General features: G+C 37.1%; 1 protein-coding gene and 1 long non-coding RNA gene across 2 annotated transcripts; both read left to right on the plus strand.

Annotated features, from left to right (window-relative positions):
- Positions 1-5536: 5536 nt before the first annotated feature.
- On the plus strand, positions 5537-7026 carry LOC135783693 (uncharacterized). The gene is made up of 3 exons (XR_010545740.1): positions 5537-5627; positions 5730-6538; positions 6910-7026. It is a non-coding gene; the product is annotated as an uncharacterized lncRNA (long non-coding RNA).
- Positions 7027-9425: 2399 nt separating this feature from the next.
- LOC135783452 (E3 ubiquitin-protein ligase TRIM39-like) lies at positions 9426-43246 on the plus strand. The gene is made up of 8 exons (XM_065294179.2): positions 9426-9552; positions 9886-9975; positions 10082-10632; positions 10736-10831; positions 16641-16874; positions 37014-37155; positions 42283-42309; positions 42443-43246. The coding sequence occupies exons 2-8, from the start codon at positions 9906-9908 to the stop codon at positions 42988-42990; spliced, it is 1668 nt and encodes a 555-aa protein (XP_065150251.1). The 5' UTR covers positions 9426-9552; positions 9886-9905; the 3' UTR covers positions 42991-43246.
- Positions 43247-72089: the final 28843 nt, after the last annotated feature.

A 72089-nucleotide genomic window follows, 5' to 3' on the forward strand; every position in this document is an offset into this window, starting at 1 on the left:
GCGCGTGCTGCGGCCGCCGGCAAAAACCGCAAGGCGCTCAGCGCGCATAAACAGAGCGCAAACGCTCCATGCCCATAGAATATCATTTAAAAAAGGCGCCTGCAACTGCCATAAACGCTTTTGGTGTAACTGGCACCTAAAAGGGCCAAACAGAAAGCTGCATCCTCCGGAGGTCGCATATGCAGGCTGCATACGTCATTAAGGTTTATTTCAGATCATTAACTGAGCATTACATTCGCAAGTCGTGAGCATATTACAACAATTTGCGATTAACTAAATTATTAGTAAACTTTATAATTGTTAGTAGTCTCCAATAAGACAGTCCTTATGAAGTAAATGCAGTTTAAAAATGAAGGATGCAGTCTTTTATTTGAGAAGCGGCCAGAATTTCACCTACACAAGAAATCTCGCGAGACACACTTAATCTCGCGATACATATTTAATCTCGCAAGATCTCGTCGCATGAGATCTCGTCACACCCCTAATAATAGGTAATGATATTGTGGTTTTATTTAAACAGTGAGGTCCAACAACATCTAAACATAAAATAATCTAACCATTTAGATAATGTAAACATAAGTTCAAGTTCAACAACAACAGGAAAGTTTGAAGTTTCTGCCTCAATTTCATCGGTCAACTACATCGCAGCACTGATTAGCCACACCATGTTGAAACAAACTAATTTTAGTATAATCCCCAAAAATACCAAAAGGATACACAAAGTGTGTACACAAAAAGAATTGTTGCACATGCAATTTACAACTTACAAAAGAAAAACGTGTGCATTAAAAGGAATAAAACCATGCACATATCAGCTATAAACCACAAACACACAAACAAAAGAAAAACTTAAGGCCGAGAGAACTGTATACTGTACAGAACAAAAATCTGCAAACACTATAAAAACATTAAAAATACTCTTTTTAGGTTATTCTTCATTATTTAGCCCTGCAAACAATATGACTCATTACCCCGCAGTCTAAGCCTTCAAATCAAAAGACTTTAGATGTGTTCAACTTGAAGCAGCACTTTACTTCTGATAATAAAATGATATTGAAACAATCGGCTAGCTTATGCATCCATCAAACGGTCATGATGTGATTTCTAAACTTCTCAGGTGTCTTTGTAACAGAGTTGAAAAATGAAATTGAGGTAGACACGTGAATTATGGCTGCGGGGTGGGGTTTAAATGTAATGGACGTGGTTTGTTCTTAACTGGTTTGGGGAAAATCCCCTAATTTGAGAACCACTGCTATAGACCCTTTTACTGTTTGTACACAATGATGACGTGGCAGCGTATGCGCGCGCATCTTGGCAACAAAGTATGGCAAGAATCAGCAGTGAAGCAACACAGACAGAGAAAGTTATTTTAAAAAGTTGACTTTATCAACTTTTTCAACACAGCTACCAGATCCGTGTACTATACTGGAGTGTTATATAAACATATCTTACTTGTGCAGCAAAAGATAAAAACACACAAACAACGCCTGTAGAGCAGAATGAGGACTATACTGTACCCGCTTATAATTCAAATAAAAATGCAATTAAATTTCTTGCTCAACTAAAAAGTAGCGCTAAACAAGCTCTCCATTACAAACCCTTAAAGCAGGGGTGGGGAATCCAGGTCCTGGAGGGTCACTGTCCTATACAGTTTAGTTCCACTAAACCACCTGAAAATCAAATCAAAGTCTTTAGGATTACTTGGTAATGAAATGCAGGTGTGTTTGATTGAAACTAACCAGTTTCAATGGCCCTCCAGGACCCAGGGTTCCCAAACCCTACCTTAAAGAGTTGAGCCCAGAGAGAAATCACCTCAGTAACTCAGTGATTCTTGGGAATTTGGATAAAACAGGTTTAAATTTGGGGAAAAAAGTTAGTTAAATTACAAAATCTGAAGGTATATCATTATAGACCAAGGTCTTGGCTGTTCAACAATTTACCGGTGCAACCTCCCCTGTTCATATTTTTTTTCAAGTTATTACTCATACAACATTTACTTTAAGTTTAAATAGAAAAGTAATGATTTTTTGTTTAATAAACATATTTTTGTATTTATAGAGAATATTAATTAAATAACTCAACAGCACAAATAAAACTCCGTCTGACGGAAGTGACACTAATCTGATGGTGGTGACATTGGCCTCATTATTCCAAAATGTATACCACTCAAGTCAATGGCTTCTTGCTTAAACTTTATGTAAATATTTGGTCCAAAAAATAACAATCCTCAGCACTGTGATGAACAAATATCAAATCATAACTTCCTAAAATACATCAAACCTGGCAGAAAAGACAGAAAACCTGACGGTGGTGACATCTGACGGTGGTGACAAAAACCTAATATAGATAAAAATAGATGAATTGTTCACATTAGCCATCTTGTTTTCCCTCTGTTGCTAGCTACTTCAGACCTCTTCTTAAAAATGATACATTAATTTCATAATCTAATCTAATATTTTTTTTACAAAGATGACGGTGTTGACATGTTATGGTTGTCACAGTAGCAGTGTCCAAAAATATAAACGTGTTTAAGAGAAAACAGCAAACATACAGGAGCTTGAGTGATCTTGAAGCATGCAGTAGAGATGAAGGTTTGAAAATGGGGTCCTCAGGAATGCAGTTGACCCTGTAGTTGTCTGATTTTATTGCTTTTTATAAATGTCTGATGGTGGTGACGAATATATGGGACACATTTTGAGCAATCACAAAATAATAATAAATATTGTCAAAACTCACTGTTTGTAGTTTTTAATACATATTACAATGTACTCTTTCATGTGGTGAATATATTATTCAGTTCAATTATTACTTTTGTTTTTTTTTATTAAGTTAAAATGATTATCTCTTAACTGAGGACAGCTGATTTTGTAGGCAATTGGCCAGCATATAATCATTAAATTAATAAAAAATAAAAACAAACCTATTAAAGAACCTTACATATGTGCAAAGGACCCCCTGATTATAACATTGATTCTTTTTCTTCATGAAAATGTTATTCATTTCCAACAGAATTAGCACTTTTCTTAGTGGGACATGTTTTTGCCAAAAGTTTCAAGAATCAGTGAACTGACTTTACAATCCAAAACATATCAAACTGAATCCCAAACCCCAATTATAAGCAATGAAATTTTAAAAAGAATAAGTACCTAAAACATAAAAAAAATTCCGACCCTCACATTGTGGCGTTATTTACCATCCGGCCCTCAGCCTACAGTAAAATGAGGGTTTTAACATTTAGGCTTTTAACACGGTGCAAACTAATGACATCTTGTTGTCAACATGTGGTTGTTGTGTCCCTGTGGATCAATTTATTTTCAATATTTTTAATTGTTGGTTGCCTGAAATAAATTACTTTGTAATATGAATGAAAAACATAAAACCACTAATATTACTTTATTCAATTTTTATGTATTAGTGATGATGTGGTCCTTATACACAACATTTAAGTGTAAAAGATAATAAAAAATAATTTTTTTAATGAAATACATTTTTATAGACATATTGGCAAATTATTTAATAATAAGATAATAAGAAACTCATTGATAATCTCTACAAAAAAATGACATCCTAAGAAGAAGACATAGAAAGCATTCAGTGATGTTAAAGCAACACTATGTAGTTTTTTACCTTTAAAAATGTCTCTAAAATGATTTCAGTGATAGAACAACTTTTAACTGGACAAATTGTACTGTTGCTGCAACCTGAGCAGCCTCCTAGTTGCTACAAGCACACTCTGAAAGTGGCGGTGGAGGGTAGGAAACACAGCCCCACCCCTCCCCCTGCCTGTAGAAGAGTGTCTGATACCAGCACTGTTGCGCTTTTCAACCACATGGGGAAGCTGTAAGTAATTTTTACTTGGAAACTACATAGTGTTGCTTTAAGCCAACCCAAATTTATCTGAGTATTGATGCAAATGGAAAGGAGAGATTTTTACAATACTTCAGTGCTAGACCAATATTTGCAAGCAAGATCTAACAATGTAGCAAACCTAGATGTGCTGAAAGACCTGAGAGATAGAAAAGCATTCAAAAACAAAAAATTGTTACAGGGCCCACTATTATCATTATCCATAATTTTATATCAAGACTCATTTGAAGTTGCTAACCCTGTTGGATCTGGGAAGAAGAAGACACAAGAGTTTAGCTGTGTATATGACACTGGCAGAGATTGCGCCACACAACAGATCTTGTGTAGGGAGGAGGACTTCACATTTTTTTGGGGTCAGGAGAAGGTGTTTTCTGCTGCAGTGAGTGACTTGAAAAAAATGGAGGAAAGAGGAATTGATGGTCTCTATGGAAACATTGTGAAGGAGACTTTGATCACTATAACTGGAGACAATCTAGGGTCACACAGCATTGGAGGCTTTACTGAAAAATGTAAAAGCAAATATTTCTGCTTCATAGACAAGAAATCTTTTAAGCGATCACCCACAAAATCAGATCCTGTTATAAACGTATTAAAAGTGTGCGGCACAACCATCATTACATGAGGAAATGACAGATGGGATAAAGTTTGACTCAGTTTTCAATCATCTAAAGTATTATCATGTTTACCAGACAGGTCATGTTTGGGCCATGACCTGTTTGAGGGTTTTTTTTCTGCTGATCTTTCTCTGTACATGAACTATTTGATGACAACTGAGAAACAACTCCCTTATTGCCAGCTAAACAGAATAATATCAAACTTTCAATACAAAGGCAGTGATGCAAGCAACAAACCATGTGAGGAAAGACCAGCTGGAGAAAAGCTTGGAGGTCATGCTGCTCAAAACTGGTGTTTCTTACGTCACTTACCTGTAATGATTGGAGACAGGATGAAAACTTCAGTTGAAGATGACGTTTAGGCATTGTGTCTTAAACTGAGGGAGGTTGTTGATCTGATATGTGCACTCAATCACCTCAATCAAATTTCATATCTTAAGATTCTCATTGAGGATTTCCTTCAACTAAGAAGCACTTTATTTCCAGTAAAACCATTACCTTGTCCACTTCCCTCAGCTCATCCTTTAGTTTAGTCCTCTTATTCGTTTATGGACACTGTGCTTTGAAAGCAAGCACAGATATTTCAAGCAGTGTGTGAGAAAACTGCATAACTTTAAAAACAGAACTTTGCCTAAAAGACATCAGTTACTACAAGCATATTTAAAAACTGGAAGTTTATTTCCTCCAATGCTTTAAATATGGGAAACAACAAAGTTTAATGATAATGTATAACAGATTGGCATTCAGAGCGCTTTCAGTTTCAGAGGCTTTTGTCATGAGGACACTCTTGAAACAGCATCTGTCACATATAAAGGCACACTGTATAAAAGAGACATGACCAAAATTACATGTGAACGTGGACAGTCTTCCAGATTACTATCCATTGACTCTGTATAATCTTTTTGATTGTCATCCATCATTCAGTGTGTTATAGGTAAAATAAAATAATGGACTTTATTGAGAGTGTGATACGGAGTGTGCTACCACAGCTAGACAGAGAGAAACTGGAAGTGGTTTTTTATGAATTGTTTATGATTAACATAGGTGTGGAAGGGCCAGATGATCTACGGTTTATAAAAGAAGATGATATTAAACATCTACTCACACCTGTCCAGTGCAGAAAACTTCTCCATTCCTTCAAATGTGGTAAGAAATTTAGTATACCTGCATTTTTTCTCGTTCAGTTGATTTAGATGAAAATGTAACATATTTGTGTTTGTGTCTCTACCTGTATTAATTTTTATGCAGATTCAAGACATTCACAATCAGCCACCTCTGCACTTGACTCCAAACTGCTGGCTGCTCCAGTATTTTTTTCCCTGACCCCATTCAAAGATTATTTCCTACTGATAACAGCAGATGGTGGACACGTTTCAGGTGGCATGGAGCAAAATGAGGCCCACTCTCAAAAGAGCTCTTGATGGTAAGAGACCGTGAGAGACATGATAAAAGTCATAGCTGATTCTGTAAGAGAACACTGTTTAAACCCAACACGCAAAGACTGCACAGTATTGGCCAAAGCTATAATTGAGGAATATTCTGAAAGTTCTTTAGACAAACTTGAGGATGGAGATATAACTGGGTCTGGCTACTTCAGTTTACTAAATCAACTCATGACAATGGTTTAGTATATCAATAGAGGCAATACACTTTCATGTCTGATAAAGCCCAGATGCTCGGAGGGATGTACTGATGATCAGCCTTCAGCTTCCAGATGTGCAAGACTTGATAGTTATGGATGTATTAGTTGGCACCCACAGGAATACCCACAGCAGCATCTCTTGAAGAAAAAGGGAATGAAATGTTGGATATATTGAGCAAATTAATCAATGACAATAACATATGTAAAGCAGTGAGAGGACATACATGCAGATCCACCCCCAGAATTTTCTCCTGTCTTGGAAGTTTTTACTGTCCCACTGTACTACTCTTGAAATGGAAAAAAGTGAAAGAAGCCCTGAAAGAGGACAGACAAGGCACTGATGGTCTTGCAGCAGTGTTAGTCATGATGTCTGATATCAGTGAGGCAGAGGACACACTTTTACCTTCTTGCTGATGTAAGTATTTATTGACTATAACTCATGCAGTAACCCAGTGGTTCTCAAACTTTTAAGTGTGCATCTGTGTGGCCCCTTTTCTGTACAGTGCATCCCCTCATTGGGCCCCCCAAGACAATTCATGACGAAACAATCTCTAATTGATGAATGTTATTTAAACCAAACCATTTAAAAATATTCAATGTAGCTCAGAATTTATTATAAAATAATATATTTCCAATTTTTTTTATAAAATTCTGGTCTGCCTAGCATAATCTGGGCGAATCACTTTTGTAAAGGTTTTTTGTGAACACATAACTCTGACAAGCTTATGCTCGAGTGTAACTGCTTTTTAAAGACTTTAGGGTGTTTATTTCTTTGTTCATCCACAGTAATTCTTGTAGCCAACCACAACTCTTGCTGCTGCTGAGGCCCAGCTCCCTTCCCATCAATCCAGTGCTCAATGTGGTTGGTAAAGCTTTAATGAAATAAAAGTAGTGTTGGCATAGTGGGCAAAGCGAATAAAAGCAGGCCTCCTGTTGAAGTGGGGCTTTCCATATAAAGTGCCATTTAAAAGATCACATTAGCACCCTTTTCAGTTTCCCACAGGACAATAAATGAAAGTTTTAACAGAAATGACTGAATCATTGTTTTATGTTTGATTATTGCAGGAGACACTGTTTTGTAGGTAAATAAGTGGATGCTGTCTATAGAAGGCCATGTTGTAATACCACATTCATCTCCCATGCCAGTTTTATGTATTTAATATTGAATTTAAAGTTAAAGCAGCCACAACATTAGAGTTTGTTCAAAGGTATTGCTCACAACACACGTACACACTTTTTGCTGCAAACTAATATAGGAAAAATGCACTGACCCAGTGAAGTCACAGAACTTTTTATTATTATGGAGGCTTCAACTTAAGCATTAAAAACAATTAGTTTACTATTCCTAAATGAGTTGGGCCATATAACACTTTAATTGCAAAACGTATCTTAAATGAAAAAAAAAATGTATGTTTTAAGTGCCAAAAGAATAATATATAATATTTATATCCTAAGAATAAAGCAAATCGATAGCAACAGATGAGCATAAAAAGCCTGATGTCATCAAGTAGAGGATTACCTTCAACTAAAGTACTATTCAGACGGGATTAGTTTGACATAGGAAGGTGAGGTAAAGCAAGTTTTATCAGAGCTTCTCAGTGATTTTAGTCCTGTCTAAATGCTCCATGTCAGTAATCATTACGGACAATGTCAGTAAAGATTACGGCAAATTTTACCTTCTCTAAAAAGGTCTGGAGAAATTACCTCAGGTAATACTAATCCAGTGCGAATAGACCAGCTCTAAATATACACGCAAATCGCGTCATTTCCTTTTAATTTGCGGGTTTCTTTTATATATAAAAGCGCTTAAAGAAGCATTTACTTGCCTTCTAGGCGGAAAAACAAGTAAGTGGCAAGTCAGTTCCTGAATAACACGACACAAACTTAAAAAGAAAGTCAAATTTGCTTCTCAGAGGCGCAGAACTGTTTCTGAAACTGATGTTCTCCCCAAACTGAAATTAAACACAGTGTTATGCGTTTTCCTCGTCTGTTTCATGTTGTTTGCACATCTGATATCAAGAAGCAAGGTAATGTGCACGTGACAACAAGAGGTGACGCGCTGCGCAATCGAGTTACCCCTCCCACTTCTTAATGTTTTACTGAGATTTTTAATCCCATCCGAATTGACCATTAATATTACAGACGTCCTGTGGTACAATTACATTAAGCCATGTATCCCTGTAAAACTAATCCTGTCCGAATAGGGCTTAAGAAGTCTGGCAAATGCCAGCGTCACTTTTATCATAAACCCTTTAGACGTGTGCAGCGGGCACTTGATTTGACATGATGCACATTGTTCACATGATGCATCGATTTTGAAATGAGGAACCGCACGATGCCTAAATGTTGTGACGAGCTTTGTATCTAAATTGAAGTCACCGATTTCCACTGCCAAAATTACTGTAATTAAAAAGAGGCTTTTAAAATCACTCCGTTGTTGTTTTCTAGTTTTCTTTTTCAAACGTGTGCCATCAAACTTTTGTATAAAAGCAATATCGCTCTCGGAGTCGTGTGATATACTCTAGCGCTATATCATCACGGCTGTGATTGCCTACTCTACTCGGCCTGCAGTCTCGTTCCCTTGACCTAATCATAGATGGAGCTTTTTCCATAAGTGACTGCTATATGTTTTATTAACCAAAAGATGGCGCTGTTTTCAACACCCTCTTTGAGGCTTCGAATCATGGTTTAAAACAGTAAGGGAAGTATCAGTGCTACATTTGAGGCTTCATTTCCCCATCACTACCTTCGCTCACACCATTAGATACCGTTGTTGGGCCGATGGGTGGCTCTATACAGCTTCATGCACTTTATCTTATTTCAAGTCTAGATCTCATTTTTAATCTGATTTTGTGTGCACCCATATTGTAACAGGTGTGGACATAAAACAGAAACAAACATAAATCCAAACCATAGAATCCACAATGACTGACAAAAGACAACTGAAACACAAGAGCAATATATACACATTGGTGAACAAGATAACAAGACACACCTGTGAAACAATCAACATGAGGACCAATGAACAAAAGAACTACAAAGAACTACAGACATGGATGATAAAGACATAACTTCAAAATAAGAGCACAGGGCAGAGAAACACAAGACATGGCTGTGACACATATGAATCTAAAGCCTCTTTAACCTGGGGAATAAATGAATCAATCTATAAATATAAACATTTTATATAACCTACAATGAAGCTGTATATAAATACACACCAAACACACATCAAACAGATCAGGTCCGTATATAAAAGGAAATGTGGGAGGAGCTATGACATCAGCACAGGTGTAACAGCTTTCAGTGAAAGTGAAACTAAACTGACGGTCAACAAGCTGCAAGCTTTTAAACTCTTTATCTCTTCAAGAAAGAGGATATTTGAGACTTTTAAAGCCGTACATGAACACATCTGAGACTCTTTCACCGGTAATATAATGGAAATATATGAGAATTTTCTTTGAACAAGTTTCTAATGTTAGTGTGCTGGTTCAGTAGAGTTTATAATTAACTAGAACACATTAGACAAAGTCTGATTAATGCACAAGTTAAACTAGTTGCTCTACTTTAATCTACAGTAAAATTATAATATGATTTTATTAAATCAAAGTAAAGTAAATTAAAGTTTAGTGTTTAGTGAGTAACAGTTTGTCAGTGAGTAACACGACTCAGAGTGAACCAGTAAGTACAGTATGTGAACTGAAGACAGAAAAACCTAAACGCTGTAAAATGTGATTTGTGTCGTGATTGTTTTCTGAAAAGCTTTAAAGAGAAGACGAACAATGGCAGAATCTTCACCAACATCACCAAAGCCAAGACGGACCAGAAGACGGAGTATGAGTAACCCTCCATGTAAGAACAACCCAAAACTCATTATTTATTATGTTATTATTGATTTAAGACATACTGTAAATAGTGTGTAAGTGATAAATGTTGATGATTTCCCTGTGTGTCTCAGCTCTGTCATCCTCCAGTGTTTCTCTGACTGAAGAGCTTCAGTGTTGTGTGTGTCTGGATGTGTTCAGTGATCCAGTCAGCACTCCATGTGGACACAACTTCTGCAGGATCTGTCTGAAACAGTGCTGGGACAACAGTCAGATCTACAACTGTCCATACTGTAAAGAAACATTCAGTAAAAGACCAGAGCTCAAGATCAACACAACACTTAGAGAGGTCACGTTGATCTTTAAAGAAAAGTTCAGTCTGAGAAGATCTGAAGTCCTCTGTGACGTCTGTGATGAAAGAAAACTGAAAGCCCTGAAGTCCTGCCTGATGTGTCAGACATCTTACTGTCAAACTCACCTGGACCTTCATCAGAAAATGAGTTTAAAGAAACACAAACTGCTGGATCCTGTGGAGAATATAAAGGACTATATATGTGAGAAACATGAGAGACCTCTGGAGCTCTTCTGTAGAGATGATCAGACACGTGTTTGTGTGTTTTGTACTGATGGAGATCACAAGAATCACAACACTGTTCCTCTAGAGGAGGAGAGTAAAGAGAAGAAGGTACGAGTTCATAACAACATTAATACATGCTTTATTCATCTGTTATACATATTCAAACAACATGATCTTTTGTCAGAAGATGATCAAATGTGTCTGTCTATAGACTCAACTGATGAAGACACAGACAGACATTCAGCAGATGATCCAGAAGAGAATCAAAAAGATTCAAGACATCAAACACTCAGCAGAACTCAGAAAAGTGAGTTGAAGATGTGAAATATATTTTTTTTTTTTCAATATTTTATTTAAAGTTTTCACATTATACAAAAGAACCCCCCCAGGCCAGCATAAAAAAAAATAAAATTAAAAAATTAAAAAAATGTGTTATAAATAAAACAATAAATACATGTATACAGACGCACATTATATATTAAATATATATGTCTAACAACAAGTATGCATGTAGAAACATACATCCACGTGTACATGTAAAAAAAAAAAAAAAAAAAAAGGAAAATAATTAACAATTCTTCCATTTGTTTCCTTGTATGAATGCTTACCAAGTTATGTAGAAACTAAAATTGTTGCGCTCTACTAAAAATGTTAAAGAAAAAGACAGGCAACCAATATATATGTAAGGCAGTCAAATAATAAGATTCAGTGATCATTATTCAGGTATTCAAAAAATGGCTCCCAAACCTGTAAGAATTTCTTTGGTTTACCAGCTATTTCGTATCTAATTTTTTCCATATATAGCACACTACTAAACTCTGTGAGCCATATTTCAAATTTAGGTACAAATTGCTTGTTCCACATCTGAAGAATGATCTTTTTTGCTATTGTCATCCCATACTGAACCGTCTGGATTTGATTACCACTGTAAGGCTCAAGAGAAGGGGCCCAACCAAATACAGCAACAAGTGGATCAGGGAGAAAATCTGTCTTAAGTACGCTGGAGTAGAAACTAAACACTTCACACCAGAATTTACTTAATTTGGGGCAGAACCAAAATAAATGGGCCAGTGTGCCTTCATTGGACTTGCATTTGATACACAGAGAAGATACAGATGGATATATAGAATGTAGCTTGGTACGGGAGTAATGCAATCTATGGACCACTTTATATTGGATCAGCTGTAAATTAGAGCTGATAGAGCAAGAACTAATGCCTTGGAGAACCTCGGCCCAGGTGTCTTCTGAAATATTTATACCTAGGTCATTTTCCCATGACATTTTCAAAAATTGTGTAGAAGGAGTCCTAGAATTAACAAAGTATTCAACAAACCTAGAGATCAGGCCCTTAGTGTCCAGATCAAAAGTTAAACAGAAATAGAGGTGTTCAGGGGGTTTGTAAGTTTCAAAATTAGAGATATTACTTTTAACATAATTCCGTACTTGTAAATATCTAAAAAAATGAAAGGGAGGTAATCCATACTTTTGTCTCAGTTGGGCAAAAGAAGCAAATATATTATCAACATATAAATCTCCTACAGATCTGATTCCTTTTTCCTTCCATACTGAAAATATTTTATCCATTTGGGAGGGGGGAAATGTGTGATTGCAAGTTATAGGAGTGAGGGAACATATCTGAGGGAGTTTAAAGAACTTTCTAATTTGGTACCAAATCTTGAGGGAACTCATAACCATGGGGCTTAATTTCTTATGCCTTCCAATCGGTCTGGTACTTGCAAAAAGTAAAGCAGGAAGAGAGGAATCTTGGATATCCTGTTCAATAGCAAGCCAGGCAGGCGTAGTGGCATTCAATTCACCAGGATACGCGCTTCGCCAGTACATTAAGGCTCTCATATTAGCTGCCCAATAGTAATGTTGAAAACAGGGAAGGCCCAACCCTCCTACATCTTTTGTTTTACAGATATGAGTTTTAGATATACGATGGGTTCGGTATCCCCAGATAAAAGGCATGATCACACTATCGAGAGTTTTAAAAAATAACTGTGTTAGAAAAATAGGGACGTTTTGAAACAGATAAAGGAATCTAGGTAAAGTAACCATTTTAATCGCGTTAATACGGCCAATCATTGTTAAAGGGAGTACTCGCCAAGTCTCTATATTACTCTTTAGTTTATCTATCATACGTTTGTAATTTGTTTCATATAAATTTTTATAATGTATGGGCACTGTAATACCAAGATATTTTAATTCGCTTACAGTTCTAAATGGGAGATTGTTAATAAAATTGGAGCCTAAAGTATCGTATAATGGCATAAATTCACTTTTCTGCCAATTGACCTTATATCCAGAAAGGGCTCCAAATTCTCTGATAAGGTCAAACAAAAAAGGTAAAGATGTTTTGGGGTCTGCAAGAAAAAGAAGGACATCATCCGCGTATAAAGAGATCTGGTGCTCTATACCACTCAACATTACAGGAGATATACTAGGGTGATTTCTGATACTTATTGCCAATGGTTCCATTGCAAGAGCGAAAAGTAAAGGACTTAGTGGACATCCCTGGCGGGTACCACGGTGAAGAGAGAAAGAAGCCGATGTATTATTGTTTGTAAGAACAGAAGCAGAGGGGCAAAGATACAGCATTTTAATCCACGAAGTAAAATTTTGTCCTAATCCGAATTCTTCTATAGTGCTTAATAAATAATTCCATTCGACACTGTCGAATGCCTTATAGGCGTCCAGGGATAAAATAGCAATTTTGTCATGTTTTCCTTTGTTTTTATACACAATATTCATGAGTCTACGCACATTATGAAAAGAAAATCTCCCAGGAATAAAACCTGTCTGATCCTCGTGTATTACGGAACCAATGCACTTGTTTAACCTATTTGCCAGAATTTTTGTAAATATTTTAAGATCATTATTAAGAAGGGAAATGGGTCTATAAGAGGAAGGGTCCGTACTATCTTTGTCTTTCTTTAAAATCAATGAAATATTTGCCATGTACAGTGTTTCTGGTAACTTTTTATTCTCAATAGAGTTATTAAACATCCTTAACATTAAGGGGGCAATTTGATCTGAGAATGCTTTATAAAATTCAATGCAATAACCGTCGGGGCCAGCTGCTTTCCCATTAGGAAAATTTTTGATAGCTGTGAGAACTTCCTCCAATGTAATGTCTGCATTTAAACTTTCTCTCGCCTCCTCATTAATTTTAGGGAGGTCAAGAGAACGAAGAAATTTGGTAATGTTCAGTGAGTTTCCATTACTTTGGGAGGAGTACAATTCTTGATAGAATTTCTGAAAAACATTATTTATTTCAATTGGCTTAGTGGTTAACACACCAGATTTTGACTTAATAGCATGTATGGCTCTGGTAGCTTGTGCAGACCTAAGTTGACGTGAGAGTAATCGATTAGGTTTGTCCCCTAATTCAAAATGTTTCTGCCTGATTTTTAATAAGAGAGAGCGGATTTGAGTAGACAAAAGAGTATTGTATTCATATTTTAATTTCATAATACGTGTCAAAGTTGAATTAGATGCTGTAAGTTTAAACTGCTGTTCTAGAGTTGACAACTCTGTCTCAATCTCTGACAGCCTTTTGCCCCTCTGTTTTTTCAGATCGGCTTGAAATGCTATAACGTGGCCTCTAATGACAGCCTTAAGAGATTCCCATAAAGTTGAGTCTGATACATCCCCCTTATCATTTAGAGAGATGAAATCCGCTAAATGAGCATTGCAGACTGTTTTAAAATTGTCCTCATTTAACAGGTTGGGGTTAAAACGCCAAGCGTAAGGGGGTCTTTCTATACCAAAATCTACTGTTATAGAAACCGGGGAGTGATCAGATATTAAAATATTATGGTATTTGGAGGATAAAATCTTAGAGGTTAATTTGAAATCAGTTAAAAAAAAATCTATTCTTGTATATGATTTATGGACATTAGAAAAAAAAGAATAATCTTTGTCAGTGGGATGATGAAGTCTCCAAATGTCCATTAGATTTAAAGAATGAATTAGATTGTTGAGAACAGTAGTTGAGTTGGACGGTTTGGAAGGGCTTTGTGAGTGCCTATCCAAGAAAGGGTCTAGGACACAATTAAAGTCCCCACCAATAATGAGGTGAGTGGATTGTATATCAGGTATAATGCTAAAAACAGATCGAAAAAAATTTGGGTCATCAAAATTTGGAGCGTATAAATTCACAAATGTGACATGTTTTTCCAAAATAGTACCAGACACAATGAGATAACGACCATTAATATCCTGTTTAGTAGATAAGTGTTGAAAGGGAATGTTTTTGCGTATTAGTATTGACACCCCGCGGGCTTTTGAAGAGAATGTAGAGTGGTACATCTGGCCTATCCATCTACATTTAAGTCTGTGAGCTTTGGAATGTTTAATATGAGTCTCCTGCAGAAATAAGATGTCTGCATGCAGCGTGTTTAAGTGGGTAAAAACTTTGGATATTTTAACTATATTATTTAAACCACGCACATTCCAGCTCAGAATATTCAAATGTTTCTTAGGGATGCTCATCAAGGCCTGGTGTAAAGTAAAATGAGTGGTGAATTGAGCACAACCATCTATATTGTTTCATAAAGAAAACAAAAAAGTAGATAAACATATCTAATACAGAAATAAGCTGGCAAAAAGATAAACCCGTGACATCGCTTTTTAAACATAAGCGATAGTCAAAAAGCCCCATTACAACGTGGGATCGCTGAACTGAACACAAAAGAATAGATGAAAAAAAAGAAGAATCTACAGTCTCTCCGTAGCGAAATCAGTAAAGAGCTAACTGTTCTTCAAAGCAATCACATGTCGCTCCGTCTCCACTCGATATTGACAGGAGATAATAACTTCGTATGTAATATAGTTGTTAATGCGTAGGAATTCACGTATACGAACATATAAATATGCAAGCCCATATGTGTACAATAAACACGAACCTAACTTTTTGTCCTGACTTTTTATAGCAGTGTATTACACAAGGCTACCAACTTCAAGTCGTATTTACCACAACCGGACGTTACCAGCGTACTTCCATCACACTGTAAGGCTGTCAATGTAGGACTCAGCCTCTTGTGGAGACGAAAATATTTTCTTCTTCTTGTCGTGTGTAAGGATAAGGCGAGCAGGATAAAGGAGACCATATTTTATTCCTTTGGCTCTTAGCTTCTCTCGAGCTCCGTCAAACTGCTTGCGCTGGGATGACACTTCTGCTGGAAAGTCCTGAAAGATGCTGATGCGGCTCCCATTAAAAGAGAGAGGGCTCCGGATCCGGGTGAGGCGCAGTATTTCAGTCTTAACCGAATCATGATGTATCCTGGCAATCATTACTCGCTGTCTGTTATTTACGACGGGACCGATGCGGTGAGCTCTATCAACTTTTAAACCTTGCAGGAAGTTGGATTCTCCAAGCAGAGTGGACAAAAGTTCCGTAACAAATCGCGTCGGGTTGCCTTTCTCAATATTCTCTGGAAGACCGGCTATCTTGATGTTCTGCCTGCGAGATCTGGCCTCTAGGTCCGTTAGCTTGGCTTTCAGAGAAATGTTGTCCTGAGTTAAATTAGAGCAAAGCTGCTCTAAATGAGAAACGCGGCGCTCGTAGTCAGTGCTAGCCTCTTCCAGGTCCGCAATGCGAGTGGTGTTAGCGGCTAATGCAGATTGCACTCCTGCCAGGGAAGCTTCCAAGATATTAAACCGAGCATTCATTGAGAAGTCCATTTTTCGAATTGCTAAAAGAATAGCTCTGGGAGAGGCCTCTTCTTCACCGACCGAAAGTTGAGAAGCTTCGGTGTTGATGAGCTCATCAACCGACTCGCTTCGACCGCTACTAATAGGGTCAGCAAGCGCCAGCTTAACTGTTGAGTCTTCCGTCGTGTTGACAGCCGGGGAAGAAGCCTTTTTGACAGTCTTTTTAGACTTATTCATCTTTAATGCATTAGCTTTGCTAAATTATGAAATGAAACAAGAATTACGAAGTTTTAAGTAGTTTTATCAGATAAGTGTGACGGAGCTGAATTGAAATACGTCTTACTCCATGTGCTGCTCTCTAGCGCCCCTCGAAGATGTGAAATATTTGATGGATGATAATGTTTTGATTTGTCTTATAAATAAAGGTGATGAATTGTAATGAAAAACTGATTTCTCAGAGAAGCAGAGAGCAGGAGAAAGCAGCGAGTGTTGAGGTCTTCAGTGATCTGATCAGATCCATTGAGAGATGTCAGACTGAGCTGCTGGAGATGATGGAGGAGGAAGAGAAAGCAGCAGAGAAACAGGATGAAGGTCTCATTAAAGATCTGGAGCAGGAGATTTCTGAGCTGAAGCTGAGAGACAGTGAGCTGGAGAAGATCACACACAGTGAAGATCATCTTTATCTAATACAGGTCAATGTCTCTGTCTCTGTCTCTGTCTCTCTCTCTCTCTCTCTCTAACCCCATTCACACAGACCTTTGGTCCCAGAAAATACCTGTAAAATTGCCAGACAAGCGTCTGCACAAACTCGTCCCGTTAATCTTCTGGGATCGTTGCCGGAAAGAGGACCTAGTCAGATCAACATGATCTCACAAAGTTCCGTGGGATAGTCACGGAATTTTTTGCTCATTTTTCCGTGGCATTCTCACGGATCTCCGCATATTTCCGTGGCCCTGCCACGGACTTTCTTTTCCGTGGCATTCTCACGGATTGGTTACTCAACTGCTTTTTCCTATTTTCAAACCATTGTCGCTTCGGTTTAGGGTTAGATTTGGTGTTTGCATTAGTTTGTCACTTTAAGTATTGGTTTATACTATTTTTTCTGATGTATTCTTTTATATTTTCTAAACTTTAATCAATTGTTGCCTGGCGTTGGGGTTAGAGTTGGGTTTGGGTAGGGATGTCATTTATGTAAATCTAACCCTAAACCGAAGCGACAATGGTAAGAAAATAGGACAAAACAGTTGAGTTACCAATCCGTGAGAATGCCACGGAAAAGAAAGTCCGTGGCAGGGCCACGGAAATATGCGGAGATCCGTGAGAATGCCACGGAAAAATGAGCAAAAAATTCCGTGACTATGCCACGGAAATTCGTGAGATCAGGTTGAGTCAGATATATGGATTACCCTCTGTGTGAACAAGAAGCCAAAACAATGGCGTAATGGGCGTGTCGTAGTGAGGACGCAGGTGTCATCACAAAAAAAGTTATGGTTCAGCTACTTAAAACGAGAGATAACATGCATATAAACATTCACCACGAAAAATGTTGCAAACTAGATTGAAGCAATTATCAGGAAATTATCAATGAGACGCATAAACAATGACGCACATGCCGTAGTGAGGACGTGCGTGTCATGGCAACATGAAGTTGGTTCAACTCTTTAAAATGAGGGATTTACAACATTCACGACGAGAAATGTCAGCAAACTGGACTGAAGCAGATTTCAGGTAAGTTAGCTTGTCACTTACTGCATTGAAACGGAGATCATTCAGCAGCATAAAAGAATATTGCGTCACGTGCTCATTTGAGCTATAATAAACGAAAATACCTCATCCCAACAAGATATATCGTTCAGCTCCTCAAAATGTGGGTTTTAAATGCATATAAACAATCACGGTGAGAAATGTCTGAAAACTGTATTAGAGCAGAGATCAGGGAGCTCGTCAAATATCCACTCTGATAATTTGAAGTAATAATAATTGTAATAGTAATTACGAATTATTAAAATAATTCATTCCAAGGAACAAACTGTTGAATATTGGGAACGAATTCTAAATTTATGTCCATACTTTAGACTAAATAAGAAAAAGAATGGTTAATTTGGTTCCATAATGTAGCATAAAAGATAATTTGTGGCTATGATTTTGTTCGCATGTAATCATGATCGGATTCACGGCTCCATTCAACACAAGCATCTTACCTTCATGTCTTTATTTATCATTGAATATTTGCTAACTTTTACAGTCTCTCCGCACTCCATTTCAATTTCTTCTCCCTTCTCAATCTTAACTTTGATTTTTACTTTACATTTATGTATAAGGCTTGAATTCCATATCTTATTGCTAGACGTTTTCACAGATTCTCAAAATAGAAAATTATCAAAGTGCAATCTGGGTTGAGCGAGCGGTGCTGATCGTAATGAGCTAGTGGAGCGGAATTTTCGGAAAGGCGCTCATGCGCTCTGATGGTAATATTCCTGCTCCGCTCCCACTTAGCTCCATTCACATGCTCTGACGTCAGGTAAAGTGCACAGGCTCTCAACTGAAGGAATACATATGCATACAAATCAAATGCTTTGTTAAAGTCTGACAAATTAAACATTGAAGTCCATGTTGCATAAAAATAAACACTGAAGTTTATAATTACTATGTTTTAATTTTTTTTACAGTGGGTCATAATATATCATATATTTTTTGTTTGTCAGTGAGTTTTGGGGTGTTAGGAATTGTATTTCTGCGCATTTCCTCACTAACTCAAAATGTGCGTACACCACCTCCTGAGCTGGTGTAGGATTTGAGCGTGCCATATGCCAACGTCCATATTGATAAATCTCAAAGTCACTGTGGTTTTGGGTGTACGCCAGGTGTACGCTGGAAATTTGGTGTACGCACTTTTGATAAATGAGGGCCACTGAGTGCGTTTCAAACTTTTCTTTTCCCAGTTTAATATCTTTTGATACTGCTTTAGATTAGAGGAGAAGTGTTATAGTGCTGTTTTATTGGCATAACTGGCAAAATGGGCTCAAATTCAGATGGCTTTACCGGTTTGTCGGTTCGACATGCGTGTAAATGTATGCTGGCAGATGAGTACATACTATTGAAAATGTTTTGGTTGCTATTGGTATAGAAAAAGGTGCACAAAACATTATGTCCGCTTCTAGGATGAATAAAGCAATAGTTGTATTTCTGAAAGAAGTTGAAATGGTTAATCATTTAGTGGAGTATGGGTTGACTGTTCAGGAAGTGTTCATTCCAGTCTTACCTTTGTCTAACCTTTCAAAAAAAGTGATGTTGTCAAATGTGCCCCCGTTTATCCTTGAAAAACGCTCAAGGCCATTTTAGCGCGTTATGGAAAATTGATCGGATCGATTATAATGATTGACTGAAACCCAAGAGTTGAAGCATGTTATGTCATTCAGATGTCAGGCTTTGATGATATTAATTCCTGAATTCTCAATGCTTGATGTGTCAGTAAAATTGACGGTGATGGGTAGAGATTATACGATCTTTATTAGTACAGAGTTCATGAAATGTTTTGTTTGTGGACAGCATAGTCACATTAAAACAGCTTGTCCTGTAGCTAAAGAGGCTGTAAGGAATGTTTCAGAAGTTAATTCAGAGCAGATTGTAAATGCTTCAGAGAATCAGTTGCTTAAAACCCTCTGGGGTCGAAGGGGTCTTTAGGGCCCTGGGGAAGTTTTGACATGCACTGACATTTGTGCTTTTTTCAGTTGCTTAAAAACATATTAATGACAAAAGTCTCATAACACTGTGTTCATCACAAACTGGGCTACAATATCATATAATCAACATGTATGTACTGTACATTTTTGTATTTTTAAGAGAAAAATGTTTATGCGTGGTTTTTGAGAGAGCTAATTTTTTAAGTAACTGATATAAGTCCACAAAACTCATTCTAAACATGTTTTCACAAGACTTTTCAAAACAGGATCTAGTAGACTAGAGTTTTTTCTTTAAAATGATGTCAAAATCATTCGGCCTACTCATTCACATAAAACAATATATTGATTTACAATTTCTAAGACACTTTTGCTTGGGAAAGACCGTATGCATGGATGCGGGAAAGCTCCTGAATAATCAGTGATTGACAGCTGAGGAACAAAAGAGTTGAATAATGAGCCACATAATAAGCCTTGTAGGAATTTTCAAGAGAAATTTAACTTTCTCTGTAGTAAAACCATGATAAGGTTTACTTGAGAAGTTATAACAAACATTTTTAATATAATGTAAACACACACACACACACACACACGCACGCACGCACGCACGCACACACACACACACACACACACACACACATTCTGGTTTCCATGTTTTGTGGGGACATTCCATAGACGTAATGCATTTTATACTGTACAAACTGTATATTCTATTCCCCTTACCTGCCCCATTCCCTAACCCCAACCATCACAGAAACCTTTCAGCTACTTCACATTTTCAATAAACATCATTCTGTTTGATTTATAAGCTTGTTTCCTCATGGAGACATCAAAATGTCCCCACAAGGTCACAAAAACACTGGTATTCCTATCTTTGTGGGGACAATTGGTCCCCACAACGTGATAATTACCAGGTACACACACACACACACACACACACACACACACACACACACACACACACACACACACACACACACACACACATTATTTATATTTCTATTAAAAAAATTTCTATTACTTTCATAAGTATAAGTTACCTTTTAAAAACAATAGTAGCCTAATCATGGTAAAGGTACTGTTTGGCCATCGTAAAATTTAACACAATGTTAGTGTTTGGTTGGCCAGTGTAAGGAACATGTGATATTCTTATTTGTTTCCACCAGTTTTGACGCGTATCTTGCTTTCTTTTATTTATCACTCAAAGTCCTTATTCCTTTATAGTGATTTATTCTTCCAAGTTTCAATAAAGAATCACATTTTCAAATACAGCAAAATCTTGTCCAGCAATCTTTTCTCAACAACTTATTTGAAGAGATAAATGATAATGAGACGATAGTGAGGTGGTCAAAAGCTTGTGTTCTTCCACTGTTCATAAGCATGTATAACATGTGCGTCGACAACTCTTTTAAGTGAACTACCAAAATGACGTACCTGCACATGCTCAGTAAAAAAAAATATAAAACAAATAAATAACACACAACAGGAACTGACTTATTAACAAACCTTATTGTACAAAAATTACATAATAAAAAATATGAAAATAATAAATTCTCAAATATGGAATATGGCTCTTACAGCCAGCGAGAGGTTTACTTTTGAGCAGTAAAAAACGCTCAAAAGAAGAACTGCCTATCGTTGTCTGGACTCTTATTTGTGTTTTTGTAATCATTATAGTAGAAACACAACAAGGGACAAGTGTGATAAACGTATTAATGTTTGTTTACAGCCGCCGCTGCCATTACTCTCTCACGTGTTGATCATAAAAGCAGTAGGCCTATGTGTGCACATGCGAGTGATCCCGTGTTTAATAAACTTGCTTGTGCGGAGATATGCGCTTAGACGCAAGTAAATAAGGATTGTATGTTTGCAATCGCGTATTTTATAAGAATTCCAAAATGCAAGTCGAGTTTCCTGACTCGTGTGTTTGTGTATGTGCGCGTCGCGTGAACTGTTTGACAGAAGAACAAAGAAAACACTCGAGTCTGGAGATACTGACACACATACGCAAGTAAATAAGGATTTAGATGTCATGTTTGGTGCATTCGGATGAAACAACAAGGAATGGAGAGACTGGATTGTGGATTGCATATCCATTGACTGCAGGAAGCACGAGTCATGCATATGGATGTTTCTGCTCGTTCACTTCAATGGCGTGGGGGGGGTGACGATCTCATCTCATTACAGATAAACAGGTAACAGGAGAAAGACGGTACCTCTCCTCCTTCTCATACAGTTTACACCGAATGACAATATCTGTTTTCGACCTCACTTACAACATTAACACTCTGTGGTCGACGGCGGCGCGGGCGCCGCAAACTCTTTATTTTTCAATCACTCCGCAAAGAGAGTTAAATTACTCTGCTGATTTTTGACATACAGATATGATTTATACATCATTTAAAACGTTAAAGTGTCTAGTTTTTTTCTGTCCACTCCCAATAAAAACAGAATGTTGTGCTTTTCACAAAATTAAGAAAATAAACATGATGCGCGTTTTGTTCTCTCTCCCTCAGTGAAGTCCTTTCAGAAATATGTCAGAAAAATAAACTGTAACTTAACGAATACTTGTCTTAGAAACAAAAGATAAATGTCTACATAATGCTTGGAATGTCTCATTTTAAAGGAGACATATCATGCTAAATCCACTTTCTTGGCTCTTAAATGCATTTTGTTGTATATTTGTAGTGTTTATAAGTACATAAAAGTTGAAATTAGTCTCTTCAGGTGCTTTGTTGATATCTTTATATTCTGTTTTGGTCATATTTTCCAACCAGTTCTGATTTTCCTATTATCTATTACGTTTTTTGAACAATTACGTCACAGTATTTGCAGCGGAACTGCTAAATAAGAACATTGACTTCCAGCCCAACACTACGAGCAATCCGCCATTTTATATTTCTCGCTGCGATATTGTAGTCCAAGCTCAAGGATGCAGAAGTTACGAGAGCGTAAGAAATGTACTCACATCTGTGGGTAAAGTCATTTTTGTGTGCCCGAGGCACTTTAAGGATAACTTCTTCACCAATCTCCGCCAGTATAAAGAAGGAATTGCCGATAGACTTCGTCTGATTGAGGGGTCAATTACTTCTTTCTTTGGAGACGACGAGCAGAGCACTTCAGTAAGCAGTTTATAACTTAAAGTAAAAAAGTAAAGTACACGGTGGTCATGGTTTAGCAGTGCTGTTTCTCACTCCGAAGGCTGCAGCCTGCGGAGATCGCTTTTGGGCATCAAGCCTGGTTTAAGTTAACTGAGCATTACATTTGCAAGTCATGAGCATATTACAACAACTTACGATTAACTAAGAATAATAGTAAACGTTATAATTGTTAATATTCTGAAATAAGACCGTCTTGATGACGTATGCAGCCTAGATATGCGACCTCCGGAGGCTGCAGCCTCACACCATTGCGATACCTCCATATGAAGACGTTGTTCTGCAGGTTCGTCGTCTTCATTTTCCTCTCAGTCCGTTTCCGACTCTGGCGCGAACATATAAGGCTGGATGGACAAGTCTTCCGTTGTTGACATTTTGTGAATAACGAGTAAATAAAAAGTTTCCGTGCAGCTAGGTAATCGTATCTCTGCTATAAAACTACAAAAATGGCCGAACGGGGTGGAGTTTAACCGAGTGTCACCTCTGCAACCTTGAGAGGGGGCAGGGTATGACGTGCATTTAAAAAGACAGTACCAAAACGAGTTGCTCTCAGATGCACATCAGAAAAGGTGTAGAAAGGGGGCCTGTGGGGCTATAATAATGAGGAATTCAGACCCAAGCATTGCACTTTCGCTTTACATAGACCACAAATAGATGATTTATATGTAAAAAGGACAGATTTAAAAGCATGATATGTCTGCTTTAAATGATGTAAGTGAGATTGAAAACAGATATTGTCATTCGGTGTAAACTGTATGAAAAGGAGAAGAAGTACCGTATTTCTCCAGTAACCTCATTATCTGTAATGAGATCAGATCGCCACACCCCCGCGCCATTGAAGTGAACGAGCAGAAAAATCCATATGCATGACTCGTGCCTCCTGCAGTCAATGGATATGCAATCCACAATCCAGTCTCTCCATTCCTTGTTGTTCCATCCGATTGCACCAAACATGACATCTTACCTTATTTACTTGCGTATGTGTGTCAGTATCTCCAGACGCGAGTGTTTTCTTTGTCTTCCATCAAACAGACGCGACGGGAACGCACATACACAAACAAACACGCGAGTCCGGAAACTCGACGCGCTTTTTGTTATTCTTATAAAATACGCGCTTGCAAACAGTACAATCCTTATTTAGTTGCGTCTAAGCATATCTCCGCACAGCAAGTTTATTAAACACAGGATCACTCGCATGTGCACACATTCACTGCTTTCAAGATCAACACGTGAGGTAATGGCGGCGGCTGTAAACAAACATTGATAAGTTTACCACGCGTGTCCCTTGTTGTGTTTCTACTATAATGATTACAAAAACACAAATAGTCCAGACAACGATAGGCAGTTGTTCTTTTGAGCTTTTTACTGCACAAAAGTAAACCTCTCGCTGGCCAACCAAACACTAACCCTGTGTTGAAGTGTGTTCATTTTACGATGGCCAAACAGTATCTTTACCAGGATTAGGCTACTATGGTTTTTAAAAGGTAATTTATACTTGTGAAATGAATAGAAAATATTTCAATAGAAATATATTTATATATATATATATATTAGGGCTGTCACTTTTGAGAAAAATCAAATTCGAACGGATTTCGAATATCATGCAATGTATCCGAATATATTCGAATATCTAGGCGCCCCCCCCACGCGCATAAAAAAACCCACCGTAATGGAGATTCAATCACAAAATTATTAACAGTGACAGTCATAAACAGGGTTGTCTGGATTACTTTTTTACTTAATGTTTGAAACAGCAGGTTATCAACTTATGTTATGAATAACAAACTTATATATATATATAAATGATTCAGAGCAGTTACAAACAATGACGTGACAACTTAAATAGCAGCAGGAGTATATAGGCAGACGCAAACGGAATTCGCGCCCGCAGATTTCGGCAGAAAACTCCGCGGAATTCCGCGGATTTAATGCCCATCATTGACAAGCACACATATCCCGCGCTTGAGCGTGTTTGTGACCAGAACTGTCATTGACAACAAGCACACATACAAAGCCTATCCCGCGCGTTTGTGAGCCGTCATTCACAAGTACATTAACCCTGCGCGTGCTGTTTGCTTGCCCGTTTTCAATGATAGAGAGCACAAACCCTTTGATACTTGAGATGAAATTAAACTTACCGCTTTAAGCAGATCTCACTTGTCGTCAATGTGACGCGCAACAGTCAGCACATGATCATTTCAAATCCGTTTACAAGACAAATGCTGTTGTTGTTTAATATAAAGTTTACATTGCGTTGTAAAAAATATGAAATTATCTTCATACATGCTAATTTCATAATGCGAACGTATTAACACAAGCTTTTTATTCTGCTATAATATTTAACCCTATAAACAATATGTCATTTTATATACAAACTGTAATTCTATCTTGACATGCACATGAGGTTCATTTTGGTCCCATTTGATTCCCTCTCTTGCGCACAGTTGCCGTCGTCGGTCTCACTCTCAGCCTCCTTCCTATTACGAGGTGTTACTGTAAAAAATGCGCTACGCATGGCATTTAAAAAACCGGATGGTTTATTTATAGTTCGAATACGGATATTTCACGTCATGTTCGAATGCATATTCGAATATCGGATAAAAAGTGACAGCCCTAATATATATATAATGTGTGTGTGTGTGTGTGTGTGTGTGTGTGTGTGTGTGTGTGTGTGTGTGTGTGTGTTTGTGTGTGTATTTACATTATATTGAAAAGTAAACCTTATCATGGTTTTTCTACAGAGAAAGTTACATTCCTGTTGAACATCCCCACAAGGCTCATTATGTGGCTCATTATTCAATTCTTTTGTCTCTCAGCTGTCAATCACTGATTATTCAGGAGCTTTCACGCCTCCACACATACAGCCTTTCCCAAGCAAAAGTGTCTTAGAAATTGTAAATAAATATCTTGCTTTATGTGAATGATTAGGCCATATGATTTTCACATCATTTTGAAGAAAAAACTCTAGACTACTAGATCCTGTTTGGAAAGTCTTGGGAAAACATGTTTAGAATGAGTTTTGTGGTGTTATATCCAGGGGCGCCGTAAGGGGGGGAAAGTTAGGACGATTCTAAGGGCCCATGAACTTTGAGGGCCCCAGCCAAGGACTGTGCCGCACACGCAACCCCCTTAAGCTGAGCCCTCTTAGCTCCGCCCCCTCTTTACTCTGCGTTTTAGCGCCGTCTTCAATCCACGGTCTCACAGTGCGCGTGAACTTCAGAAGAGAACAAGGTTTGTGTATTTACTGCTATTTCCCATGATATCTGCATATGTGCACTTCCTTACTATAAATGCAGTTTACACAATGTGACGCTGGAGCAATACAATGCAGTTTTCTTTCCACTGTAAAGTCTTCGCTCTGTTCACCTCAGTTTAAAAAAACACAAGGTGATTTACGTTCCCTGTTTTATGTTATGATTCTAATGCGAAGTCAGCCCTTATAAGCTGTTTAAATTAACGTAGCCCGTATAAGCTAATTAACATAAACTAGAAATGCGATCGGTTACACACTGTTTTGTTTTGTAACGCAATATGCCAAGGAAGGATTTTTATGCAGTCGTGAATCGAGTTGGTTGTGATATTACTGAAAAGCAACTAAGGCTAAACTAGTCAAATTTTGTATATTAAAGCTTCTCAACTTGCAACAGGTTTAAGTAATCAATGGAAATCTATGTCGTAATCTGCTATAGTTGTCATTCATTTCATTTTAGAGCCCCGTTGATTAAAAAACAGTCTGAAGAATCATTTAATAACAGCTGTTTTCTTAAAGAGTAACTAAACCCTAAACCAACTTTTTTTTTAGTTAATGATCTGTAAGAATGGGGTTTTATTAGTGGTGTTCATTGATTTTAGTACGTTTTTTGACATTTGGATATAAAGTGTTTCAATACTACAATATATGGTGTAAAAACGTCTGAGTGCTGCCCCCTTCAGGTTGAACGGTGGCTACTGCAGTTGAATTTTCCTATTGAATGTTGGGTCCAAAAAATGCCTCGTGATGTAAGCAGGTTCAAGCTCACCACGCCGCTTTGGTCAAGCATTGTTGACCCAGTCTTATTTCAGGCAGAATGTACATAGAAAAGATGCCACACACAATCTCGTGTGTGTAACAGCTCAAGTATACAGTATGTCACTAAGACTGTCTCTGAAAATCAGACTAAAGCCTCAAATCTTATTGTGAGATAAAAAGCATCACAGTTTAATTTCAAGCATTAATTTCACTATGATTTCAATCGCTGACATGACATTACTCAGTCGACATTAAAGATATCAAGTTTATATTTTCACAAATGTTCTTTACATTTATATAGGATGATTTTATGTGGAAAACAGTAAATCACAAAGAAATACTTCAGCTGGGTTTTCACAGGCATGGTCACATTTATCTGTAATCTTTAAGAATGTTGCATTTTCTCTGAATATTTGATTTAATGTACGGTATTATTCAATTAAATTTGCATTGCACAATAAATTATCTTAGCTGCAGACATTTTAGGTATCTATAAATACTGATAACTTAGGTATCTATAAATACTGATAACTGTGGTCAAAACAATAGCAAAATAAATAGTTCTGTATTATTAAATTACAGACAAAGATTTTGAATAGCTACAGTAGGTTGGATTGTATGTTTGGTACGAAATGAGTATGGGGGGGCCTGACCCCCTATTTTTTCATGGGGCCCAAAATTGCTAGCGGCGCCCCTGGTTATATCAGTGACTTAAAAAATTTGCTTTTTCAAAAACCACGCATAAACATTTTTCTCTCAAAAATACAAACATGTACATACATGTTGATTATATGATATTGTAGCCCAGTTTGTGATGAACACAGTGTTATGAGACTTTTGGCATTAATATGTTTTTAAGCAACTGAAAAAAGCACAAATGTCAGTGCATGTCAAAACTTCCCCAGGGCCCGTAAAACCCTTTAGACCCCAGAGGGTTAAAAGCAGACATTCCAAGCATAAAGGAGACATGTATCTTTTGTTTTTATGAAAAGAATTTGTTAAATTACAGTAAATTTTTCTGACGTGTTTCTGAAAGGACTTCACTGAGGGAGAGAGAACAAAACGCGCATCATGTTTATTTTCTTAATTTTGCGAAAAGCACAACATTCTGTTTTTATTGGGAGTGGACAGAAAAAAACTAGACACTTTAATGTTTTAAATGTTGTATAAATCATATCTGTATGTCAAAAATCAGCAGAGTAATTTAAGTCTTTTTGGGGAGTGATTGAAAAATAAAGAGGTTGCGGCGCCTGCGCCGCAGTCGACCCCAGAGTGTTAATGAAAATGCTACAATTGTTTTAATGCTTTAAACTTAGAGCCCACTGAAAGTGAAGAAAGGGTGCAAAAAGCTTGTAATGTAGAGGCTGCTGGGTCAGAAAAGATTACACCGGATGCTAAAAAGACTGAAGTTGATGATAATGTGAAGCCTACTAGTGAATTAGAGCAAACTGAGGAACAAGATATGCCTGAAGAAAGTATTGACTTAGATGAGAATGTGACACAGGCATCAGGCAGTAATATGTCTCTCAGTGATATTGACTCGCTCTTTGAAAAAAATAAATCCCAGGTAACTGATAGTGATGTGGATAGTGTTTATTCAGATTTAACTATTGATGAACCAGCAGAATCAAAGTCTCTGAAATTTTTTTTTTTGAGAGATTTGTAAAGCCTAGTTATTATACTGTACAGTAGATCAGTTTAATAACTTTCTAGATGCTACCAAAAATCAGAGAAAATCAAAATGTATTTTCCTGATTTAAAGCTTTTTATCGAATCTTCTCAAATTGTTATGAGAAAAGCAACAATGGACAAATTAGATCAGCCTAAGCGTTTCAGATTGAAGAAGTTTGTGAGTGCTGTTAGAAAACGAGTAAAGAAAAGTTAAAGATTTTTCATGTACGGGAAATTACATCAACTTGGTACTAATGTAAGTGCTGATGTTGCGATTTTATTTTCAAAACGCTTTGAAAATCCTCCAATTTTCTAAGTAATAGTACCAGGCAGACTTTTGCGAGCGGACATAAAAATAGAAAATAATAGTGTTTCTTTCTTTTATGTATATGCTCCTAATAGAAAGTGAGCGTGGTGATTTTTTTCCGAAACTTTCTGAGGAATTGTTAAAGATCTCTGATGAAAGGATTCTTGTGTTAGGTGGTGATTTTAATTGTACTGTTAATTATAAGCTTGATAGAAACCATAATGAACCTCATTTTGGTTCTAGAAATGTTTTTAAAGGTTTAATAAATAGACATAATCTGGTAGATTTGTGGAGGGATGCTTATCCTCATGTTAAACAGTATACTTGGTTGAAAATTAATTCAAACATTATTTCTGCTGCAAGACTGGATCGTTTTTACACAAAAAGTAACAAAGGGAGGTTTTTTGGTAGTTGTATCTCAACCACATCTTTATCAGATCATCATTATATTTCTATGTCTATGTCTGTTCTGTTGTCACGGAGCGATTTAAGATGGTGGAACCCAAAATGGCGAAGAATTGTTCCGCCCGGTCCGTGAAACACCCCGCTACTTCCGGTAACTCCGGGAAACCAGTTCTGGTCTTTATTGAAGACAGGTGTACAAACGAACGTGGCGATTGGGCAATTCGACGGAGAGGAGGAGTATAAATAAAGCATCTGAGGAACAGGAAAGGGAGTTGTTTATTCTGGTTAATGCTGTGGGTGAGACGGAGCGACCAGTAGGCTCAAAGAGATGTAGTACTGAGAATATTGCAGATTTGGCCACGTGAACACAGAGGATTGGGCAGAAGAAGGACGGAGTTGAGTATTTAAAGCATTCCTGTTGCAGAATTTGTATTGTGTAGCAAATGGCTCGGAGTCAGATCAAGGCCATTTGGCGTCTGGATCGTAACAGCCCTAAAATTGTGATAATAAGATAACCCTGTCTCCTTTTGTGACAATCGTCAAGATCTCTATCACCTATCAAGGTTGTAAAATGGGCGACAATTAAAACAAATGCAGTCGTCAAAGGAGGTTCAAAGGAATTCCACCAAAGAAACCTGAGAGCCGATCAAACGACAATCGCCAGAGACACAGCAGGGGGCACAGACTATAGGTCTCTGATGAAACCACGTTTAAAGATCACAATGAGCTGTTTAAATGTATATATATTTTATATCCCTTTACTGCATGATGGTGTATATGTGATGTAACTGTGTGTTAACACTTTAGTTAGATTTTTGTTCACTGTAGCATGGTTCATATCTTAGGTATGAAATTATTATTCAACGTGATCTTAAACCCATGTCTTGTCTAGTATCAAATTAATCTACTTTTTATTTCCTAATCATTGCTATGTGTCATATTACCATAAGCCGCATCAATGTCATTTAATATCGATTTGAAGAGTTATGGAAACAAACTTTTATCATTATGCAATTACGCAAATGTGATGTCTGAAAGACAAAGGCTTGTTTTCCACGCAATCGAACACTTCGCACATTGGTCACTCACCTAAAATGGGCTGGGGTCGTGAAAGGTCAAAACGGCCTATCGCCCAAGCCATCACTGCTAAGTTCGCTCAGTAGCTCGGTTACTCAGGTAACCCATCAGCGCAGTTTGGAAACTCGCTGAGACTCACCCAAAGTCCCTCGGATTCATCATCTTTTCTCTGAGCCCTGTCTTACTCTTCGGGACAGTCTTCCTGGCTTGCACTTTGCACTTCGAGTTCGGACAATCTACGCGGAACAATCCGCCATACGGAACAACCTAACGGACTCTGTCATCTTACGAACACACCTGGACTCTCTCTCTCCCTGCTCGCACCCGCGTGCATCAGAAACTTCGCACAGCATCACAAAGAGCCAAATGCAAGTATACACTTGTTTTACTCACTGATGTTTAAGCTTTACCCCTTATGAAAAAATTAAGGCGATCCTTAGAGATTTTACGATGGTTTGTGCAGATGTTAAGCAATAGTGCTATTGCCAATCTTTTACTCTCTCTCTAGCTTTTTCAGTCTTTTCTTTCTCATCTATGTTTTATGTTATTCTATGTGTGTATGTTTAGTTAGTCGTCTTGTAGTTAATAAACCGGTTTTGCATTTTCACAATTGAATTGTCTCTGTGTTCAATGCTCACGAAATTAAAGTCACTATTTCTGCCTTTTGATCCAGCTACAAGCTGCGAGTAGCATTGTATATCATTGAGAAGGTTAATTTTAAAGGTCATGAAATTAACATTTCTAAGACGTTAATATACGATAATGGATATATGTCTTTCTTTGGACGAACATATTAATTAATTGTTATTATTAATTCTGCTACGCCAGCTAAAACCTGATAAATTTGTATAGTTAATTACAGTTAATTATACATAATATTCCCTTTTGAGCTAAAATCTAAGATTCCCTTGGGAATCCCCTTAGTGTTCGGTCGGAGGTTCATAGTGTTTGAAATAACGTTATTCCCCTCCTGAATCGCTACAATTGATATGCACTGCTTACCTTTAAGAGATCACGTACGTTGAGAAGTCCTTGGGAAACGCATCTGAAGGAACGAAGGAGTGTGTCTTAGCCATCTTGAATAAACCAGGCCTTTGGGAGAGAGAGGTAAACATCGAGAGTCAACAAAACTGTGAGAACGTGGAGTTTGCTGTCTTGTCAGTGCCACCGTTGCTAATATTGTGTTCCAGTGGGTTTCCTGTGTGCTGACACAGTGTGTAAGCGGCCCCACCTGTGGAAAGGAGTGGTGGGTGAGCTGAAACTAACTAAAGCGAGGAAAGAGTGTGATTACAAGTCGCGGGGTTGACGTTCCATCTGGTGAACCTTTGCATTAGCCCCTTGTCAATTGTTCCAGATCAACTCCCAGGCCAACGTGGTGGTGTGACCCTTATTCACTGTGAGTGTGTGGAGTGCAGTGGGTGAGTCTTTCTTTTTGACGTGTGTGCACTTGAAGGATTGAAGTGTGGTGCTGTGTCAATGTTGTCACCAATCACCCCCTAGACTGAAGAGGAGAACCCTATATATACCTATATACCTATATACACATCTATATATACCCTGACTGTGAATCGTAATTCCTTCCCCCACCTGGTGGTGGCGTACAATCTGCAAGAAGTAAGGATTTGTTGTGAATAGTGTGTGGAGTAACTGAAGGAGGGGGAGTTTGATTGGCTGCTGCGTGGAAACGCTGTTTGAGTGTTTTCAGACACCTGCCTCTGTCTAGATCTCTGGTCACGCTGTGGAAGAGAGGAGAGGGAAGTGAACGGCCGACTCGAACAGTACATCTCTGGTAAAGTGTTCTATTGCATTCTGCTCACCGCTTGCGATTCCATCTTTGGCCGTGTTGGGTCCAACGTGCAGCAGCCCTGGCCTGTACCTCCATTTGTTCTCCTGTTCAAAGTCAAGCGGTGATGAATCTCTCCCTACATGCTCACTTTAGTAGTTTATTGTTAAAGAGACTCCGTGTGTTTGTCTGCTGCCAGTCTGCATGTTTGAGCCAAGGGCTCTGTGTCGACGTGGGACTGTGTCACTACGTGTTGGAAGTCCACGGCCGAGTGTTCTCTAGAAGTCCGTCCTAGTGGGGAGGACTAGTAGTTCGTGTGTGCATCTACGTTCTCTCCAGCCACCGAAGCCTCAAAGAGCCAAAGCTCGACGTCCGCTCACCTCCGTGTCGGTGAGTCATATCTGTTCCAGCCAAGAGAGTATCTTACCCTGCATACTCACCTGTACGCCCCGAAGCCAAGAGCCCAGTGTACTTTCCTTGTATACTCACCTGTACACCCCAAAGCCAAGAGCCCAGTGTACTTTGCCTGCATACTCACCTGTACACCCAAAGCCTAGAGCCCAGTGTACTTTCCCTGCATACTCACCTGTACGCTCAAAGCCAAGAGCCAGTGTACTTTCCCTGCATACTCACCTGTATGCCCAAAGCTAAGAGCCCAGTGTACTTTCCCTGCATACTCACCTGTACGCCCAAAGCCAAGAGCCCAGTGTACTTTCCCTGTATACTCACCTGTATGCCCGAAGCCAAAAGCCCAGTGCACTTTCTCTGTGTATTCACCTGGACGTCCAAAGCTGAGAGCCCAGCAATCCTACCTACATACATATCCGAGTACTTGCCTGTGTACCTTTTAGGCCTCTCCAGTCCTGCCCTCCGGGACGCACTTGTGGGCCTTCTAGACGCCCCAGCTTGGAGCCAGTGTGCCACTTATCTGCCAAGGTCACCTATCTAGGTACTAACCTATATACATACCTGAGTACTTACCTGTGTTCATTCTCTACGCCCAGGAAAGGAGGTTGAGAGGCTCTGTCTGCAGCTTGCCTAGGAGACACAGGGCATAAAAGCAAGAATATTCACTCTCAAGTCATGTACGGACGAAGAAGAGGAAGTCAGATCGACCTACCTATCAGTCCCCTTGAGAGTCAGAGGCGACTCAGAATTGATGCTCTCCTGGCTCAGAGAGCTAGAGTTTTAGTCATCCCTTTCCCCTTTACCATTTTAACAAATTTAATAAAGATTGTTTTAATTTTACTTACTCTCTCTTGTGTGTCTGGTCATTGGGGTGTTAGTGGTCCGCTCCGACCTGTGACACTGTCACCTAAATCCTATCAGTCACACTGGCACTTTAATAATAGATTACTTAGAGATCACACCTTTGTGCACTCTTTTGCTATTTTTTGGAAGTCTTGGAGAGAAGAGAGATTTAGTTATTCCTCCTTAAACCAGTGGTGGGATTTGGGAAAGGTGCAGATAAAGGCCTTTTGTCAACAATATACAGCAAACATCACTGAAAACTGGAATATAAAGATGAATATAATGGAGCAAGAAATCCTTCAGCAAAGTTTCAATGAGAGAGGTGGATTTTTATCAACCAAAACCATTAAAAAGAATAAAAGTCTTTTGAAGGATTTATTGGAGGAGCTAATGTAATGAAGCAGTAGTTGAAGAATTTCTCATAGACCTTCCAAAGTTGTCTATGGAAGAGGAAACAGAATTGGAAGGTTTCTTGACCTTTGACGAGCTGTCACGTGCTGTGGAGGAGCTGAATAGTGGTAAATCTCCTGGATTAGATGGTCTTTCTGCTGATTTATTAAAAAGCTTTTGGAATGTGCTTGGACAAGATTTGTATAATGGTTTTTTTTGGAGTCCTTTAATCAAGGTAATTTACCTTTGAGCTGCGAAGGGCAGTGTTGACTTTAATTCCTAAGAAAGGAGGTCTGGAAACCCTTAAGCAATTGGCGCCCTGTGTCGTTGCTGTGTTCCGATTTGAAAATACTGTCAAAGGCTATCACTAACAGGTTGAAAAAATGTATGTCCACCATAATTCATGAAGATCAGACATACTGTATTCCTAAACAGACAATTTTTGACAACCTGTTTTTCTTAAGAGACACTATAAAACAAAAAAATGACATTGGACTCTTATCGTTAGATCAAGAGAAAGCCTTTGACCAGGTGGACCATCTATATTTCTTGAAGACTCTAAAAGCCTTTGGTTTTGGTCTAAAGTTTATCTCTTGTATCAAACTTTTATACAATGAAACATCAAGCATGCTTCGGATCAATGGTTGTTTAACCAGGCCTTTTGAAGTAACAAGGGGCATACGGCAAGGATGCCCTTTATCTGCACTTTTGTATTGCATTTCCATTGAGCCTTTGCTGGTGTTTTTAAGGAAACAACTGTGTGGACTTAATGTTCCTGGGTTTCCGGATGTCCCATCAGTTAAACTTACAGCTTATGCTGATGATATAACTCTATTCATAAGGAACAATGAGGACATGGTTGCTTTAATTTCTAGCCTGAAAATGTTTCAAAAAGCCACATCTGCAAAGGTTAATTGGAAAAAGTGTTTGTCCCTGTTACTGGGTGAGTGGCAAAACATAGGCCCTCATCAGCTCCCACAACAATGTAAATAGGTTAAAAATGGTTTTAAAGGTCTTGGAATTTATTTAGGAACTGATACCTATATGGAAAAAATTGGGAAGGACTAGTTGACAAGGTTTTGGGGAGACTTCAGAAGTGGAGATGGATCCTCCCAAAGTTGTCTTACAGAAGGAGATGTTTAATTGTTAACAATTTAGCAGCCTTAATGTTGTGGCATAGACTTTTAGGGGCGGTTTCCCGGACAGGGATTGGACTAGTCCTAGACTTAAACACTTTTAAGAGCTCTCCAAACTGAAAATAACTTGCATTGACATATCTTAAAATACATCAGTGCCCTTTGTTTTACCTCAAAATGCACACAGGTAATGTTTTTAGTAAGGCATGTTTGTTAAAACTAGTTATATTTCCTAATTAAACTAAGGCCTAGTCCTGGATTAAGCTAATCCTGGTCCGGGAAACCGCCCCATAGTGTTGGATCCTCCTGACTAGCTTTTTAAAGTAATCCAAAAAGCCTTTTGTCAATTTTTTGGGATGGCTATCATTGGCTACCTCCTGGAGTATATTTCAGTAATGTTGGGGGGACAGGGATTAATCAATTTGGAAGCAAGGGTTAAGACTATGAGGCTTCAAACATTACAAAAACTACTGTATTGTTCAGACAAAAAACCCTGGATTGAATTGGGTTTGTCTGTTTTACAGAATATTGGGGGAATCAGGTTAGACAAACAGTTGTTTTTAATTGAAAAATAATTTGTTTCAAAGGTAAATGTTTCCCTGTTTAAATTTAATTTGTCTATTTTAAAAACATGGCAGTTGTTAAAAAAGGTCAGAGAAGTTTTTGAAAACAGGAATAGCTACTGTTAAAGATCTAATTGATTCTGTAAATGGTCAATTGTTTACGGCTAAATCAATTGCTGATAAAGTTGGGCTTAGATCAGAGAGATTTGTTGAAGGATTAATGATTAAATGATTTATTTAAAAAATTTATTGCAGATAGTTAGAGATCTTGTTTTTTCCCGGATCTTCTAGTCAATATAATTCCTTACCTGAATCAAGAATCAAATAACCTTTTGCTGAAAGGTTTTAAAGATTTGTTTAATGAAGTTGACAAAAAGACGCTGTATTGCATGTGTGTAAAATCTTTGTTTTACACTCAGTTGAAAGGACGTATTGATACCAAATGGAGAGAATTTTTTTAGTCTCTTCGGAAATTATTCCAACTTTGAGGGTATTGTATAAGGCCCCCATTCCAAAGAGGTCTGGAGATCTCCAATGGAGAGTACTTTATTGTGCGGTGGCAACAAATAGCTTTGTATCAAAATTTAAAGCAACACTATGTAGTTTCCATGTAAAAATGACTTACAGCTCCCCCATGTGGTTGAAAAGCACAACAGTGCCTGGTATCAGACACTCTTCTGCAGGCAGGGGGAGGGGCGGGGCTGTGTTTCCTACCCTCCACCGCCACTTTCAGAGTGTGCTTGTAGCAGCTAGGAGGCTGCTCAGGTTGCAGCAACAGTACAATTTGTCCAGTTAAAAGTTGATCTATCACTGAAATAATTTTAGAGACATTATTTAAAGGTAAAAAAAAACTACATAGTGTTGCTTTAATGAACTAGTTTTATCTACATGTCCTTTTTGTGATGCTCTTGATACTGTTTTTCATTGTTTTTGTGAGTGTGCAAGATTAATTTCTTTGTTTGATTTGTTGGACAGAATATTTGCTAAACTTGGCTTTCTGTTCACAAAAGAGAGGTTTATTTTTGGTCTGAACTACAAGAAAGAATGTACACTGGGTAATTTTCTAGTGGGTCAGGCAAAGTTGGCTATCTTAAAATCTCACACATGTGCAAATAAAGGGGAAAGTACTGATTTGCTTGGAATATTAAAAACTTTAGTGGAGTGTTATTGGAATGTGGAAGACGCTCTTATGGTAAGAGATGAGTCTGGAGGGTTAGTTTTTAAATGGTGAATTTATTATTGTATGTCAATGTTAATTGTGGAGTTTATTTTTTTTATTAATTGATCAATTAAAAGGCTTTTAAAAGTTAAAAAAAAGTCTCTCTCTCTCTCTCTCTCTCTCTCTCTCTCTCTCTCATATACTGATGGATTTGTCCTCTGTCTCTCTCTCTCCTGCTGTAGATTGACTCATCTTCCCTGTACAGAGCTCCAGACATGAAGAACTGGTCTGAGATCAGTATGAAGACTCATGTGAGTGTGGAGACTCTGAGGAGAGCTCTGACTCAACTACAGGAGACTCTCAATGAGAAACTCACTCAAACTGGTAAATATTAGTTCATCAATGATCAGTGATTATTATTATTATACACCAGTATCATCACGGGAACCGCTTAGGGCTGTAACGATTAATCGTGTGTCCCATTATAAATGCCTGTCTGAAATCGATTCTGAATCGCAAGGCTGCGATTCTGTGTTTCATGCACAGCTTGTGTGTGTACTACGTCATTTGGTCAGTAGGAAGTCCTTATCAATCTAAAACGTTTAAAGTCGTTTATAATAACGTGCATTTAATAAAGCAACTCTCGTTGCACAAAATCATTCAAAATATTCTTTATTATCATGAAAATACCTGAAACAATTTGAAAAACAGTGATACAAATATTCCTGTAGACATTTCCTGGAATAGCGTTTGTGATGCTACTTTTTGTGGCACATTAATTCATTGAGAAAACCCACATTTGCACAATTAATCGTTACAGCCCTAGAACCGCTTCACTGTTTGTATCATTCCTCAACTGGTCATTTCAGAATTATTAACTTTTACTCACTCATCTGCTCGCCACTCACCTTCATGTCACAGACACTTAAAATAAGAACATAAGTACTACAATAAACCAGGACAAATCACTAGTGATCAACAACAGTGCTCTGTTTCAGGTGTAGTGTCAGTCCCCCCTAACGTGTTGCAAGTCGTGTGTTGTTCATGTTGTAGGGTGTACTGACTATGTGCTTATGTTGCTGAGGTGTTTTTTCCCTGTTCCCAAACTGTACTCACTTTGAAGCATAGTCTGAGGGTTTGTTTTTTTCCTCCTCCCCTCCCTCATGTAATGCTGTACTTCTTCTCAATGCACGGTCGACCTTTTCTGTCTACCCCCTTGTTTTTATGTATTGTATGTATGGACTGGTTGATGGATTGTAATTTCGTTGTATTGTAAAGTACAATGACAATAAAGGCTTCATCATCATTATCATCATAAGTGACAGCGGGTCAGTAAACCTTGTTTAATGGGGAGTTGCACTCAAATAGTGCATTCATTGCCACAAACTAGCACAGATTGTAAACGCTATACCAATGAGTTTTTAACACATATCCTGATGAATTTAAAGTGTTATAAACACTCATTTTTCAATATCGTGCTCTTCTCACTTCCGTCACGTACTGTACAATAAAGACCTCACACCTGTGAGTCAGTTTTGATATTCAAAACAAATGTCTAAAAGGGTTTCCTGTCATCCTGGGCTTTGAATCCATGGCAGAAGTAAGTTGTTTTGCACAAAAATATCCTTTTAAAGACCCTCTGTTGTTGTTTTAAATTTTTTACACATTTGTGCCATCGAAACACAATCACTCTCATCGTCATGTGATGCGGCTCTATATCAAAGTTTTTATTTATGATTTTATTGTTTTGCCCTTTTCTCAGACACAAAGTGTGAATCTTAAAATATGTAAATGCATGATATGAAACATTTCTAATACAAAAGGAAGGTACAAAAGTACAAGTCACAGTGGCACCTTTTCAAAAACTACACTTTTGTACATCAAAGAACCTAAATGTTACATATTAGGACCTTTTTAAAGATACAGCCCCAGTGACAGCTTTTGTACCTTTTTTATCTGAGATCAGGGGCGTAGCAACCGGGGGGGACGGGGGGTCACGACCCCCCCACTTTTACTGTGCGTTCACAAGGCCACCAAGCATCAAAGTGGCCAGAAGTCATACATTTTTAATGAGAGACGGAGGCGAGCTCCGGCGAGCAACAGCGCAGTGCGTCATGTACAGTGTTCTCTGATTTGTTACTTAGATTTGAGTGAACTAACATTCAGCCAATCACAGAGCGTGTCTGCATGAGCTTCAAATCTCTTGTTGCTCTTGTGAAGTTTCGTTTGTTCATTTACTTTTGCTATTACGCCGTCTGGGATAAAATGCACCCCAGAAAAAAGCAAAGGACGATTAGCCTACATAATTTTTTTCAAACACACGTTAGATAATGTTGCAGTATGTCGTGATGACACAAATCACGAGATAAAGTTTTCATGTTATGATTTAACCTACTGTAGTTAAAATACACTATGGAGTCGGACCTCCTCACGCTGCAGGATTCAGCGTGGGTTGCACAGATTAAAATAAGCAGAGTTTAGAGCTAAAATATGGTTTGTTTATCTCAGTTTAATTTTAATTCGAGTTGTGTTGCACCACTTACATTTAAACACAGCTTACAAACCTTATAATATAGATTAAAACTTATTTATGTTAAACCCATCATCTGCGCTGATGAATCTGCCGGTGTAATTAAACAGCAACAAATGTTGACGTTGTCATTCATAAAGAAAATAAACAGTTTATGCAGGCAAATGTAATATATATTTTTGTAGCCTATATTATAAATCACTATACATCGGTAATCTAAAGATCTTATTCAAATAAAAACATTTGACAATCATTAAAACAATTAATTGTATTGATTAACGAAGCAATGTGGCAGGAAATATTGCGAAGCTCAGTTATTGTGATATAATGAATGAACAAGATGTGCCGACGCGACGCATTTGTCATGAAGCACCGCCGTGTGTCCGTTTATTCACTGCTCTCAGTTTCTGACTGGAGCGCGCATGACAGAGGAGAAGCGCATACGAGCATCGGGAGCTGTCACTGGTAGTGTTAAGTAATATTTTTAAGCCGTCAAACTCACTCTGTTGAGACGTTATAATAAACGCATCTTTGAATAGTGCCACCACGCTCGCGGTGTCTGTTTCTGATGATTTAGCCACATATTTAATTGTAGAAAATCTATTTGAACTCATCAAACATTAAAGTTAATCAGAGATTTAAAACAAAGTTTAAAGTAATGGAGCAACAGGATTAAAGATAATCTAGTTTAATTGTAAAAAGTTTGGAAGTTTTGATGTTTTGAACAGGGGGTGCTGTGAAATAAAATTTTTTTAACAAAAAACCTATGAGCCTATAGGCCTATTTAAAATACATTTTAAAAATAAATACATTGAGTTTTAATACTTTATTGTCATATACACTTCAGTGCACACAGCCAGGGTCTGAAACATACCGACATCATCAGTTATCAGATAAATATATGCGCTATTAATCAGAAGCAGAAATACTTTGAATAATCCCAGGGAAAATTACTTTCATTATAACTTCAGATATACATACATAGAACATATTTTAATACAACATATAATATTATAACAACATAATAATAATTAAACTTCACAATTTTTAATATCCATGCGGACGAAAATATTTTACTTTCGTTTTTAAATCACACGTCGATTAACAGTGGTAAAATATTCTCACAGTTACATACCTAGTATATTTTTATATAGATCTTTTTTTACTAAATAGTACTATTACTGTCTTTTTTAACTTACAATTCATAAATGGAACAAAAATAATAATGGGTTTAGTTCTGATATTGTATACTTTTATAAAAAAAATACATGGTGTATAATTACATTTTTAGAATATATTAGGCTTTATATAAGGTTTGTACTCTAAAAATTCTTTATTTGTTACAAACAAGAGATAAAGAATTTACAAACGTTCTCATCTCACCATATCCACAGGTACATAGTCATTATATACAATAAATTCGTGGGGTAGCATTTAAATAAAAAAAAAATAGATGCATTCGTTTAAAGTAAAGCATTTATTTACTTAGATGAAGCAGCTATTTACGCCTTCTAACGTCTCATAATCGGTCATCATTTATGTCCAAGAGACTCAATAATAATCTTTTACATTTTAATCCTTTAATTTTTCATATTAAAAAGCGTTTTTGTGCTTCTTCGCATTCATGTATGTGATAAGCAAACCCGCTATCAACGCGCTCTTTACTATAGCAAAAGACACTCGCGTCGCGCATTGCGCCGGTTGTATAATAGAGTCCAAAGTCTCTCATGAGCTAGGGGACGAATGCCCAGGGAGTTCAGAATTTCTGTGTGGGCATGCATTAGCCAAAGGTGTGTGAGTCTATTCTGGGTCATGGTGCTGCTAGTCTCAGCCTCAGACGTCACGCCCACAAACAGTATTGAAGGTCTGGCTACGCGAGACTATGGTGCTGCTTACCCATGTCTTCAAAAGACGCAAGGCGGAGAAAGTGCGCTCGGATGAGGCCACGGAGATGGGTAGGCACAGACAGTAATGAAATTAAAATCCAAAATGCACGTAATAACCTACGTGTGTCAAAAATAATCTCCTAAAATATTCATAAGTAATATATAAATTGTGCAAAATATTTTTACTTAAAAAAAATCTCCCTCTCGCCAACAGTGGGTGCTGCAGCACCCACAGCACCCCCACTTCCCACGGCCATGTATGATTAAATAACTTACTTCCATCTTGAAAATATTAAAAACTTGTAAATACATTGATTTAGGTTTTATTGCTATATTTTCATAAAATGTATGTTGTATAAAATTAGTGTAGATGTAATCTGTATATTCATCAAAATACAAATGTAGTGTAACTGAAATATTGTAACTATCATAAAATATCTTTATTTCATAAAAATAAAGTAGGCTATAGATGGTCTCACATTGGTTTCAAAGTCCTGCAGTATTTTTAAATTGTGAGTATGATTTCACAAATATAGGTTCATGTAAGCTATCATGGCATGTTGCCAAAATTGCCACTAGGGTGCTGTAAAATGCCAATTGGTATTCTATTTTGGAATGTATTATTATGAACAGCAGCTTTACTGTCCCCCCCACTTTTAAAATGGCTGCTACGCCCCTGTCTGAGATTGTATTTAAATCTATTTTTGCAAAATAAATACTGTAAATGTACCGAGTGGTTGTTGGGAAACTTAGTTAGGAAAGAGTCAAAAATTTGAAAACACAAAAGTGTCTTGAGACAATACAAAACACTACACAAACGATCACAAAAACATTCATTTATTTTGCTTCCCCACCATTTAAAAATACTCTGCTCTTTAGAAATGTGCATGAAGTTTTAGAGAAATAATAAAAATGAAACAGAATCTGCATGTACAGTATAACCACAAAATAAAACTGCTGATAATAACCCAGCTATAATAATATCATCTGTTATAGAGATATAGTTAGTTACTGATTCTTGTTATCTGTCAAGAAGTGTTTTTTAGTTTCTTCTCTAAACTCTTGTTGATGTTTTATTGTGATTTGTGTTGACAGTGTTGATGAAGATGCAGCAGTATGCAGGTACAATGTGTGATCTACACTCTTCTCTCACATTCACTAACAATAATACTTTACAAACACAAACTCATCTCTACTATTATAAACACATCAACATCTTTATATTGTCATTCATATTCTCTCATCTCTCTCTCAGTGGATGTGACTCTGGATCCTGATACAGCTCAACCAAATCTCATCCTGTCTGAAGATAGAAAACAAGTGAGAGATGGAGACATTAAACATAAACTCCCAAATAATCCAGAGAGATTTGATAAGTGTGTCTGTGTCCTGGGAAAAGAGGGATTCACCTCAGGGAGATTTTATTTTGAGGTTCAGGTGAAGGACAAAACTAAATGGGATTTAGGAGTGGTCAGAGAATCTATTAACAGAAAGGGATCGATCACAGCGACTCCTCAGGATGGATTCTGGACTGTGTGGCTGAGGAATGAGAATGAATATAAAGCTCTTGCTGGTCCTTCTGTCTCTCTGTGTCTGAAAGTGAAACCACAGAAGGTCGGGGTGTTTGTGGATTATGAGGAGGGTTTGGTTTGTTTTTATGAGGTAGAGTCCAGGTCTCATATTTACTCTTTCACTGCTCAAACTTTCACTGAGAAACTCTTTCCTTACTTCAGTCCATGTGTTAATGATAAAGGTAAAAATTCAGCTCCTCTGATCATCTCACCTGTTCATTACAACAAATGAATTCACACTCAGAATATACAAATAATTTTAACAACTGACTCATTGATATTGCTTCATCTTAAAATATGACATATTTTTTTATATAGCTTTCACTCTTTATGTCATAAACACACAAATCAACTGATACATTGAGTGATCATCATTTATTCTTTAGTGTTGACATCAGTTTATAGTTGACTAATGACAAATAATCAATGTTTACAATTTTCAGGTGTTGATTTATAATCTATGTATCTGATCCTTTATAAATAAACATGCAGACTCCTAACATACTGTAGTTTGTGTAAAATGGAGGTGAAGGTGATCAGTGAGTTACTGTTATTCCACTACTTTTAGTGGTAACAAGCATGTAAAAAGGTATTTTTTTTAAATCAAGTAACGCAGTTACAGCGCAGTTACAGTTAGTGAAATTTAAATGAGTTCGTTACTCGCATTACTCTGTTTTGTGAAAAATTAACACTTGCAGACAAGACAGTTCTGATCTAACGTCGCAGGAGCGTGGTGGGCGGCGCAAAGAATCATTAAACTTCATCAGGGCCGACAGTGCAGATAGAGTGATCTGAAAGTATAAAGTATGTTTTTAAAACTTGTTAGGCCGACCCTACACGTCTTTGTTTACAAACAATCAAATTCATCATGTAATCTATTGTGCAAGAATGGTCTAAATCTTAAAAATCAGCATACGGTATCATTCAAAGGTCTAAGGGTTTACTTGTGATATCCAGTTTAGTAAATAAATGCTTTGGCATTTGCGGTACATTTCATTTGTGCAAGGACTGCAAACAAGAAGTTCGAGAACATGAAAAATCAAAACGGGACAACATACCTTTGTTTAAAAGGAGTCATTAGTCTATCCGGTCTCGTGTTTGTAAATGATCTTTGCCATGTGTTACCAGTTTGACATCAACTTGCATTTGTAGTCACAAAAGTAATAAATCTGAGAAATGTTAATATATTCTCTGATGTTTGCATCGGCTTTCATGGAAGAGAACGATCTACCATTTCTAGTAAATGCACCCTGTGCTGAACAACCGTGTTCAAACGCCATAGTATGTTATATATTAGTGTCTTACGTGTAAAATGAGCCCATCCATATAAGAAACTTAATTTATAATGCAGTACATAACCAAACTAACAAAAGAGTGATGCCCACTGTGGCCCTCAGCCTATCATTTTATCGTTCCACCACCAGCAAATGAGCAAATGGAAATCAATACAGAAGACAAACCAATAGGCCGCTATCCCAGCATGAAGGATCAGTCCTATATCAGCCCCAAAGTGTGCCGGCCCATCGGGAAAATGTCCGGTAAGCCTGATTACCAATCTAGCACAAATTGGATAAATGCCCAATAGATTAAACTTTTCAGCACGAGACTCCCTTGTGTAAAGTGCATCCCCTTTATGAACCCCCAAGGGTTTTGCATCTAAAGACAGTCAAATTGTTGACTAAAGTGACATTTGTAAAAATAAGACATTTTAATCACTGACTTATAACTTTTTTATCAGTATTAAACATAAGAGTCTGATAAAAAAAATTAATTTACAAGAAAACATGTCAGACGCAAAGGGTTTTGCATTTGAGCTCTTCATATTTAGTTAAACTGAAGAACAGTGTGTGTGTTAAGGTGTGCATTCACACAATGCACATTGTTAAGCGATTATTCTGGCCCGTCGTGACACATCTGGAGTAAAAGCTATGAGTTTGTGATTTAACATTGAGCCGCTAATGAGTCATGAATGAAAGTGTGATTGTGAAATTGCATTAAACAGCAGCACAAGCCAAAGGATAATTGAGTAATACAGCGGTAAACAGCGGTTGTGTTCACACTGTTATTATAAACAAAGATCGGGCCAATAGTTTTAAACAATAGTTTGAAGAAGAACTGCACTCGATGAAGTTCTTATGATAGTTAAAGTATGCTTTTTTCTTATAATTTAAAATTAATGGTCCATGCAAAACCTGCCTCAGCCCTCACCGACCCTCCAATGAAACTTAACAGACCTGTTTGGTCACTTTAAAGGTCAATTGTGTAACTTTTAGGAGGATCTCTATACACCACTGATAATATAGTTATGTAGATTATATTGCATTTCTGTTCAAAGACCTTACATAATGAACTGTATTGTTTTTATCATCTTAAAATGAGTCGTTTTTATCCACATACACAACAGTGCAGGATGAGTTACTTTATGTGCTATAAAATTTAGAATCCTGATAAAACCTCACTGTATCACTGTGAGCTTATGGTTATCTCTCTCTCTCTATTCTGTCATTTTTTTTCTTTCTGTCCTCGTCATTGTTTGGCTTCAGAAATGGCTTTTATAGGGCTCAAGGGCTCTGTAGGTATTTCAGAGAAATCAATGCAACATGAAACTGAGGAAAGGATGTAATGTCATTGAGCAATACGTCAATCCATCTCTCCTGTCAAAGACTTGGCTCACAGCTAACGGCTAAGGCACACAAACACACATCTTGATCTTTTAAAAAATGATGGTAAGCACACAGCTGCAGGTACCCATTCACATCTATAGTTTTTTTTCTACTATAGACTGTTTCGCGATAAGCGTCTGGTCCACTTCCGGTTTCTGTTTGTTTAATGGTCTGACTAGTTGCTAAACCGAACTCTTGAACAAATATCTCGTCGAAAATAATCTCGTTTTGGGTTCCTATGTAGTCTATGTGTTGTTTATTTTGCTTGTTATATAAATAAACAGTAACGCTTTAGATTACAGCCCGGAAAGTACTGGGTAAGTACAGCGAATTTACAGCGTATGTTTCTGTAATTATAGTTTACTTATAAAGTACGTACGTGTAATTGTAAGGGAACAATTTATAATATTTGAGGAATAAAATGGTAACAACCAGGAAAAATACAAATAATATATGCAGTAGAGTACTGCATAAGTACAGCAAGATTACAGCGTATGTTTCTGTAATTATAGTATACTTATGAAGTACGTACGTGTAATTATAAGGGAACAATTTATAATGGGAACAAAGGGGTAACAACCAGGAAAAATACAAATAATATATGCAGTAAGTATTTTAGATTACTAAACAACAAAATTTGAAATTCAGTGTGTTTATGCTATTTATTAGTACGATACAATTTATTTAGAATTTTCAATAAAGGTTACGTACCTTAAGAAAGAAAAAGAGTACAGGAATTTGTTGGGTCATCAAGCAAAATTAAAAATAGGCAAGGCAACTATGGTGAAAACAAAGCAAGCAAAACTAGAACTACACTCTTAGAACGAATGTGTTAAAACAACACATTAGTGACACAAATGTGTTGTTTCCATAATAACACAGAGATGGGTGGATTCTGGGAAAACGCATTTAGTGTGTCGCTCAAGAATCCACCCATCTCTGTGTTATTATGGAAACATCACATTTTGTGTTACTTTTAACACAACTTGTGTTATATTTTAACACAAAATCAACACAAAATGACACATAATGTGTTAAAATTACACATAATGTGTTAAAAACTTAACACACAAAGATATGTAAAAAATTAACATATCCTTTCTAAGAGTGTATTTTCTGAAGGTACTGTGTAAATATACCATTGTTTTGTGTGTTCACGTAGTTACAGAGTAAGTACAGCATCTGCGGGCTGTAAATTAAAGTGGCACTTGTTACCCCCTTGTTTCACGTAGTTACAGAGTAAATACAACATCTGCGGGCTGTAAATTAAAGTGGCACTTGTTACCCCTTTGTTCCCAAAATATTATAAATTGTTCCCTTAAAATTACATGTAAAATTAAAGTGGCACTTGTTACCCCCTTGTTTCACGTAGTTACAGAGTAAATACAACATCTGCGGGCTGTAAATTAAAGTGGCACTTGTTACCCCTTTGTTCCCAAAATATTATAAATTGTTCCCTTAAAATTACATGTATGTACTTTATAAGTACACTATAATTACAGAAATGTCTGCTGTAAATTCGCTATACTTATATGTTACCCCTTTTTATTCCCCAAATATTATAAATTGTTCCCTTATAATTACACGTACGTACTTCATAAGTAAACTATAATTACAGAAACATATGCTGTAAATTTGCTGTATACCCAATACTTTCCGGGCTGTAATCTAAAACGTTACCAAATAAACTACTTTAAAAGGACTTTGTTGTTATTTATTCTTAGCGGAGTTTACCGGAAGTTACGTGATGACCACGAAAGCCGCGTGTTTATGTTGTTACTGCTGAAACCGTCTATAGAAGTCAATGAGAAGATATCATACAGGTTTAGAACAACATGAGGATGAGTTAAAAATGATAGGATTTTCATATATCCATATATATATTATTAACATTATGTTTCACTGAGTGTCGAATATTTTAAATATAAGCATCCTAATTTTATCCATGCATGCGTGCATACTGCACATTTTAAATGCACACCTCCCTCAATTCTCTCGGCATATATGATTGTAATAATAAACACCCTAGTTTATAAAAAGACGAGTCAGCCTGATCATAAAGCCTCCCTCACATTGATCACACCCAAAACCAGTGAGCATGTCTTGCCTTGTTCTGAGGATGATCATATTATGCAAATGTACCCAATGATGTTGCTGATGTAGTAAGGAGAAGCAAATAGACTCAAACACGACAGGAAATCCTCACCTAGGGTACAGTCTCTAAATTTGATTATGAGACCCTTAGGTGGTGCACTGGTGAGGAAGAACATTAACACACTTGAGATGACTGAGCACAAGCTCATATCACAGTCAGTATGTGTCGACTCCTACTGTAGGAGGAGTGTTTATGGATTTTACACTTGGTTTGTGCAAGCGCTTCACAAACTGTAAATAACACAATTGGAGGATTTGCCTTCTGTACTGAGACTTTGGCGGCACTGAGTGCCAATTACACCTCCTGCGGTATAATCCGTGTCGCATTAGGAAAATGACACGGCAAAGTGATTTGATAATAACTTAACATAAATGAATGAGTCTGGGTTAGGAGGATTTCTTGCGTGGTGCCCATGGATGCTGAAAGCCAAATCCAATGAGTGGAAATGAAAGTCATTCCCCAGCTTTGCATACAATAGAGGTCTATATGAACAAGGCTTGTTATTGTAAAATGATGAATGCATTACCGAAACAGCCTATTCAACTGTGGTACACCCAAAGAACCAAATGAGAGTTGTAAAGTTTTCTGTGTCACCTTTGCAGTGGCATAAAGTATAAAGAGCTACAGATTGATCTGCATAAAGAAACACTTAAAATGAGCATAAATATTAAACAACAAAAATGAGACACACTCTACAACATAAGATTTCTTAAAAGTAAATCAAAGTTTTTACCTGTTTCAAGATGTTTTTATGAAGATCATCACTCTCCATCGTGCTCTGAAGTATCTTTCCCATTCATTTCGGGAACTACAACCAGCCCGAAACACATGGACACACAATCCCGCACACCAGGCCTAGATATATACTCTTACTGTTTGTACTCCACTGATTACTGATATTAACACCAAATGAACTCATAAACACACACTTCAGGAGAGATGTAAAGTCACCATGTTGAAGCTGGTTGGAGCGTTAAACGTATGCATATGCCTCAGTGAGGAGTCTTGCCCTGACTACACTACAGTAAGCCGGTCAATGAGCTGAGAGAAGTCCTGTAATCACGCTTCACACCGCTCTCATAATGATAATGACTGATCTTATATAACCATTAATCACATTCGACATGCTTACCTGTCAGCACAGTGTTTCCCAGAGGTCCTCTGCTACAGTACAGTTTGACCAGCCTGATCTCACGAGAAATCATACATATTTTACGAGTTGGCTAATTCGTATGGATTCATATTAAGTTAATCATGTAAAAACTTAAGATTATAATCCCTAACCAAGCCTCTAACCCCAACGTCACAGGGGTCAAGGAAAATCGTTCAAAAACTTACGAATGTGGTCGCATGAATTAATACGAATGAGCCAACTTGTAAAATATGTACGAATTCTCGTGAGATAGCGTTGGTTTGACACTACAAACTACTTCCTTTAATCTCAATCATATTGTTATTATTGTGGTTTTGTAATTATTATATTTAGGGACGCACCGATACCCATACTGGTATCGGGTATCGGCCTCGATACCACATTTTCTAAAGTACTCGTACTCGTTAAAAGTATTATTCATTTAATTATTTTTGATTACAATATTGGTTTTAACATAAAAGTATTTTTGGGCGAGAGAACACAGCACTGAATTGAATGTGAACAACCCCCTGGAAAAAATGTTAGGTGTATTCAGGACACGTCAGAGATGATAGTATATCGGTGTTATCACAACACATTTTCTGACTGAACAAACATCTCCGTCTCTTCAGTCAGCATCAAAAACAAGGTACATGTCAAACTCTGCTAAACATGATGAATGTCACGGACAGCCGGGTCACAGAGGTTTACCTCCAGGATCACAAACTGAATGTGAACCTGATATGAAATAAAATTACACTGACAAATACAGCCTTTGATTTTTTCATTTCTCAAAAAAAAAAAATGTTATTGTGTAATTTAGGTCAAATACAAAGACTAAGTTTTAACTAGATTAAATCATTACACATTTTACAGATCAAGATACATTTTATGGCTGTGTTATGATGGAAATGTATTTATCACTTATATTTCCTTCAAATTTCTTTATTTAAGGCAGTTCAGCACGAGACATTGAAGCAGCTATGACTGTTAGTCAGTAGGGGGCGCTAGAGGTCTGTTCACTCTCAGCATTAACAGCTTGTGTAAATGTGACCCTGTTTGTTAAAACCCACCTTATGTTGCTTTGTCATTTACTGTTTCCTACATAAAATCACCCTAAATAATTTAAAGCACATGCTGTGAAAATATAATTTTGATGACTTTAATATTGACTGAGTAAGGTTATGTCAAAGATTGCCTTTGATGCTTCTAATTCATCATTACATTATGAGACTTTAACCAGGATTTCACAGACATGGTCACAAAAAAAGAAGTCAAATTTACTCTTCATTTAAAGTCCGTGTAAAGTAATTTCCGAAAAAAATATTTAGAAACACATTATACATGTTAGAAATGTATTGCTGAAACACGTTATGTAGTGCTAAAATTGTAGAGTTACACCAACTTCTTAACACGCACCGGCCCGGCGGCGGTCCCTAGGGGGCGTTTTTACGTGTTTTTGTACTTTGTTTAACATCAAATATTCAATCAACAATCATAAACTTTGCATTATTTGAAAGTTTAAACACTCAAAATTCATGTTCTGAGCTTATTTTTGCAATCAATACACTGGTGTGGATAAGATTAAATAAAATGCAGACGGAATGCATATAAAAAAATTTGTGGGTACTCACATGTCTTGCCATATGGTTCTGATCATCTCTGACAATTCCCAAAAACTTCAACGTACATTGCAACGTAAGGGTCCACTCTTCAAAAAGCATCCCACGTTTTAATCCAAAACAACGAAAAATAGTGATAAATCCAGCAATACCCTCCTTTATTTACATCCGCGCTTCCGCTAAGTATGATCGATCATGTTTATTTTCTATCAAATATCGAGTTTTATCAGTGAAAATCCATCTCTTCCTGCTTCGTTAGACTCTTCCGATAAATATCCCGCCCTATTTTTCTGTTTTGTTCAATCAGATAAGGTTTGACAACTCAAAATGAATCGGGAACACCGATTTGCCCAGACAGATGTCCTTCAGCTAACCATAGGCTTTTGACTGGATTACGCCAAAACAAAGCCAGCCAATGCTTAGCCAGCAAAGTTTTGATGGGCAGGGGTAGTAACCAATCATGAAACGATTACAAGGATTCAACTTACGTCAGTAAAGTGTACTTCTGCGCAAATCTACAGAAGCGCATGGATAGGAATGCCCACGCCCCCTCCCTGCGCGTTTGTTTGTTTGGGTAGCATAGCAGCCGGCTAGGCTCTCCGGAGCCGCTGAGAAACCTCTCAAAGGTTAGATATAACATCTCCATTGTGGATTGTCGACTGCAGAGGACTTGTTTGTGTTGAGAGTGTTTTGGAGAAGTTGATAAAGAGCATGATCGCGGAGCAAAGATACAAGATTGGATATAAACAATCCGCGTCGTCGACGAGAGATGGACCGGACTATGAGCTCAGCTGCGCTCGCTTGGATAAAGTAAGTGGATTCTTTTGTTCATTAGTTATTTTACGTTACATTTCTAGTTTCTTGTTAGCTGTTTTGATTATAAAGTAACAGTGGAGATGACTAAAATACGAGTTTTACATGGTTTCATTTTCTATGACATGTTATATAAATGAATCATTTTTATAGCTATATGAATCAAATGCACAGAATATACAAACTAAAAACAAGATATGTGGTGGAAAATATGAGTATTACCAGCTGAGAAATATAGGTTATTTGGCAAACATAAGACATTTGTAATTATAAATATATTCATGTAATGTGTGTATGTGTGTATGTATTATGTTCATGTATATTACATCATAGTTTCTCATACAAATAGTTGTATGTCTCTAACTTTTGACTCAAACTAAGATCCTCTCTTGCTTTGTGTGTGTCTGTGTTGTGTTGTGTTTTGATGTTATGTAACAGGTCTTCAGCTGACACAGAGGGGGACTGGAATCTGGAGTGCATTCATGAGCGACCACATTCAAAATAGCAAGTATTTTGTTATAATGTGCAAATGTTTTTTTCTGAAATAGTTTTTTCTATGTGCTTTGGTGGGCAGAGAAGTTCTGAATTGATATACATCATGTAATATGTAGTCCTGACTCATTTTCTTTTGATAATCATGTCATTTTGTTATCATGTGTATATTTGGAGTTTCCAAGTGCACTTTTTCTGAAAGGACGCCTGGACTTTTTTGAAATAAAAGCTCACAGAAACAACATTTTTTGGAGTATCATTCTCAAATTTGAATCACAGCATGGTCAGACATTCAGTTTACCTATATGGTGTCCCCAGGTGTCTCAGATGACCATTTCATACCTTTTTTGCTAAGTGAATGTTATTTAAAGAAAAACGGAAGTCATTTAATGTATATTTTACCTTGTTTTACTCTGTTTCTTTACTACTCTGAGTTGTTATGACTATTAGGCAACAATATGTCAAGTGTCTAGTTTCAAACAAGACCAGAATTATGAATATAGACCATAGGGTTTAAGAGCTGCAGACGTTTTAGTTTGGAGTTGTCGTTTTTCAGAAAATGCTCAAAAATAGAAGTGCTGGCTAACAGGTTAAACAGTTTTTCCACATTCTCATGAGAATTCATCCATATTTAACGAGTTGGCTTATTCGAATGAATTAATACGAAGTTAATCATGCAAAAACGTATGATTATCATAAAAAATAACGAATCCCAACTCCTAACCCCAACGTCACAGGGGGTCAATGCAAACCATACAAAAATCTACGAATGTGGTCGTATGAATTCATACGAATTAGCCACCTCGTAAAATACGTACAAATTGCCCTACCCTATCTCACGGCAAGTTGTGTTATTGTCACGAATTTGATTGTTTTTGTGTTGACACGATTTTCCGCTGTTTTTCGTGCCACTCAGCACGAATTTCTATAAATGTTTTTTCGTGTCTGTGCCACGACTTTCTTTATTGTGTCATTTTATTAATTTTTTTCTCATAGTTTTTCCTTATTTTTAAATCATTGTCGCTTGGGGTTAGGGTTTGATTCAGGGTTTGCGTTAGGATGTAATTTTATGCATTGGTTTCTACATGTTTAAAACGTTTGCTCTTAAAACTATTCTCGCTTGGAGTTAGGGTTAGAATTGGGGTTTGGGTTAAGAAGTCGAGAAAGTGATTCTAACCCAAACCCCAAGCGACAATAATAAAAAATAGAAAAAAACGATGAGAAAACAAAATATAAAATGACTCAATAAAGAAAGTCACGAAAAACCATTTATAGATATTCGTGCTGGGTGGCATGAAAAATACATTCGTGCTCCAGAGGTACGAAAAACAGCAGAAAATCATGTCAAAAACACGAATACATAAGTCAAATTTTCCGTGCCTATAACATAAATTTCCGTAAACAATGACATTTCTTTGTTTAGGATTATTTTGGCGGGGCTAAAACGGTGGTTTGATGACGCATGGGAGCCAGCGAGCATGGCCCCACCCCTAACACAATCAGCAGTATTTGAAAGTTAAGAAAGACATCGGCTGTTTCTCAATTCCAAGAACGCAAAGAACGGACTTGCATTTTCGTGGAGGTCGGACTTGTGAGAATTGAGATGTGTGCGTTCTTCCTGTTGGTCACCTGACCTCCGCCATTGTTTTGCCGCAATGACTTCTGGGGCGTAAAGCGATTTCAGCGTGCAAGTCTGCACTCGATGCATCCTCAATATCAAGAACACATCCGGGTATTTTCATGTGTCCTCTGTACTTGCGTTCTTGAGAATTGGAATTGAACTTCGACGGTTAATGATGACGTTGTAGAGCGAGAACACAAGGACACAAGATCGCTAAAGAACACATATTGAGAACAGCCACAGCTTTTCTGCGAGTGGGCGTGGTTTCAGCGGACACGCCCCCACCGCTTGAGAGCCGAGAATCCTGCATATTTTGATAACTTATTTTATTTATTTTAATTTGGCTGGAGGGTGAATAACAAACTCATAACACATATTTGATATTACTTTACATGTTCTTTAAACTCATTTAAATTCAAAGAAATTATCCTTTCCTTTGTTTTGGCCTGATCACAATATAAATTACATTATCGTATTCCTGTATATTCAGCCTTGAATGACAAAAATGTACCAAACAAAAACAAAAACAGCATTAATAATAAATATTAGAATAAAATTATGTTATAATTGTTTGAGTGATTTAATGACACGGTTTATTCTGATAGATATTTGTTAGGCTATAGACTTCTGAAACATACATCTGACATCTTCACAACCCATGAAATCTTTCCTGTGCTTTTGTTTGTTGTTCCTGCTGTGACTCTGTGAGTGAATCCACAGTAAGCAGCCGTGACCAGTGGGAGTTTTGGCCCCGGGGGTGAAATGGCAGAACCCAGCAGGGTGGACGCTAAAGTTGCCCGATACTTTCACTGCTGATTCTTCTGCTCCAGCGGATCGGGCAGCGCTTGCTGTAGTCGGTCACTTCTCTTGAAGTCAGTGCCACATTTATGATAGTGACATCCACTACAGCAGTGGTCACCAACCCTGGTCCTGGAGGGCCGGTGTCTCTGCAGAGTTTACCTCCAACACTAATCAAACACACCTGAAACACCTTAATTATCTGCTTGAGGTGTGTTTGATTAGGGTTGGAGCTAAACTCTGCAGAGACACCGGCCCTCCAGGACCAGGAATGGTGACCACTGCACTAGAGAGATACCTGAATATAAAAATTATTGTTTAAAATGGTCCATAATTGTGCGTTTCATATATGTAACAAGTGATCTTTCGACGTAATTACATAATACACAAGGTCCCGCTGGCGCATCACACAGCTAGTGCAAGATTAGAAGTTGTGGTTTAAAAGTAGTTTCTTTTGCAAAAATGACAACAAAAGACCCTTATACCTTGGTTGGGATCGTTTAGAGCCTTTGAAGCTGTGTTGAAACTGTAAACTGTTGAGGTCCACTAAAAGTCCACTATATGGAGAAAAATCCTGGAATGTTTTCCTCAAAAAACTTACTTTCTTCTCGACTGAACAAAGAAAGACATCAACATCTTGGATGACATGGGGGTGAGTAAATTAACAGCATTTTTAAAATGAAAGTGGAGTAATCCTTTAACCCATTGTTGGGTCAAATATAATAAAAGTTCTGGGTTGATTTATCCCACCGCTTGGTTGAAAATAACCTAGCATTTTTTTTAAGTAGGGCCGGGACTCAATTAAAAAAATTTATCTAATTAATTAGAGGCTTTGTAATTAATTAATCGAAATTAATCACATTTTAATCACATATAAATATTTGACCTGAGAACATTGAGAAGTAATTTTTTCACATGGATTTTTAGTATACCATGAATAATGACTGAATACATAAGCTTAAGCAACAAAATATTGTTTATTTTTGTTCAACCAAGTCGTTTTACTCGGAGTCGGGCTAATGTCCACGCTAGCTGCTATATGTTTTGCATTGAGATGATACTTGAGGCTCGACATGCTCTTATCGACGCTTCCATCCGTCCGTTTTTTATCCCATCCACGGGGTCAACCAAAGCAATCTATCAGTATAATCGGTCCACCGAAATTGCCAAATCCAATGAGAAATGTTCCACGGTGCAAAAATATGTGCGATTAAAATGCGTTAAAAATGTTTAACTCGTTATTTTGTGTGTAATTAATTAATCTTAATTAACGCGTTAAAGTCCCGGCCCTATTTAAAAGTGTAAACACAAATTTAAATAAAAATATGACCATCTCTGCAGTGTCTCAAAGGGGTCATAACATGAAAATCTGACTTTTTCCAAGAATAAGTGCTATAATTGGGTCCCCGGTGCTTCTATCAACCCAGAAGGCATTAAAAAGAATAACCCAGTAATTTAGTTTTTGTAAACCATTCTCTGCAAACATGTGAAAATTAGGTCGTTCAGATTTTGTATGTTTTGTGAGGTAGATAGCAAGGCCAGTTACAATAATACCGCCCCTAATAACGCCCCTTAGTCTGCACTATACAACCACGACACTGCCAATTAGTGCAGAGAGAGAGAGAGAGAGAGAGAGAGAGAGAGAGAGAGAGAGAGAGAGAGAGAAAATAAATAACAGCACAATTGTGTTTCAATTTTAACAAACCACCATTATGGCGATCAGTGTTTGCATTTCATCAGCTCACTTGCTTTTTAAAGGACACACCCAAAAAACAGCACATTGTTGCTCACACCAACAAATTGGTAATTTTAACATGTTACAATCAATTATCTGTGGGGTATTTTGAGCTAAAAGTTCAGATATGTACTCTGGGGACATCAAAGACTTATTTTATATATTTAAAAAAAATCTCATAATATGACCCCTTTAAAAACAATTACGCGGGGCTGTTTGCAGTGCTTTTCTATCAAATAAATGAAAATGAACATCAATTAACCTCAATGAAGAGTCTTAGCAGGGGCAAATTAATTTTAAAGTCATTCAACACTTCATAGTGTCTGACAGTGAACAGATACATGATGACAACAGTGAGAAATGTAAGTGTGTGCGTGCGTGTGCATGTGTGTCTTAAAGCAGATCTTTTTTTTCTGTGTGTGTGTTGTTTGTGAATGACCCAGTTGGCTTTGCTCCAGTTCTCCAAGATCTGGAAGCCACAAATGAACCATCTGGTCTTGGTGTGTGTGTGTTTGTGTGTGTGTGCGCGTTACACACATTTCATGCAGTGCATTGTATACAACAGCATTATTACATCTGACCGGGTGGTCTATTGACATTTATATCTATGAGTTGTTTACTGAACAGTACTGTAAATGGAAGGTTGTACTGTAGGATCTATTATTGTGTTCTTTACCTGATAGCTAAGAACAAGTGATTCAACTAATGTATAACTTGGAATAAATCTATTGCATAACACAAAGTTATTGTCAGTCTAACAGATCGTGATCTTATTCAACCTTTCATGCAAAGAGACCAGGAAGAGGCTGATGACAAACTCATTTTGTAATTGTCACAGGTGGCTGCCTGGCTGACATTTGTAGTCCAAAGCACATCACACAGAACACAGAATTAACACACTTTACTAGAATACTAATATATGTTTTCTAGTATGGTTTCTATTAAAGATTAAGTTTGCTATTTAAGCATTATTGGCGAGGAAAGCGCCTTATACTTTTGTGTGGCCATAGATGGGGTAGTTGTGGAAGTTAATAGGCTGCATTCCAACCCAATTTTTTATGTCCTTCTCTTGCAAACTTGCTGCGTCATTGTTTATGTTGCATGAGTGCCCACTACTAGAGGAACACTTCAAATGGGATTAAATATAACACACTAAACCCTTGATCACTTGGGGTAAATTAAGTGCAGACACCGCAGGTGTTTTCGATTTCATGGGGTGCTGTGCAGACCGATCGGATTATGATGTTATAGTACCACAAGATCAATTCGAAACTGGGTGCACCATTACTGTTGTGACCATAGATATGTATAATAAAGGCTAGATGTATTACGGCAGAGTCTCTAACGTCATCACCGGCGGCCATTTTGTTCCAGTCAGCTCGCTCACTCGTAGCATTGTGTTTTAATGGTGCAGGTACTTTTAAATCACCATAACTTGCTAAATTTTCTACCAATTTTCAAATGATTTGGTTTCTTAAAAACGCTTATTAACATGGCAATAATTTTGGATGCTTGAACATATTTCATGAACATTATTCAAAAGTATGCAGTGTCATAGGTACATCTCTGACGAACCAAACAGTTTGAAAATCGGTAGAAGATTGAGCAAGTTATGGTTATTTGAAAGTACATGCACCATTAAACACAATGCTACGAGTGAGTGAGCTGACTGTGACAAGATGGCCGCCAGGTGTGGACGTCGCCCTCTATTGGCTAGCAGCGCAGGCGAGACATCTAGCCTTTACTATACATGTTTATGCTTATGGGGTAGTAAAGTGTCCACTTTAAAATCTTGCCGGAAGTAGTAGGTCATCCGAGTACTTTTCGTTTATTGTTTGTTTAGACACTATGAAGTCGGACACACTACCCTCGGCTAATGATTTTCGCCTACTATATCGTGGGGAAGTAGACGATTTTGGATGCAATAATTGAGCAATGATGCTTACTGGTTTTTACACTGAATTGTGCGAACTTTTAGGAAACAAACATTTCAGTGTACTTTGGATAAAAGCGTCAGCTAAATGAATAAGTACTTAAACAATGACCTTATAATGGCCTACTACCTGATCAGTGACCTGACTACTGAACAAGGCAGCTGATTGAGACACACACAGGGAGAATTAAATGAAGATAAACATGACAATACTTCACAGTATTCACTTTTTATTATGTTTAAATAGATTCTGACTCAATCTAATGTCATTTTCACTTGTATTTAAAACATCATAGTACTTGTGATGTTGAAATGCAGCAAAGGTCAACATTCATTTGTCCCAATAACGTACCTGAAACTGACACACACGCACACAGGCAGGAGTGCACACAAAAACACACACACACAGATCCTCCCCGCAGCTCCGAGAAACTTGTCGGATGTTTGATGGTGACAGCTGTGTCTTGCTGAAATGTTTCCTGGGCTCTCGTATTCTTCTGATGTGGCTCCAGGAACTAATGGCTTGTGAAAAAGGCAGACGGGCTCCTAGCTGTCTCTATGTCTGTTTGTGGATGTTTTTTATATACTGTACTGTATGTGAGGTAAAATAAGAGCGAGATTATAGAGAAAGTGTCTTTGTTCAAGAAATGTGTTGTATTTCTAGATTAAATACAGAGAAATGTCCAGTTTGTAGATATGCCCAAATAAGGAAAAAAAAGTGGATTAAACCGCATTAATTCCACTTACATCATTACACTAGTTCAGTCAGCTAATGTTTTAAGATAATCCAATTATACCTAACCTTCCTGCCTTAATCCAGCTTCAGACTCTCCAGTTAAACCAGATCGGTCCTGCTGGTATGATTTGTGATACAGACTGGAATGATAAGGAGGTCTTGTGATGAAGATACAGAAATGTCTTCTCCAGGTATCTTTTTTACATTTGTACACATTTTGTAATATAACTTTTGCTCTTACAATAATTAAATAAATAATCTTAGTTAAAAAGAAAAAAAATGTAAGCAGTAGGGATTTTAATGGTACGTTCACATGGGGCGTAAAAAGGGATTTATGATAAAAGAGACGCTTGTGTTTGCCATAATCTCGCTTAATCTCATGTGTAATCAGAGTTTACAGTTAAATTAGTGTCTTGTGAGTATTTTGTGATCGCGAGCATCTCTTTTACCATAAACCCTTTCGACACGTGTGCAGCAGGCACTTATTTTGACATGACGCATGATGCACATGGTTCACATGAAGCAATGAAACACATATTTTGAATTTGCGCCCCTTGGAAGAGAATTCACCGACCGCCACTGCTTACCATATAAGTAAGTATATACTATGGTATTTACTACTATAGAATACTATAACATGTTGTATAGTATAAAATAACAAGTATAATATATCATGCTCTATTTTACTATAGTAAATAATAAAGTATACTACAGCAGAATAATATAATCGGTTCTAATACTAGAGAATTTTTTTTTATTTAGAGTTAATTTTTTATGAATTTATATTAATTAAGATATTATTGCAGGCTGACATGTTTTTTTTTATAATAATTGTTATGCATGTCTGTATTCACCTTGTTAAAAGTTTATGTTACAGTCAACTTTAAAGGTGCTCTAAGCGAATAATGTGCGACGTCACTTCCTGTTGATGTTTGAACTGTTTTCAAACAGACAGAGCGTAGCTAACTCCTCCCCCTCCCCCTCCCTTCCATGCTTTCATGAACGCGCCCAACCCCCACCCCCAAATCCTTCTTGTCGTTTATTGGCTGGAATACTTTGTTTTGTTTTGTGAAGCTAGGTTTGGCCACTATGTTGATATTGCCGTTTGTGAAGCCTGGGCTGTCTACAGAGATCGCGTTTTTTTACAGTTTGATCAGCGGACAGGCAGCAAGCAGATAGTGAGGAGATGTTTCCGGTATGTAACAAAAAATGTTTTATGGTCTAAAACGCTTCAATTCGCTTAGAGCACCTTTAATGTCCATGTTTTTAATGAACCTGTCATGTTTTAATGATCATTATTTTATTTTCCTGTTTCACATCTCAACAAGCTGCTTCTGCATACATTTAGGGAAGATTAAATGAATGCACACTGTACAGGACAATATCTGACCCTCATTTTAATCAAAAACATTATACTTCATTTTATAATTTTTTCATTAACCTTATTAAAAACTAATGTTATAAGGTCATTACATTCATATTGTATTGTATTTTCTCTCTTAATACATAATCTTTCATAATTAGGTAGGTGCATATTATTTAAAATACATTTTGTCCTAAAACAAAACATTGATAGATTACGGAGGTTTTATCAGGCTTTATTGTTTTGTTCATGAAAATGTATCTTTTTATATGAGTGCTCAACTATTTAACCGTAAATCATTTTGACATTAATTATGCTAACTAGACAAATAAATGCATAAACATTATGAAAAATAGGACACGATTTCTCTCTCTCTCTCTCTCTCTCTCTCTCTCTCTCTCTCTCTCTCTCTCTCTCTCTCTCTCTCTCTCTCTCTCTCTCTCTCTCTCTCTCTCTCTCTCTCTCAGACGATGCAGTGTTTCATGTGCAGATAGGAAATGAAAGATGCCCTCTAGCAAACATCTGCTCTCAGATACACACACACACGTTAAGTGTTGTGTTAATTATTAATCTCCAGAGAGTTGAATTATATTTACAGTAAAGTCCTGCTGGCATCGCTCTCAGTGCCTGACTTCTGAGCTTGACTGATGGAAGAAACACTAAAAAAATGATTCATTCAATTTACTCAATGTTTTAAGGTAAGTGGTCGCTACATTTAAACAAAAGAGATTTTTGTTTTGTTTTTCAAATTTTATTTGTTTAAATGTAGCTTAAATAAATTGATTGCGACCACTTACCTTAAAAAATTTAGTAAATTGAATGAATCATTTTTTTCAGTGAACCTGTGATGAAGTTTAAACTGCATTCACCAAACCTCAATATCTAAATGCCACCTTCTAAAGATCTGTGCGTCATTGTTTAAATCCTCTTCAATAACAATACCTCAGAGAGGAGAATATTTAAGGTGAGAATAGTTTTAAAAGCGAAGAAAAATATGTAGAAACTAATACATAAAAGTACATTCTAACCCAAACCCCAAATCTAACCCCAAACCTTAAAAGAGAATGATTTAAAAATGGGGGGGGGGGGGGGGGGGGTGACAAAACAATACATAAAATGACACGAAAAAGAACGTTGTGCCACGGCCATGAAAATTTATAGAAATTAGTGCTGAGTGGCACGAAAAAGACATTCATGTGCCATGCAAATAAATGTATCAATTTTTTTGTGACTATAACATGACTTTCCATGACATCATGTTGGTTTTCTTATGCACTGTAAAAAAAGATTTGTTGGTTCAACTTAAAAAAGCAAGTTACCTGATTGCCTTAACGTTGTGAGTTATTTCAACTTAAAAAAAGTTTCTGGTTGCTTTAAAATTTTGTGTTAATTCTATTTAAAAATATTAACAATTCTGACTCAATTTTATTAGGTTAACAAATATTTTTAAGTTGAACTAACAAACCTTTTTTTCAGTGTGGCAGATTATAAAACCTGGTTTAAACAAATAATTTTTAAGAATAAAAAAAGGTCAAATAAGAAACGCAGCGAACAAATGTTACATTTTCATTTATGCATTTGGCAGACACTTTAATCCAAAGGGCATTCAATCTAAACACAGAAGTGAATCAGTTGGATCAACTTAAAAATTTACTTAAATTGGCCATTGGTTTTTCACCTTTTATGTTTGAGTGAAAAACATACAAGTATTTTTGTACAAATACTTAAAGGAATATTCCATTTTCTTAAAAGAAAAATCCAGATAATTTACTCACCACCATGTCATCCAAAATGTTGATGTCTTTCTTTGTTCAGTCGAGAAGAAATTATGATTTTTGAGGAAAACATTGCAGGATTTTTCTCATTTTAATGGACTTTAATAGACACCAACAATTAACACTTAAATCAACCCGTAACGTTTTTTTTCAACGGAGTTTCAAAGGACTATAAACTATCCCAAACGAGGCATAAGGGTCTTATCTAGTGAAACGATTGTCATTTTTGACAATAAAAATAACAAATATACACACACAAAAAAGCACAACTTCTCGTTAAGATCCGGTCGTGATGCGCCAGCGTGACCCCACGCAATACGTCATGAGGTCACAGAGGACGAACGCGAAACTCCGCCCCAGTGTTTACAAGTGTTGAGAACGAGGACCGTTCCTACGTTGTTGTATGTCAACTGATATTAATTAATGTCTTTGTGTCAGTTTATTGTTTACAATGGTCCGAAAATGTGCGTTTTATATATGTAACACGTGACCTCCCTACATCACTACGCATTTACATTAGGTCGCGCTGGACTTTACCTAGACGAAAAGTTGTGGTTTAAAAGTACATATTTTTTATTTTTCTTGTCAAAAATGACAATCGTTTCGCTAGATAAGAACCGTATGCCTCGTTTGGGATAGTTTATAGTCCTTTTATCAGTATGTTCACTGAGAAACAAACCCACAACCTTTGCATTGCTCACACAATTCCCTACCAACTGAGCTTTGGGAACACACAAGACATGGAAAAACATGGGCTGATACAGATGAAAAAGCAGAAAAGTAATACACAGAGAAATCACAAAAATAAGGATCTGCACCGAAGCCATCGGTCTGTGTTAAGTGAGTTGTGACAGGAGCCAGGCGGACTTTGATTCCCTCAGGTGATTTTTCCGGTAGGTTCTCAATAACAAGGAATGACAGCGGACAGAGGGTCCACGTCCCCTCTCGTGTCATCATCATTCTCCTGTTAGTTTCAAACTCGCAGTCGTGACAGGACATTTAGTCGCAGCTGTAATGTGTAGCCGTGGAGGGCAGCCGCGCGCAAAACTGCAGCGTGTCGTCACGAGTCGTGGTCACTGGAGTCTACAGCATTAGTCTGTCAGGGGTGATAGTGCAAGCGGCCGGTGTTAGGTTGAATGTCTGATATTAGTGCAACATGACAGAGTAGTCTGTGTTTGAGTCAAGATCATGAGAGAGCTTCTAGCATGATAACACATTGTCCAGATCTGAGAAGAGAATTGGAGGGCTTTAACAAAGACAGGATACAAATAAGATCTCAACAGCATCTATTAGACTTGAAGACAAACATAAGAAATGAATGCATACACAGAAAGCAATTCCATTAGTTTGCTACAGCTGTATGTACGATACTAGTGATATATTTAACTCTTTCCCTGCCATTGACGAGTTATCTTGTCAATTAAGAGAAAACATTTGCATAAAAAAGAGTTCCTGACGAGTTTATGTTAATCTGTAATACCGCTATTATCCACTAGATGTCACTCACACAATTTATGAAAAAAATGAAGCCAAAACGTTATTTACTAATTTTAAACTCTGTGTATGTTTTGATAATCATTCCTTCACAAAAATTCAATTATTTCAGCTTTTTGCAAAAAATTTAAGAGTTTATAAGCAGAGAAAAAAATATAGATAGGATGAAACGTTTTTTTTCTTGCTCTGTTTGTTTGTTTGTTTGTTTGAAAGCAGCGGGTCTGTTCTTTCATTTGATATATTTGAATGTTTATATATTTTAGAAGAAAATTTTCCTGGAAGGTATTTCGTGAAACTTTTGTGAAAATCACAAAAAATGCTGGTGGGCAACTTTTCAAAAAATGGCTGGCGGGGCATGAGTTGATTGTAGGGTATAGTGATATATCAATATCAATGTATATATTTCAATTTATGTATTTCTTACGGCCTAAGTAAGGTCAATTTTTATGCATACGCATGCGTAACGCAATTTTAGTCATTAAAGTCCATGCGTACTGTTCGCGCACCGCTGGATTGGTTTTGGCTAGAGGGGATACAGCTATGGCCAAATCTCGTGAAAGATTAGGTTTAGGTTCAGGTTTGGGCAATGGTGACCTGTGACTTCTCTTCCAAGGGGTGCGAATTCAAAATATGTTTTCGTAGAGTCATGTGTGTCGCTCGTCATGTCAAAATATGTGTTCAGTGGGTCATGTGAACCATGTGAATCATGCGTCTTGTCAAAATACATGCCTGCTGCACATGTATCGAAAGGGTTTACAGGTACAGGGTTGCCACATCCAAGTTAACTTCAAATTCAAGGACCTTTCAAGGACTTTCCAGGTCCAATACCCTCAAATTCAAGGACTAAATGTGGGGACACATTTCAAGTGAGAGCAAGGTTACATCGTGTTACCTTTTAAGATACATTGTTACAGTTCCCTCACTAAGTTGACACTTTGGGGACGCGTCCAGGGGTAAGTGCGTCTGAATGTGTATATCAAATTCAACCAATGGTGAGGCTTAACCACAAAGACAGGGTGACGTGGGAGTCAGGAAGTATATCGCTATCTGAAATATTGCCAAAGACTGCAGGGACGCAGGAAGTATGGCAAGGGAGACGCAGCGTCTCGTTCCCTTCTCAGGGAACAACAGTTACATACGTAACCCGAGACGTTTTCATGTGTCAAACACAACTATGCAAAAAAGCATTTTGGTATGAATCAACATTCACACACAGAAGATATAAGCATTTAAAACAGTTTAGCACGGTAATTTTTATGATATTATCCTACACTACACAGGGAATAATATGGTTTTTTTTTTTCAGAAAACTTCTTGCATAAAATAGAATCAAGTACTTTTTAAAGATTTTTTTAAAGGATTTTTTTCTCCCAGATTCACAAACTTCTTTCTCTCTTCTAGCCACAACCCGCCTGAGTTTTGAAAGCCTGCATATGCGTACACAGGAGAATGTATTATGTAGCCCCGGGAGAAAATGCATTGCATTTTGTTGCATTGTGCATGCGTCGAATGTCTGCGTTAACATTCAACTTTGCCAGGCTGCGCATTCAACCGTGCACGTATGTTCGCGTAAAACGTAAATTGCACGTAAAACGTAATATACTTTGGGCGTTCAACCCCCAAAATACCTGAGTAACTTATTTCTAAAATGGTTTTAATCCCCAAAGGAGAAGTTCTGAGGATGTACCTCCTGCTCCACAGGTGAGATACACGCGTAACGTTACAGTGAGGACATCAACCGCCAGCTTGGTCACATCAGGACCTGCGACATTTCAAATGAAACTTTGGCAGCTCAAAACTCTGTCTTTGATCTCGTTTCTCTATGGAGATGAATCAAAAGATGAACAGATTTACAAGCACAACAGACAGCTGGGTCTCTCATGTCTTTTTCCCTTCTCCTCTAATTCAACAAATTCTCTTTATTTTTATCTCTTGGGCATTTTATTTTTTGGTGACTTCACCACATCCCCACCAAAACTGTCACCCCAAAACTACCACCAATGCTCAGTCATGGGTGAAATTAATTTGGCAAAGAACTGCTGATTGGATTTTTTCCCTTGTTGTTCCAATAAATAAGAGATGAATCAGACCAGATCAGGTGTTATTGTAACACACGCAACACTGATTTTTAAAGCATGCAATTGATGCTTCAAATCTCAATAGGTTGTATGCATGTTAGTGGACTCTAGGTGGCAGTGTTGTCATGCTGGCTCTGTTTGCATTGCTCTCAGACTCTTCCCCATCAGTGTAATGAAGTGAATTCTGCTGTGTGGCTGATATTGATGGCTCAATCTCTTCTGTCACCTGCTATTCTGAATGCATGAAGGAAAAAATCCAATGTAGTTTTGTCTATTATCATATCCTGTGTAGGCATTAGATAGACTTGGTTAGTTGTAGAGCATAGCGTGTCTATGATTTTTAGATTAAAATGAAACAAATGTATAAGGGCAAAGCTGGGTGAGATTTGCCTTTCAAATGCATCTTGGGGTCCCTTGTGACTTTTTTCTGACAAGCAATTTTCAATGTTTCACTTGTGCAATTAAACACAGGGTGAGGTATTACAAAATAAATCATGTACGTACAGTACTTATGATCATGTGCAGACCTAGAGAGAAACAAGATGCATGCTTGCATTGCACTAATGGTTGCGTGCAAAGGGTTTCAATCTCCCTAAAACAAGAGGATGGAGATAAATGAGACAAAACACATGACGGACAACTAAGAGACATGCTCAATTAAAATTATTACAGAGACGTCAGAGAGGTGCATGGTGGGACACCTGCTGAGATCCGGCACACAGGGTGGGTAAGGTCATGGTCAGTACGATAAAGAAATGCAGTGTCGCTCTACATTCAATACAAACTTGCATTAAACACTACAATCACCAACACACATACACAGTCCTCAAACACCTACTTACATTATTGTGTGAACAAAATTTCACACAAATTCATGAATAAACCAAATAAAAATCTCACATGTTGCAGAGGCGTCATGCCCATTGAAACTGAGGGGGCACATACCCCCTCAGATTTTTGTGCCAGGTGATTTTGCATCATTTTATCTGTTACTTTGTTTCATCAGTTTTCCACATTCTGGACACAATGAATTGTTAATGAATTATACAATCCCAGAGGCAACAGTGATGGGGCCATTACCGTGCACGGGCGTGGATTAACTGTGTACAAAGATGATAGTTCAAAGTCCATATCTTAATGTTTATATCTAGACCATGTGCCCCCTTAAAAAATTTGTGCATGATGCCCCTGTATACTGTATGGCCCCCAAACCTTAACTAAGGACCAGAATATCACAAAGTCCCGTCATGGGCTTCACTTGGGCCAGTAAGCATTGTGAGGTATTAGGCAAGCACCACCAAATATAGTTTATCAATACATTTTGACTTGAAATCATACAGTATGGTTATATAAGTGCATATCTTTTCTCTGTAACATTTCTGGTGATTTCTTCAATACTCTTATCCTGTCTCTGTCTCAACAAGCACATGGTGTGCACACATTTAGATATGCACTGGAATCTTCTGCTCGGGCGAGTGGACTAATGCATCTCTGTGGAAACGCTCGCTCGCAGATTGATCAGACATTACAGTATCTGCCCCCTTCACCATCACAGTCTGAGAGCAAAAGATTCGACTTATCACAACCACGAGAGTAAAGAGCATCGGCGTGTGTGTAAGAAAGAGATTTCAATAAGATGTATGGTGCTATTCTGCATTCAGATTTTTCCATCCATTAAATCGATGGACAAGTGTGCTATTACAAACAAATATCCTATGATAAACTGACCAAACATGAATAGGGAATGGAGGTTTGAATAATTTTCTCCAAATCACCGACAATCAATGTTCATATACATGGAGGTCTTATAAAAAAAACAAACAGATGAGATGCGTGTTAGAGAGCGTGTCTTATTCTTGCCCTTAGGGTTATTTATGGAAATACAGAATTTAATAAGCTCATCTCGTCCGATGTCTATACATGTGTGTGAACATTACTAATGCTCTACTGGATCAGTCCATTATGAAGTGACCCCAGTCTGCATGTCTGCATTCTTCAAATACTACAGAGTTATTTGCATTTCAGGCAAGATGATCAGACGGTGTCTACAATATAGATGTGCCAGTCAAAAAAAAAGATGTGCCAGACAAAAAATATACTTTAAAATATTTAAACATGATTTTGTTCATTAATAAGCATATAAAGTCTGTCTTCTCTCACTGTAACAAAATATTCAAATTAATTTAACTTAAAATAATATTTAACTCAAAAAGTTAAAAATGTTGTGTCAACTAATATTTTTAAGTTGAATCAACTTTTTTAAGTGTATGAAATTCCTTTCACTTTAACATTTTAATCAGTTAAGTCAACCAGGTAATTTACTTTTTTAGGTTGAACCAACAAATCTTTTTTACATTGGCAGCTTGAAATAAAACTTGTTAACTAATATTTAGTATGTCTCTTTGTAAAGCGAACTGTGCTCTTGATTATGTTCTTACTCTGGGTTCACACCAGACGCGAGTTCAACGATTTGCGGACATAAAATATTTAAAATACTTTAAATATTTAAAATGAACAAATTTTTTTTGTCAAAATATTATGAAGTACCTTTTTGATTATTTCAAAGTTTGTGCATTAAATCTTTTGATTTCATGGGTTTGTTATATACAAAGTCAATGCAAAGACGCAATCAGACGATGCGAATGACGCGATATGGGCGGGGCGTTTGCCGTGAAAACGTGCTATTCACCTCAAACTCTTCTTCGACCAAGTTAAAAATATTCAACTTGAGCAAAAATTTAAAGTTAAATCCCGCGAGTAATCTAGAGCGAGTAACGCGATGTCCCGCGTTTGGTGTGTACGTAGCATTATACTCCGGTCAAGTTTATCCTCAGTGATGAAAAAAGATTCATTACTAAAAGGTATTTTGTTATTGAAGGACAGGGCATTTGTTACTTTATTTTACTCAATAGCAATTACTCTTTGCCCATGTATACTCCTATGAATACATTAGGCCTATAAAATGAACAAAGTTCAGTATTTACATTTGTGAATTTGACGCTTTTATCCAAGGCGACTTACAGTACATTTTATTAAAAATTGTTTGATCAAACCAATGAACATTTGCACTGCTCACGCAATGCTATAGCAGTTGAGTTATAGGAACACATTATATATTCATGACCATAAAAATACTAAAATACTAGACAAAGTTTAACTTACAAATATTAGTTACTTCAAAAAGTTGTGTGTATTTAAGTTGAATTAACTTAAGATTTAGGCAACCAGGTAACTTACTTTATTTTAAGTTGAATTAACTTTTTTACAGTGTGAAAATCCTTTCACTTTAAAAATCAGCTTATTCATGTTTATTAAAGAAAGAAATAAATTACAAAATATAAAAAATAATGTCAAAATGTTACATATTGTAGTCTACTTCAACAACGTAAAGAAAGTAAACGTTTTGTTGCCTTTCCTTTAAATAAACCCATGAAATCAAAAGATTTAATGCACAAACTTTGAAATAATCAAAAAGGTACTTCATAATATTTTGACAAAAAAATTTGTTCATTCAACTTAAAAAATTAAGTGTGCATGCTGCTTTAAAATTATACAATATTAATTCAACTTAAAAAATATTAGTCCACACTACATTTAAACTATTAGGGGTGGTTTCCCGGAAACGGATTAGCTCAACCCAGGGCTATGCCTTAGTTTAATTAGTAAATATAAACATGCCTTACTAAAAACATTGCTTGTGTGCATTTTGAGGCAAAACAAAGGCCACTGATGTATGTCAGTACAAGTAGTTTGCATTTTGGACAGCTATTACATTTATTTTAGTCTAGGACTAGTCTAATCCCTGTCCAGGAAACCGCCCCTTAACATTTTAACTAAGTTAACTAATATTTTTAAGTTAAATTAACTGATGTAAATTTTACATCAACCTTTTAACCATCAAATCTTTTTTTACATTGGCAGCTTGCTCTCGATTGTGTTCTTATACTCTGGTCAAGTTTATCCTCAGTGATGCTTAAACATCCACAGCTGACTAATTTCACACTGAATAATTTCAATGTCATTTTAAATAAAATCTTATCTTGTTTTTAATGTTGTAATTTTTTCTCTCTGGCTGTACTCTTTTCTGTTGGCTCGCTCAGCTCTCACGTCCATCTGCTGTCCACTGTGATGTCCAGATTAAACCTGAGCAGACTCACAACCAAACCCGTGGTCCCCGGTGACTCCCATTCATTGGGCTTCAACAGGGCTCACCAGGCCTTTGGAAGATTGATGATGGGCCTGTAAGCCGCACAGCACCAGATTTTCACAGGTCTGGATTCATTGGTCTGGTAAAGGAAAGACAGCCAGCCAGCAGTGCTGGAAACACAGTCATGCGTGCCGGTCCAAACAACTGCTGTCCAGAAGAACCAGATGATGAATTTATTCACCTTTTGAGTTCAACGGTCTGTGCTACCTGACACTTCATTCTGTTCTCAAATGATTAGAAATGTTTTCTTATAAATATTTACTATTTATTGTATAAGAATAATAAAAAGTGTTATGAAGTAAAGTAGACAAATTATAGGATATCAAATACTGATATTTTTTGTTCAGTTAAAGAGTTTGATGTATGCTACATTTGTCAGAATTAATTTCTTTTCATTTAAAAATACCATTAAATAAAAATAAACTTGTTGAAAAAAAGATTATTACTAAAAGTTATTTTATTATTGAAGGATTATTGATAGCAATGACTCTTTGCGCATGTATACTCCTATGAATACATTAGGCCAACAAAGTTCATTATTTACATTTGCGCATTTGGAAGACGCTTTAATTCAATACATTTTATAAATAATTGTGGACCAAACCGAGGGGCAACCTTCCGATCTCTCTGATGAAGCCAATACGAAAGTGCCTTAAACTGCAATTCATTGACTGGCCACTAGAGACTGTCCTCAAAAAGCAGTCAATCGCATAGACCCCAATGTTAAAATGCCCAATTTAAAAGCAGAAAATAATGGTTACAGCATGGTACAAAAAGTGATTCTGGTCTAAAGAGTTAATTTTGCCATTCATGACAACTGTTAGGTGGATAATTTTTTTTGTAACTTGTTTTGTAATTTGTTTAAATTATATTAATCCTAAATTCTGCATAATTAAGGGCGTGGCCACTTGAGTGACAGGTGAACTGCCACGGCTGTCACTACAGTCGAGCTAGGCGGGCATGGTTTCAGCCACCAGCCACCTGAGCTTCACCCACGTCCCACCTCTTTACCTATTTTCGGTTATCCGTAAGTGGGGCGCGATGACATGCGGCCAAGATGCGACCGCAAGCTCTGCCAACTATTGGCTTCAAAAAAGCTTTTCACAAACCTATGGGTGACGTCACAGACACTACGTCCATATTTTTTACAGTATGGATCTAACCCATGACTTTTTGCACTGTTCACGCAACGCTATACATATATATTCATATACATACATATATTCATGACAATAAAAATAAAAATTGTCGACCAACGTACAAACTGTGCGACCCGAGTTATTTGGACTACTTTAAAGATGGATGTTTGTGCTTTTTTAAGCCCCATATAAGAAGATAATAAAACAGCATTTTAATATAAAATTAGTATATTAATTGATATATTAGTAAATTATATTAGTATTGGGGCTGTCAAATGATTAATCTCAATTATTTGCTTACAAAATAAAAGTTTGTGTTTGCATAATATATGTCTATGCCTGTTTGTAATTATTATTTAAATTCACAGAAATTCATGTACGTATTTAAGAAACATTTACATGTGTGTGTGTGTATATATATATATATACGGTATATATATATATATATATATATATATATATATAAATATATAAAATTTACATTTTTTATATGTGTCTTTGTTTATATATTCATAACAACGCACACGACACACACATATATTCGGCAAACACTAACTTTTATTTTGTATGCGATTAATCGCGATTAATCGTTTGATAGCACTAATTAGTAGCTATATTAGTTTACGGTGAGGGACGTCAATCCTTTAAACAGCACTGATGTATTATTTCTGTAGTACATACTTTACTTCAGTGATTTCAGCAGAGACAACATCGACGTGTTAACGTGTGCAGGTTTCTTAAACTTCTGAGGCAGAGTCGATGTAATCCCGTGAAGGCGTATCAGTGTCTGTGAGGCTTTTAAGGAAATTGAATCAATGACTGAACATCAAAGTTGTGTTAAATGTGCTAGAAGGTCTAATGCCGCCCTTAATTAAACGTCGGATCAATGACCTTCAGTGAAAGCTCTACTGAAGTCTGATAGCAGTTCTTCTCCATTAAAAGTTTACTTTCACGCAAGAGTTTTGACACTCTTTAGTTTCTTGTAATCTTGAGTGTACTAAATTCATTAGTCATTCATTAGTGTTCAGCCATTATTTCATAGCCGCTATAACACAGTAAGATTTTATCTAAAGTGACCTGCGCTGCATTCAAAGTACCCCAGACAGCAGACGACTCTGGGGAAGTCAGCAGATCCGTTGTGGATCCGGCCCAGAGTTGTCTGCTGTCTGGGACATTTCATCAGTATGTTTTTTCTGGGAATCAAACCCATGCACCATATGCTACACATTGAGCTATGGATCCAGAGACATTGGAAGGATTCTCTCATTTGGTGCCACTATAAAGGCCTAGCTGAAATGATACAGTTTTATTACTTTTTCTCAAAGATGTTTGCTGTTGTATGAACAAAACAAGTCAAAATGTACACCTGTTAGTATACATATAGCCCTAATTACGCCTTATTTTAGCATATAGGTGTCTGTGTAGACGGCTATTAGACATCTTTTAAATGCAAAATTGCTTGCAGGGTTAAGCTTTTACTGAACGTATAACTGCAGTGGTCACTCATTTACTAGATCTAGTTGTTTAACCCTGTCATGCAGAGGTTGCTCTGTGTGCTTAGTTTTGTCAACTGCA

The sequence above is a fragment of the Paramisgurnus dabryanus genome, chromosome 2 (genome assembly GCF_030506205.2).
Source record: "Paramisgurnus dabryanus chromosome 2, PD_genome_1.1, whole genome shotgun sequence".
In the NCBI taxonomy this organism is placed as follows: Eukaryota; Metazoa; Chordata; class Actinopteri; order Cypriniformes; family Cobitidae; genus Paramisgurnus; species Paramisgurnus dabryanus.

Bases quoted from the DNA above. Each gene is read 5' to 3' on its own strand.
- LOC135783452 (XM_065294179.2), top strand. From the start codon at position 9,906: ATGGCAGAATCTTCACCAACATCACCAAAGCCAAGACGGACCAGAAGA. The intron at 10,633-10,735 runs GTACGAGTTCAT...GTCTGTCTATAG, and splicing joins AGGAGAGTAAAGAGAAGAAG to ACTCAACTGATGAAGACACA. The intron at 16,875-37,013 runs GTCAATGTCTCT...CTCCTGCTGTAG, and splicing joins ATCATCTTTATCTAATACAG to ATTGACTCATCTTCCCTGTA.